Genomic DNA, 61,369 nt, shown 5'->3' on the forward strand with positions numbered 1-61,369 from the left:
TAGTTAGTTATATTTAATAATATTATTAATTTAATATATGTAATTTAAGTCTAAGTATATATTTAGCCTAGTTTCTACTTATTTATATTTAATCTAAGTTATTAGATATATATATCTAGTATATCTTATTTCTCTTCTTACTTAATTAGTTATCTTTAGATTATTAGATTTCTTTATTAATTAATATAATTAGTATAATTATTATATAAGGCCTCAGGTTAGTCTAACTTATTATTAATATATTAATAAGAAGAACACAAGATATTCTTTATTATAATTAATCTAAGTTACTAATACTAGCATGGCAGAAGCATCAAAGGATCCTAGGGTCTTGACAATTATTTAAAAAATAAATAATTAATAAATTTATATACTAGATAAAAAATAAGTTAGAAGATTATAAATTAATAGATATATCCTTATTATTATTAAATATAATAAGAAAATTTGTAAGAAAGAAGAAGATAACATTCTATTCTTAGTTTATAAATTACTGAAATATAATATAAGCTAATTAATTCTGATTAGGTAAGAGTAGAGAGGCTAAGTCCTATCCTATCAGTAATCTGACCACCTTGGCAGCGGCTGGCAGAATTATTGGGTAGTAACACTTTAACTTAATATATTTATACTTCTTAATTACCAGTATAATAGTTATTTCTTATATAAATTATAAGTTTCTTTAGATAGAGTAGTACTCTGTCTAACCCTGTATAACATCTAATTCATTATGCAAGCTAGGACAGGACAATAAGAACTACTACTACTACTACTACTTCTATTATTGCACCAGCAAGCGGAAAAACAGTCTTTGCCAATACTACTCACAAATCACTTTGTGCTTGGAGTTGTAATTACCACTGTACCCAAGCCAAATTTACATCAAGAAGAATTCATGAGCATAAAGAATTGCATTAAAATAATAGTATAGGAGTGATACATCAAAAGAATTAAGCTATGTATGAGAAAAGCCCGTTCGGGAACTTTCGCCGACACTTAAACATCCACGCGTATAAACTGAGTAGCTTCGTTTCCGTGATTCAGGCAGCGCCACATCCCCCAAATGCACAAGTTCGGAGATTCACTGCGCCTTCTTGGACTCCTTATCTTCTCTCCGTCGTTGGCTCGCCTCGAGAGAGTACTCGGTATTCAACAGGTAATCCCACCACCTGAAACTGCTCGAATAGTTTCCCACAAATTTCTCATGATGCAGGTCATGATGATCGGCTCCGGCCCAGAATGGAAGAAAGTGGTGAAGACTCCAAGGAAACTCATAGCCGCTGTGCGAGTCGACCGCCTGGAATAGACGTAGTACAATCCAAACGTACATGGTGAAAATGTGCAAGTCCCCGGTGATTGCACACCAGAGAATCGGGCACCCAACAGTGCCAAAGCCAAGAATCATGACTTCGATGGGTGAGGCGTACTCAGCTGCCATTCCAAAAGGCGCTGAGTACTGGTGATGGATCTTGTGGATCGCCTTATAGAGAGGACCCCAGTGTAGCGCGCGGTGAGAAAAGTAGTGCCAAGTATCTTCAAGTACAAAGAACACCGCGATTTGGTAAGCCATGGTCCAGACAGACGGGAAGGGAACGGAGGTCGAAAGGCCGAAGAATTGAGCCATTGGGTGAAAGAGCCTAACAAAATGACAGATAATTAGCCGCAAGTCGCATTTGTTGACTCAAATCTAGATCCTTACCAAATCTGTGGCAATTCCACAGTGAAATGACTGAGCAAGACAAACTTCGCACAGTCCCATTGTTCTCGTACTGAGGGTATTTTGTTCTGCGCCAGTCAGCCAAGTTCCCATTTTCGAACATATATATTGCCCACATTTTGAATTTTGTAGTTTTTCAAAAACCCCGTGCTATCTATGAGGATCCATGGCAAGGAGCGACCGAAATAAACAAGCTCATGCATGACAAACGACATGATGCCAGTTGCGAGAACATCGTTTTGCATCCAAGCATACCAAGCAGTCCAAAGTCTTTCGACAACGTTAAGCTGGGGGTTGTATTTTGAGATGTCATCGAATTGCCCCCAGTATGTCACTGGGGTTTCAGAAAACAGAGTAGAATTCCTTAACATGACGATTAGCAACCACAACACCTTTCTTGCTGATATACTGTAGGGCGGGATGGAACTGGGGTAAGCGCTCACATTGTTTTTATTGACAATGAAATCCCTGTTGCCGTGGTGCCAAACAGTGGTTTGGCAATTGTAGTGTTGCACCTTCCCAAAAATCACCTAGGTGTGTGTATAAAGTCGTGCCCTGGATTGAAGGCAGATATATGGCGAAGAAAAGGTTATGGAAGAGTGTACAATTTGCGGATTGATGGCGGGTTAAGGGCGGTATTTCAGGGACAAATTGGTGGTCGGGGGCCGCGCTATCAGGTCCGCTCCCGAGGTGGCGAGACTTCTTTTTTCTCACCCCTTGGCCCTGGCCCTTCCACATCATTCTGGCACCACCTGCTAGCCGATTAGAACCGGTTCGACTCCTTAATGCTCCACCTCCCATTCCACCCTCATTTTGGTCTTGGCCCACTAATGGAATGATCCTTATGAATTCGATCCGTAACAGCTGATGATCGTAAGAATGGACCCCAGGATGACCCCTGACATCCCATGTCGTTGTTAGTACTGTGTAGAGATTGAGTTGTTAGATTCGCCGTAGGTCGGTTTATCTTTCATGATCTCAACACATCCTTGCCCCTTTCTTGTTTGTTTTCTCTCGTTCCGCTCTGCACCTTAATTTCAAATACAGTCTTTGGGATTTGTATGTAGAATATAAGTATCCCAGAGATGTCCTGAATAAAGGTAAATTAGCCTTTCTCATTGTTTTCTTTTTTAAGTTTTGACTTTTATTTTTTTAATTACTTTTAGACATGAATAAATATATATGTACATATATTACAGTTTGGTCCGTCCTTGAATCAACTACTGCAAGTAAGCTCTGAAGACTCGTCGGAGAATTGGCTCTAATTGTTCGGCTCAAGACTGCGATATGATGACCAGTTTCTCTCATCTTAAGCGACCAATGAACAGTTTATGTAAAGTCAGTGTCGGACTCATAAGTAATGATAAACCCACATTTCTGGTTGCAAATTCGAGGCATGACACTTTATGAAATGAACTCTGTTAATGGTAAAGATTAAAAATGTGCCACCACGGGAAGTTGGCGAATTTCTCGGATATCCAACCCAGATTACTGATGTAATAATTCCCCCTACCAGCGTGTATGGGGTTTTTTTTTGCGAATATCAACCGCCCCCGAACACCAAATATCACCTACTAACTCCCTGTGTAAATCATACGATGTCCATAATAAATGAGTAAGTGTTCCTTAGTGTTTTTAACAGCCTTCATACTCAAGCATTCTCCTAGCAATGTCAATCGCATCAACATACAACTTGACAAGTTGAAGGAGCGCAGCAATGATGTCTACATTAACCTGGAGGAATTTCCTGTGATCGAGACACCCGCAGTGACAGAATTTTCGGCAAGATTAGAACAGCTGTTGGACAATCTTTCCGTGACATCCAAATCGCGTCCAATTTTACGACCAGAGCAAATAGCGGACTCAATATCAAAATTCCCTCGGTTTCCTTTCGATGAATTTAAGCAGCATCCTGATGTACTCGCCACACGCGAGTTGGAAAACTACTGGATATTAGTCGCGAAGGCAACGGTACAGACCCTGGGTGTAGTGTCTAAGCTCTTCTTGGACCGGACGCTCACGCTCAGCGACGAAATCCTGTATTGGGACGATGTTCTGGATTCCTCTTGGTATACTGGTTTGCACATGATACAGACATCACCCCTAGCATTGTGGAACATACTAGTGAAGATAGGAAAGGGCTCCCATTATGCCGACTGCCAGTCAAGATATCCGGCCGCTGCTTTATACGGACATTCGCGATTCTATGGTATAATGTCTAAATCCAGATACCCTCGGATATTGGGCCCTATATCGTCCGCGTTGACATCGCCATTCATGATTTGTAGGTGGGACATGGCGCGAAAAAAATACGTGCTGAAAGAGATGAGGAACGCCCATGCAAGTGCCATGGGACTTCTTATGGATCAATGTGCCCTCTTCAAGTCAGATTACCATTTACACCAGACAAAGTCCGAACAGAAGTTAGAGGACATCATATTTAGAAGTGTCATGGTAATCGAGTCTCTGCTGCAGAGCCTGAGTGATAGTGCCGAACACCACAAATGCGAAGAAATCCTTACCGCGGTCGACAAGAACATTGCTATGTACTCAGAGGAACAGCCTAGCGGTTCACAATCTGCCCAGCAGATCGATCACCTAAGCCAACGGCTACTTTTTACTTTGAGGGAACTCCTTCCGGCCTATACTCTGCGTTCTGCGACTGTCCTCAAAGACTCAGGACGTCCGTCGCGCCTAGTGCGTTATTGGTTACCAGCCTCGTTGATGATCTTGTCAGCTAGTACTTCCCTGAGAATTCTGACTGCTCGGCGCCATGATATTCTCGAATGGGTCCGAGAATTAGGGACTACTATTGCTGGGTTCTGGAACAATTGGGTTCTCGATCCCATAGTAAGGCTTATTGGAACCATAAGGCACGATGAGAAAAGCGAGATCGCATTGATGAGCAAGAACAGCCTCGAAGCCGACAGAGCCAGTTTAGAGAGAATGGTTGTGGACTTCATCGTGGACCGCGGTGCTTCACACCATGGCGATACTGCGATCAATATGCACGACGCCACAATTAAAGTGCACGAAGGTGACTTGACTCCAGTTTTGAAAGCTTATGAAAAGGACTTGCGGACTCCTTTCATTGGAACCGTTCGCGGTGATCTGGTGCGAGCTCTTTTGATACAGATCCAAAAGACCAAAGTTGATGTTGAGATCGCGATTGGTGGTATTGACACTCTTTTGAAAAGTCAAGAGCTTGTCTTCGGGTATGCAGAATCCTTGAAGTGAATCCAACATGAGACTAATACGCTCCAGGTTTGTCGGTCTCACACCGGGAATCCTAGTGTCATACGCATTGGCGCGGTGGTTCTCTGGCTTCTTTGGTAATCGAAGAGGGTTACGTATGGGTAGAAAACAGGACGACTTGCGATACGCATTGCGGTATAGACCCCATGAACCCATGACTACAAAGCGAGAGACTGATGTGTGAATAGGAATGTTCACCGTACCTTATTATCATCATCGACAATCAGTCCCAGCGGACAAATCGCTCGCAGAGACCAAGGCCTCCTAATATGCGATACCGAAGTTGTACTTCAAAAAGCAAGGCCCATCCTAAATGCTGCCAGCTTTCGTGCCTTCCGGGAAGACATCAGCGACTTGATAAACCAAAATAGCGTTGATAGGAAGATTAATGTTGTAGAGCGAGTTTTTTGGGTGTATTTCAAACACATCCAGTAATTCACCGAGGTCTATACCTGTTTGTCTCAAATCTTTGTGTCTTCTTGCATGTTTGTATAATCATGATGAAGAAATACAGCCAGGTAAAATATCAGTATCCATTTCACGGTATTGTGTAAACATTGAAAACTATATGTGGTACGAACCCGAACCCCTTTAATATTTGGAGTAATTCTACTCCGTACTCAGTTGTTGCGCGTTCAACAAATTTGGTCGACGCTCAGCTATTTTTGAGTTTAGGAGCTGTTTGACTTTCTCATCTAAATTTAAGTCTATTTACATATTGAAGAGGTAGTAACTGCCAGGTAGACAGAAGTTAAGATAAGAATCATCAAGCATGCGAAAGTACCCCGTAAAATTAAAGCAGGAACGGTAATGCTCTTCCGACCCGTAACATAGTAGGAGGGGTGCTAAGGTAACTTAACTCTTAGCGTATGAATGGTATGGCCCCCGAATAGTGGACGGTGGGGGTGCCTGACTGTTCGATTTAATACGAGGCAGTCAACTACCCAACTACCACCAGTGGTGTCCGCTGGCGTCTGCAAGTGTATCATCGTTGCATCCCTAGTTTCCACTTCCACATAACTGCTCTTCAGAGTATACTATCAGTCACTTTCTCGAGATACATTGTCTACTTGTGGAGGCCAGGACGTCAGATATCGCGGAGCGCTTAAATTAAGGCCCAGAACAACCCGCTTAAAACTGTCTATTCCACCTACCCCAAGTCTTATAAATAGACCGCCCTCCACGACCGACACAAATAGCGCTCACCCATATCTCCCCGACTTCTTGTTCCACCGCCCGACTCGTCAAATCTTTTAGAGACAGAACACTTGCCACCTTTCGGTGGCTGCAGCTGTCCTGCAGGCAAAACCCCTTAGCACGGAAAGTGAAAAGACGAGACAAGACGACCCAGGCAAGACAAAACGAAAGACCAGATCACAAGATTTAGCGTGACGAATTATATCCCGGTGATTCTCACATTATTGATAAGGATATCCATCTTCGTTGCCTTCTTCGTCTTCCTTGAATTCTACTCCACTCTATACTTCATTCTGGAAAAGAAAATAGAAGGGAGAAGAAAAAAGAAACAAGCCACACACCTACCCACATAATCACCCTTTGCATCGGCCAGCTTAGGGGCACCGAGCTTATCCCATAATGGCCGGGACTAGGAATTACGACTTTCTGGTAAGCACCTCTACACATATCTTCTATGAAGGAATAAATAACTAAGGACTGTGAACCTAATAGATCAAACTACTATTGATCGGAGATTCCGGTGTAGGGAAGTCATGCTGTCTTTTGCGATTCAGTGAGGATTCGTTCACTCCATCATTCATCACCACCATCGGCATCGATTTCAAGATTCGCACAATCGAATTGGATGGCAAGCGTGTAAAACTTCAGATATGGGATACCGCTGGGCAAGAACGGTTCAGAACCATCACAACCGCGTACTACAGAGGAGCGATGGGCATCCTTCTTGTATATGATGTCACGGACGAACGATCATTTCAAAGTAAGCTTCCTTTCCTTTGGACTTTGATCAGAACATTCTGATGTTAATTTATCGATCGCCCCCAACAGACATCAGAACATGGTTTTCGAACGTCGAGCAACATGCTAGCGAAGGTGTGCATAAAATTCTCATCGGGAATAAATGCGACTGGGAAGAGAAGCGGGCTGTTTCTATTGAACAAGGCCAGCAACTCGCAGACGAGCTTGGCATACCCTTTCTCGAGGTTTCGGCGAAAAACAATATCAACATCGAGAAAGCCTTCTATAACCTTGCTTCGGACATAAAGAAAGGCATGGACACTTCCAAAGAGCAGGCTGGTTCTGGTCAGGGGGTTATCATAGACCAGCAAGGATCCGCACTCAATGGCAGCGCGGGGGGGAAATGCTGTTGAAGACATCATACCATGATCTTTTTTTTTTCTAGTTGTCTAGATTCTATGCTCCTTGCCCCCATTCCCCCGTTGATCGTCATTGCTTTTGTGCGACTCAGTCCATATGTTTTGATGCCTGGCTAGTACCCCGTCGCGCCACTTGGCGCTCAGTCTGTTGTCACTTCACCAGCCTTTTTATTGCCCACCCAATACATGTGTGTTCATATCGTTACGGGTGGCTAGTATTCACGTCGGACATAGTTTTCTCTTCGTTTTTATTAGGCGGCGTTGCTGAATGCATTTCTTTTCACCTGCTTGCTTTCTATCTTTTCCGACCATGGCTTGGGATACCTAATAAGTCTATTATCATATCTAGTCGGGAAGCTTCACCATTACAGTACATGGTGCTGCATGCGCCTGGCAAAATATTCAGGCTTCGTGGGAGAGTATCAAAGAGCAGGGTCTCTAGGCTACGGACAAGCGGGTACTTTATCCCTGGTTTCTGTTGATTCTTATGGGTACTGCCGAACAGGGGAGCATATGCCTGTGATGTCGGGAATTTTGTAGGACAATTCTCGTCAGGGGCAAGCAAAACAGGTGGATATATCAATCATAACGATGTTATGATTGTATGACTACATCCATGTTGGTATAAAGATTATCATATAACTATCAGCCTGTATAGATGTTACACCCCAAAAGAAAATCACGGGATCCGCTCTGCAGAGGCCAAATTTATACACATCGTTGTACAAGAGAGCTTGATCAAAGTGACCTTGCATTGCATTAATCGCAGCTTTGCCTTGGATTTGAGGGGCAGTAACTAAATGGCGGACACGTGGAAGGAGGATAGTAGATATAATTTGCCATTTACGGTTTGCCAATGGGTCATGGCATAATCCTCCATAATTTTGACGCCAGGAACAGTTGAATTATAAATAAGGCGCTGTGTAAACTGCTAATTTCATGCGGATTTTACACGGTTTGAGCATGTAGAGGAAACAAAGTGTTCACAGTGATCAAATGCTAGGTTACACTGAGTAGGCCCAATAGATTCATGTTGAATAGCGCTTGTGTCCATGATAGCAGAGTGTATCAAATATCCAACATGACTAGTTACGCTGTGGATTTCTTATCATACACATACATCATAAAATGTCTGGTATGCCATTGCGTGCCAAGGAACTTGCGCTGGATGAAGCTTCCCTTGAGAGATGTGGAGCCAATAATGTTCGCATTTTAAACAGCTTGAGGATATTAAATAATTCGACTTGGATAGAAGAAATGGAGGACAAAACAATTATCTTGCTTGGAAATTGCTATTAACTACTACGTAGTATGAAGACCTTGAAACATTTTAGTTTACATAAACTCCTCTGCACTCTACAATGTAATTCCTTCTTAGTGGTTGTTAGTCATGTGGGTGACGGGGAAAAGAAAAAAAAATATCTACTTCACGCCATCCGCCGCACCACTGTCTATTTTCCAGAGTCTCTGTATATACACGCGTTTGCACTGTATTGATTGACTTATGGTGGATATAAGAATCCCCAGTCCATCTTTGAACTAACAAATTCCTCCTGGTAAAGCCGGTCCAATTCAAACATGTATGTACTCTGACACTGCTTGTCCAGAAGTCTTCAACAACATACATACCCACGAGGCTTGTTCTCAATAATTATGTTGCTCCTAACACCATATTCTGCAGAGTCCCATGCCATGATATGCTAGAAGTCAATGCCGCGATAACAACTTGCTCGAACTCAATTGTGATTTACCCCTTCTGATCAGTTCGCCAAAAGATGTCGGAACCTCGATCCTTTACAGTACGGCCACTTTCAAAACAACCCAGAAGTGATCACAAAGATGCCTTCTGTATTCATCTCGCTTCGTCTTCCTTGGCATCCCTAAGACTCCGTCCCGGAGATCCTTGCAGTCTAACCCCCGCGGGTGAAGCATCTAAAACAGCAATAGCGTGGAGGGCATCGGAGAACATACAAACTACGGGTCTCCAAGCATCAAGAACCCTCCAGGATTGCTATGGAATCAAGCCCGGAGACAAAGTTTCAGTTAGCAAACTCGAACAACCTCTAGAAGAGATCGAAGCAATCAGCTTGATTGAATGCTCAGACTCGGACAGGATAGCTAAATATGGCTCGCTTGCCCATGCTGACAAAAACCATTGGGCTTGGTCTCTAGAATTTGTTCTCTCCAGGTGTGAACTTATTACTGCCGGTCTCGTCTTCGATTCGGAGCTTAAAGGCCAAAGAAGGAATTTCAGGGTTGCAGACATTCGGCCCCAGAATCGCGACACAGAAACCACATTGTTTCGCTTCACTGAAAACACTAAAATCTTAGTGAACGAAGATTTGCCCACGGCAGGGGAAGTAAGTGGAAACCTCAGGATTCAAGTGCAGCCAGTCGGTTTGGGTGGAATGAATCGCCAAGTTGCTAGTGTGAATGAGAGTCTCGCGGACTTCAACCCTAGCCTACACGGACTGGAAATGCCGCATTTCTATGAGCACAGCAAGGGTATACTCTTGTATGGTCCAAAGGGAACCGGTAAATCATCTCTGCTGTCCCGGATTCAAGCGGCTGGATGGAGAAAGGCAATCACTATAGGCTCTGCTACACTTGGCAGAAGTGCGGGTGATGGCGAAGCAAGAGTGCGCAATTTCTTTCAAGAAGCCATTCGCAACCAGCCCAGTGTCATTATAATCGATCAGCTGGATATTATAGCTCCTAAACGAACTTCATTAGATTCACAGTCCCTAGGGTCAGTCTTTTGTGAATGCCTGGATCTTGTGAAAGGTGCCTTTGTTATGGTTGTGGCTGCAACTCGTCATCCAAATGAAGTGGATGATGCTTTGAGAACGCCTCACCGTCTAGCCACTGAAATCGAGTTGCAGGTCCCTACAGCACATGATCGAGCTGAGATCTTACGAGCGATATGTGGAGGGCCGTCGCCTGCGTTAAGTGACACTCTTATAGACATGATGGCCGAGAAGACACACGGATATGTCGGTGCTGATCTGTTTGCCCTGATACAGCTTGTATGTCGTAAAGCTAGGCAAAGACAAGTATTCGAGGCCGAATCAGAGAAGTCGCTCTGTGACGATATAGCCGCCTTGGAGATTTCCACGGGAAATGACCAAGAAGTGAAGGCTATGCTCAATATCCAGGAAATTGACATTTTCTCGGCCCTGCAGGAGACCCGTCCCACTGCAATGCGGGAGGTCTTCTTAGAAACACCGAAAGTGAGGTGGTCGGACATTGGTGGACAACACAGTGTCAAAAGGCATCTCCAGAAAGCTGTTATGAGACCTCTGAAGGTGCGTCTTTGCCATGAGCTATCAAGTCCAATGCACTAACGAGTGTAGTACCCGGAGAGAATGCGCAGACTGAATGTGAACAGTAAAAAAGGGATTCTTCTCTATGGACCTCCAGGTTGTTCAAAGACATTGATGGTTAAAGCACTTGCTACTGAAGCAGGTCTCAACTTTCTGGCTGTCAAAGGTGCTGAAATTCTCAGTATGTATGTTGGAGAGTCAGAACGCAGTGTGCGGGAGATTTTCCGAAAAGCACGGTCTGCGAGGCCTAGTATCATATTCTTCGATGAAATTGATGCGATAGCCTCAAAGAGAAGCAGCACTTCACAGGGGGGTGTCAATGTGCTCACAACGCTATTGAATGAAATGGATGGCATTGAAGAGCTAAGAAACGTCTTGGTTGTTGCGGCCACGAATAAACCAGATGTAATTGACCCAGCCTTGATGCGTCCAGGCCGCCTGGACAACATACTTTACATTGGACCTCCTGATTTTGAGGCTCGCAAGGAGATTCTGAGCATCTGGTTTTGTAAGTCCGTGATCCACCCCGAGGTAGGACTGGACGAACTGGCTTCCAAAACCGAGGGTTACTCGGGAGCAGAGATCGTGAGCATATGTGAAACAGCGGGTGAGGCTGCGTTGGATGACGAGGAGGAGACTGGTCAAGAGCAAAGTGTCAGGTGGACACACTTTGAGTATGCTCTTGGGCAGGTCAAAAGGCAGATCACGGATGATGTGATTCAAGACTTTGAACAATGGGGTGGTGGAGTTTCTACCTAGGACTAAACACCACAAACACCATCAGGTAGCCGTTATACATCGGCAAAGTGACGAGATGGGAATATTTCAAAGATAATCCATGACTAGAGAGTGTACGCATGGCCAGCTATAGCCTTTCTTCATGGTTATCCATCACATAATCCATGGATGACATGTAAACAAATCAGAAAGGACGAAGGGTTGACTCGGTGTCTACAGGGTTACCAACGTTGCCTTGAAGGGGGTCTTGTTCAGAACCTTTCTCTGGTCTTTAGCCCGAAACTGTAATTCTCCTGAACACTTCGAGATTCTCTATCATCTCCTCGTTTCATGCATGCCGAGAGACATATCATTATTGGCAACTGCCGTATAGGGTACTCTGTATAGGGACATATATAAGGCCTAAAGCCAGGCCCGAGTCTACAGTATGGAGTGACTTTTGAGCCCATTTGATGAAATGCTAGGGAAACCGACGGACTGTGGTTTTTTGCTTTTTCATCACACTACTACTAGTAAACATCACTACTGCTGGGTAGACACAGATCCCTCGTAAATTCTAGATCGGCGTGTTTTCAGAAGTATGATCAAGATATATACACTTTGCTGTATGTTAAATTGCATAAAGATATCCGCTGACTAATATAACTGCTGAGTCATTTTATGTGAGTGACTAAACTCATAACTGTTTAGTGAAGTTAATTAACGGGCTGGGGTAGCGGAAGTCCAATATACTCCTGCAGTCGAGCTGGTACAGCTACATTTTTCTATTGTTTTCGACAGCTGCCTGCTTAGTGACTCTTTACAATTGCTCATCTAGGCATTAACATTTTATTTTTCCCCTTGCCTTATCCAAAAGGGTTCCACAAAACTGGAAATACGTTTTCAACCTGCCCAGTGATAAATACCGGAAGGTATTTGGATTCGCAACAAAGTGCTCTCTGATCGCATGTCATAAACGCAGCCTGGGCAATACCCACCAATGCGCTCACCATCCTACGAACGAGGACAGGAACGAGTTCCGCCCCCTCGGCATTCCGTATCACCTCAGAGAAAATCCAGGTCTCGGAGTCCTGGTCGAAATCCGTCCCTCTCACCAAAACCAGACCACCGCAATGGCCGCCGTTCTAGAAGTTGGACCCGCTCCCCTTCACGATCTCGAAGCCGAAGTCTGGGCTTTCGACGGGATAGGAGCAGAAGCAGGAGCAGAAGCGCGAGCATAAGCCGAAGCCGAAGCAGGAGCAGGAGCAGGAGCAGGAGCAAGAGCATCCGTCGGTCTCGCAGTCCGGTCAATTCTCTCCCAAGGAGCTCTAAAGTCAGTTTATAAGCCCTCTACGCCTTTTAGCCGATAGCTCGACACGTTCAAGTCTTGAAACTTACATGCAATTAGATTGTCATCGAAAAGTTGACGAAAAATGTAACCGAGTCGCATGTCCGGGAGATATTTGAGAGCTTTGGCGATATACAGAGTCTTGAACTTCCCATGAACAAAGCGTGTAGGTTGACTTGCTCCTCGATTGATGAAGTGGAGATGCTGATATATCTGTCACTAGTCATGACAAACAGGGGCACCGCCTATGTATTGTACCATGATCCAGCAGATGCCGAGGCAGCCATTGCACACATGCACGAAGCTCAGCTCGACGGCGCTGTTTTAAATGTGTCTATCGTTCTCCCGAGAAGGGCTTTCTCTCGGTCACCTCCCCCTGAACGCGGAAGCAGAGGTAGTTTCGGCCGTCAAGCACCTGGCCGTGGCCCATCTCGAGGGGACGGTCGTTCCTCTCAACTTCCTCCACACAACCACCGATCCTCGAGGGGTTACGGTCGTTCGCGGCACATGGAAAGGCATGACATTTACAGACCACGATCCTTATCTCGTTCCCGGTCGCCACGCCGTTCCCGTTCACTAGCTTCGGAGTCAGTGTCCCCACCACGCACTCGTCCGCGTGTGGATAATTCTCGACACAGACGTCGCAGTCCGAGTTACAGCAGCTATGGAAGCAGCTACAGTGGCAGGAGTAGAAGCCCAAGTAGAAACAGAGGCCGTGACCGGTATGATAATGGAAGAATGTAAATTATGTTGATGTGTGGCATCGAAACTTGGCGGGCTTCTCTGTGCATGTACCCTTTTATGTACCTGCATTTCCTTTCTTAATATCCTAGCCAGGCTACCTTCAGAACAAAAAGAATGAACTGGGAAAGGCCACAAACGCCCAAAGAGGAATTGTCCGAATTCGCACAACGTTATTTGGTGCTGCGTGATGATGATCCGTCCACCCCATGCTTAATGCCGCACAATACCCATTAATACGAAAGAGTGTGATCAGATAGTCACTTCAAATTCAAAAGAATGAACACCAACCAATATACATTGCAGCCAGATTTTTATGGTCGGTGGCTTGCATTATCAGTTCATCCACGTGGCCATCAACGGACAAGGGAACAGACTCCCCGGGTAACAGGCCTCGAAGTTTGTTGCGAACATTCTCCAAAACACCTGCAGGTGTTTCTGGAACATTTGCCTGAGCACGGCGCTATGGAAATCAATTAGAATAACAAAAATTGAAACCTTAAATGATTGCAACGGCTTACCTTTTTACCAATGAAGTCCGTTGTCGGATCATGCAGGAATGTTTCCAGGATTGTCATGAGTGCATCTTCGTTCTGGCGCAATATGTCGAGGCTGATTTCACATGTTTTACGAAATGGCCCTACCAATTGGGTCAGTCAACGTCCTATATTAGGCTGGTAACTTGTGTGACTCTGGGTCGAGGGCTTTTGCATACCATTATATCCGTAAGCACCAAACGCATCCACCATATTTGGAGTAAGACGAAATGGAACCAACTCAGGTTTATCGAACGTCAAACCCTACAAGAAACCGCGGTCAGATCAACATCTCGGGAGCCATCTCTTAGTTGTACCACTTACCTTGTCGAAAAGGCAATTGAAGTCAACGTGCAACACACCACCAGTGCCTTCTTCGAAGAGGATGTTTTCTCCATGCCGATCCCCTAGTCTGCAGTAACACATCAGTTCCGAGCATATGGAAGTCCTTAGGATTACAAACCCAAGTACATATCCGACCATGGACATGACGGCACAGGATCGAGTGTAGCGAAGCCTTGCGGCAAACCACGCCCCAGTTTCCGGGAACATCTCCACGAACCACTCGTGTAGAACTGGGGGAAATCTGTGCACAGTCAGATATCAATTGCAGCAGCGGAAACTTAGAGGCCATACTTGGATAAGATCTTGGTCGTAAACAGTGAGGTTTTCGAGTCATCAGAGCATGCCTCATTGAGATAATGCCTGATTTCGTTGTACTGTAATAGGTGAGTTGGACTATCACTTTGCTTTTGGCCATAGCCATGCGGGGATCTCACGTTAGGTGTAACGCCTCGTTCTCTTAGTAGCTTAATGATAAGATCTCTCAGTGTCCTCAGATTGTCGACCCATTCGATGAGCCCACACTCCTCGTTCAATGGAGTAACGGCATATGTTTTGATGTCTTAAACCCGAATCAGTATTAAAGGGCTCCTTTAGATTCGTGCATACGTCTCGGGAATACTCACACATCCTTCGTTTACTTGACTCCACGTCCCGCTTGAGAAACCTGTTGATCATATTGTTGAACTCCATAAGGCGCTGGTCCTTGCGAAGGTCATCTTTTGGTTTGCAAAGGATGTTGTATATCTTTCCATCTGTACCTCGAATACTGATTTTCCGGGGTTTTTGAAGCGAGTTTAGGACCTGAGCTTCATCAAGCACACCTGCCATGTTGTTAGTATTCGTACGCATGTTTCATCCAGGGGCCAACAGTGACAAACCATCAATTGCCGTGGGGTCTCTGGGAAAAGCTCTGAAGCCCTTCAGGTACTCAGACTCATGGCTTGCAGGTAGACTAGGAGTCAACATAGTCTGAAAAGGCACAACAAGTCGACAGGGCGCTACTTTATGATTGAATCCCAAATTCCGCCCCAAACTTATCCTTGATGTTTTATCCTCGATGCGTGCTACACATAGCCGCAGCATCTCCTCGGAGAACTTTTGTCCTTGATTGATCATTGCACGCATATCTGATGGTGATTCGGCCTTGAGCTTTTTGTTGACGTCCTGTGAAGTTTAATAACATTCTCAAAAACGTGTATTTCGATGCCGCAAAACATACTGTTATTTTTTGGAGACAATTGATGCCCCGTGAGGCCCTGTCTTTGGAAGACGACTTGACCACGGCAAGAACGGTCCATAGTCCCTGCTGGGGGAAGAAATTTACTGCTTTGGCTACAATCTTCGCCAGCAAATCGTAAACAACAGTGTTTGGATGGCAAATTCTTGCAACAACTTGGGTGAGAATGGTGAAGAGCTGAGTCCGTTAAACAAACTTCCGAATGCTATTGGTGTTGACGGACTTACTAAAGCAGCTGGCATCCGATTCACGTATTTTTTCAAATGTGAATGCATGTCATCGAGGCTCTTCTTCCGTTGCTTCAAAGTGTGTGTTTGAAATTCTCTATTGATTACGCGTGTTTCCCCTGTATTTAGCCATTGAATCGTCACATTGGCATTCGCATGCGAAAATGAGAAAGCTTACTCGTTATCTCCTAGTTTCGGATCGAGCGGTTGGTCCACGGCTGATGCATGTTCCAACCATAGTGTCAAGACCTTTGGTAATGACTGGAACACATATTTGTTTCCATGTGCTAGCGAGCGAAGATAGTTATCGATTACAAGCTTCGAGGCCTCGCCGCTCAAACTGAGAGACAATTGTGAATATCGGGGTCGTTAGTTTTTAGGGTTGCTAGCGACATACTATATCTGGGCCTCTTTCCCTAGAGGTTTGGCTCGCTCAGAGTCCACTATCTTGTTGTAGTGCTTCCCAAGATAATAATGGGCCTTTTCCCACCTAGTAACGCTTGTTAGTATGACTGTTGGGGAAAATAGAGATAAATTGTTACCTTGAGTGGAGTTTGATGGCTTCACGATACCGTTGAACTATTACCTCCGACTGAGTCTGCCCAGCTCTATCCGTCCATTTTGCAAGCAAAAGGTGGGCCTAAAAACGTTAGCTTTAACCATATACAGGCGTGTTCAATTGTAAGATACCCTTGCAGCAAGCATGTTTTGGTGCTTCTCGCGACTAGTAGACAGAGAAATCGAGCTAGGCTCAACCGAACTAGACTTGTCTGGGATGAATTCGTTGGTGTTGATTGCACCTTCGAGGGTTTGTATCGCTTTCCGATGATGCCCATCTTTCCAGAGTAGCCTGGCGTGTTCTATTGTTGCAGAGCGATCTTTCAAGCGGGCCGCGTGAAGCATTGATTGATATGCTTGGTTGGTGTAGTTCCCCTTCCTTGAAAGACGGGTACTGGCTAGCCATGTGGCAGCTATATCAGAGTCGGTAAAGCTTCCACTGGAATATGTTTTAGCGTTGCCCTCAATGCGTTGATTCGAGAAAAGGCATACTTGAGTTCCATCGTCGCTCTTCGTAGACTTAGAAGGTATTGCTTATCAGAGATATACCCGCCTAGAGCATCTAGCCGGCGGCTCAAGACAGCCTGCGCTTTTGAGTGCTCATTATCTTGATTCCCATAACTGGCTATGGACTCGATTTCCATAAGGGCATGTAGCTTAAACATGTTATCGTGGCATGATTGCAGTGATGTGACAGTGTTCGCAGTTAGTGATTTGGAAACGCTCAGTCGTAGATCATTGACAATCTTTTTGAACCCTGCTTTGTTACCATTACCAAAAGCGTCGAACGCCAGCCCAATACCAATATCAAAATCTCCTGTAGTCTCTTGGGGGCAGATTTGAAGATATCTGTGCAATTTGTCCCATTTTCTCGTAACCCAAGAAGCCTCAACTGCGAAGGGCAACACTTTGGAAGTCAAGCCAGTCTCCCCGAGGAGCTCAAAACGATTGAGAATAGCATCTAAAAAGCAGTGAGAAACGCACTGGGTAGGGGTGAAAACTTGTATGGAGCGATACCTTGCTGCCCCGATTCTTTGAGGCATGTCAAGAGATTCCACTGGGCGTCACTATTACTGGGCTCTTGTTCAAGCTGTAGCTCGTACCAACTTTGGGCCGTCGCCAATCTCCCCCCCTTCCTGTGTTCAAGAACTTGTTGATCGATATTTAGCACATGCAAATGGGTAGAGATACCCTCAATGCCATCTGGCTCGTCGATCTGGCTGTAAATGTCTTGAAGGCGCTGGTACAGCGGTTCAATACTAGCAGGAGTATGTCTATCCGGTTGACCCTTTGATAAACGGATGTACTGTTCCCAATGGAACAGAGCCCTAGAAAAAGACTTGCATTCAACGGCTCTCTTCGATATAATTGCAGGCGGTATTGACGCCAAAAGAGACTCGACTGCTTTAGCTTGCGACAAGTACGTCCCTATTGCCAAGTCGCGTGAAGCTTCTCGGCTACTGCGGCTTGTGTGATTTCGGAGACTGTTCAGCTGCTTCTTTTTGCCTTGCAACCACCGGGAAAGGTAATCAAGAACATCAAAAACACTCTAGATGAAGCAAAGCATAGATATCAGCATACAACACTATAGCGGGTGATTCCATAAGATTTACCTGGCTGCAGAGCAATATGGCTTCGGAGAGATTATTGCTTGTATCTGGAAGAGGGTGAGATAGAACCAGAGTCAGCTCCTGTAGTAAATCATTGACTTCACTCTCAGTGCCCCCAACAATGCGATTCAACACTGCAAATGGCAAAAGAAATGCAGAAATTGAGATGTCTTGGCCTTTTACAATGCGACTGCAAACACTGAAGATTGTCCGCGCATTATCACCGCTCCCTTTCTGCAGCAGATCTTGTACGAAGCATCTCAGCCAATCACCATGTGTTAGACCTGCTGAAAACAACGGATAATTGTAACCCGAAGTGACAGCTCCAACTGTCACTGTGTATTTTGAGGTGAGAAAAGGGGTCAAAGTGTTGCGAACGGTCTCTGGAATCTCGAGCCAACGGTGATACTTCTCTTCTGCTTGTATGTCCCGAGACCTCTGAGTGACAGCCGAATCCAGGCCGCAAAACCTCAACAAGTTTTGCATGGCATATGCAAGAAACCCTTGCGCTCTCGTATTAGAGGCTGATAAAAATGCTTCAAAAAGCACATGTTGAAGGAAAAAGAGAATGAAGTCAAAGCTCTCCTCCATCTTATCAAAGTTTGATAAGACAAGGATGTCCTTCTTTTCTTTGATTGTGTCCACCCTATTAGGATCCAGACAACCGATTACACCTAAACATCGAGCAGAAAGGAGGGTCACGGAATTGGAGCTTGTGTTGAACTTCACACAACAGTCAAGCAAAGACCGTACCAATTGAGGGACGACTGGGTCTGGTTGCTCACTGAGAACAGACATATGGAGGAATTCCTCATGTTTTGTAAGATAACTCACAAGCTCAGTTAGAGTTTGCTCAACCACTGTGATATTCTCACTTTGACAGCGACGAATAAATGCCAAAAACTGGGTCCGAACATCCATTTGCCCTTTCATTTTTTGGATCTCATCTTCGAATGGGGACATGGCTGGAATAGAAGCCAAAGAGGGCATGGTACTGTAGACTTCCTGCACCAGCCCATTATGATTTCTCAAGATAAATTCAACCAGATCATAGGCGCATGCTCTTGTGTCTTCGGTGAACATGCACCAGTATTTGATAACAATAGCAAGAGTTTGATCAATCAGGGGCTCAATCTCTTCCTCTTGAAGAGAGCTCACCATTACTGCCCATATCTTGAAAGCAGTGTTACATAGGTCATCAATCTCGAGCGCAGAGCGCAGACAAGCACATATCTATATAAGTTAATCATCCCGTTCGGCAAGTTTGTAGGGTCTATAGACTGAGATACATACCTGTGGTAGGGCACTACTAACATGGCCACATGCAATTTTGACCATTTCCCCTATAGCTATGATGTTTCGTTTCTTCTCAATCAAGGACTGTCTTATTTGGAAATCATTCACAGCATGAGCAAATTGCGTAATAATACCAAGAACATGCTCTTCGATGAAGTAGCCCAGAAGATTAGATTTTCTTGCTGAAGAAGTAGATTTCCGCGGAACAAGTCGAGCTAAGAGATGAAGTGCTTGGTGGAACTTCTCCTTATCAGCACATAATGCCTGGATATGACAGGGGAAGACAACACATACCCTTGCTTTTTGGTCTTCACCGGAATCTCCAAGACTTTTCAATAGATCACATGTGATCAGGATCGGTTCAATCCTCACTAATTCTGCTAAGGCGCGGCCTTCGAATGCAGAATCGACATTTGACAAAGTTGACATGATCATATCTTCGGGATCCGTTGAGGGTTGGATAAGAAGGAAGGCAAGGATTGCTGCGAGGTTATTTTTCTCTGAGCAAATATCAAATGGTGTTTTGCCACCGTTGTAAGTTGCCCCGATCCTAGCAATGATATCTCGTTTCCGTGTGAGCACCAAGTATGGAAGGATGTGGATTTCTGTCAGCCGAAGATAGTCGTCGACTTTCATTCCCAGAAGATCGCACAGCTGCTCAGCCATATGGGGTCGAGATTGAAAATTTTTGATGACTGTTAGAGAGATGGTTCGCCAGAAAGGTCGTAGCAGGCTGGCGGGGGTAGATGAGAGGTTTTGTGCAAGTTTGGAAAGCTAATTCATTGTTATACAAAAATACATGCACATTCGAACGAGTCCTACTCACTTCAGTATAGACGATGGCACATATGAATGGATTTGGATGCCCTAGGTACTCTACTAGACGAAGAAGGATAATATTCAATTCTTCTTCCCCGGACGCCCTGGTACACGTGAATTGGTTAGTCCACGGCAGGTTTTGATTGCAAGGGGTCAATGTAGTCATACTTGGCGAGTCGGCATAAGGTCAATATACAACTTTCATGTAGTGGCGTTTCCTGCTTGTCAGAAAGGCCCTTTAGCCAGTCCAGAATGACAACAAAATTACGCCGGCGGGTCTCGCGGTCCAGGCCTTTGTTCACAAAGGCAATTATCGAATACCTGATTATTAGTTGGATTCCATTACTCCAAGTGGACGTGGAAAACATACCCAGTGGCTATTCTCAGTTCTCTGACCGAACTCCGCAATGAATGTAGACAAAACTCGCCGAAAACAGACGATGTGAGCTGTAAATGGGACGAGTATGGTACATGTACCAGATTCCTTCTTAATGCGGCCATGGCAGTTATCCTGAGTTTGGGGGAACGCGAGAGCCTCGGGATTATACATACTAACACATTGCACAACTCACCTACTTCTGAGCACTTCCATTCTGTTCCAGAAGAGTGTTCATAGTCATCTGTGTCACAGACATTGCAGAATATTTTGGCATTGAGACCGAGTCCCTCTGTGATCTCCAACCTCCCGCCCAGAGCACATGGTATCTGGTTCATGAAAATAAGAACTTGATGCTTCACCTGCTCATTTAGTGAATCAAATGAGTTGCTTCATTGACCGTTGAGTTAGCACATTGGAAAATAACCCGCGGGAATTTACTTACGATAAATTAGCTGTCAGATCTTCCAAACGCTCAATATTCTCATACCCCAACAATTGGAGCAACCCAGAGACAAGACCCTGCGCTACATCTTGGTCTTTTGACTCGGCGTTAGGGAATAAAAATGAGGTTTTTTGGGGCGTTTGTAGATGTCTATGCTCTTCTATGGTATGGCATGGAGCCGTTGAGCTTCCAGAGAAAGTGTTATTGAGGGACCCCGCGTTCATGGTATTCGTGGCACCAGATGGGCAAGCGGCATGCTCAAAACGATTTAAAAAGTTTTGCACGGCATCCTGTATTTTGTGTGTTAAAAGGCATGATGGTAGAGCGGATATCTTGCCCAAAAAACCTACCTGAAGACTTAGCTCAAGATGGTCATTAGAGGCGTTCTTGATCGTTTGCAATGTTGGCAAGAGATGATTTCTGGCGCAGGTGGGATATGTGTCGGGTGCATTAGAGCAGCTAGTAACACTTTCGATGAATCTGCTCAGCTCAACTTGCAGCCCAGTGAACTGGCCCAGATTGTCAAGTGCCAGAAAATCGTTCACGATTTGGAGCAAATCGGGGGTTAGCATCACGCCCGTTGATAAATAAGACCCAGATGCGCAGTATGATTGAATGCGGCCTAGCAATTTGACAGAGACTTCACCCATGATGTCCACCTCATCTAGTCTTGCGTGGTGAAGCCAGATGCAGATTACTCTCCCTAGTCGTTGGTACCCGTTGAAAACCCATCCCAAAGACTCCCGACTCACGGGGTGCTCTCCAACAACCCCGGAACAATCTGAGTCTTTAAAGTTGAACGCCTCAAGTAAGCAGAGTACTATGTCGAAGGTTTTAGCCACTGTTCCAAGTCGGAGCCTTTTATCGAACAGTTCGCGAGCAAGACCCAGTCTGTCCAAATCATCCAACAAAGTGCCTGTGGATATGGGTATAAGCACATAGGCTGTAAGTCCACCTCGAAGCCCATGAGCGGTGAGGTTTTCAAGAGCAAGTAAAATGTCTAGGACCAATTAGCTTATGGCCGAACCAGTTCCGGATATCTACAGACCATTGGTGCAGGCTCGCAGAAACCCTTGGATTGAATGGCAGTCATTCCAGATTCTGGTGTTTTTATACTGTGTACAGATTATGCTTGTAAATGTGTCACTGACTCTCCTTTTGATCTTGTCATTGTCACAAATACCAAGCAAGCGAATGAGCTGAATGACCACCCAAACATATAACGGCGCATGTGCTCCTTCCGCCACAATGTCCGGATCAGGAATTTCTGTCAACGACTGAGGTGCCTTTCCAACCGCGGTTTCTATGATATCTAGGCAGTCAAACACCTGACCCTCGAAGTTGTCATCGTTCAAACGTTCCCCCTCGGCGCTCGTCTCTAGACCGGCTTTGAGAACAATGTAGACTAATTTGGCAACATCAGTGACACTATCGTCAAGGCGTGTCTTGTTATATTGGCTTCCTATAAGCTCTTGCCGGAGTTGGTAGAACGTCTCTCTGGTAAGACGATGGGCCTGGCTTCTTTGGGATGACAGTCGCGGGGCTAGTTGCGCAGCCAAGGTAGATGGGACAGCCCGTGTAGGTTGTCTATCGGACTCATCCGGGGTCGAGCGAGTCGCAGTAGGCATACTGGTGGTCATTCGATATACGTAAAACAGGACTCGACGTATAGTTCGTCTGTTGCTTGATGTGACTTGATTTTTTTGTTGACAATCCCACTGGCAAGGACCGCTGGTACAAGTGCCAGGCACTGGGCGCGAAAACCTCAGTGTGCCATGTAATTCAACAGAAAAAAGAACCAGCCATGAAGTACTGTACAATCATCGAGGCAAGTACTAAAGCCGTGTCTTTATGAGCTTAGAAGCTTGCAACGAGAGACCGGTACACTTTTTTTTCATGAATATTGTTTCCCCGCTCATTGCTCCGATAAAGTTCATCAGGACAGGACCACAGATAGACACCGCGCACGGGCCAGTTGTTATGCGCCAGTAACTCCGGTACGCGCTCGCGATATGATGACGTCAGCCAAAAAAAAAAAAAAAGAATGAACCCCATTATCAGGCCTAACCATAACAACCTGACCTGGTGCTACTTTGCCCTACGGTGCTAAATACGATAATAGATATTGCTTGAAAGTCAAGTTGCCAAAGCTGATTCCCCTCAGATCTAGTGAATGACAGAAACCCTACGCTGAGCATAATGGCCTTGGAAGACAATATCCCCGACACACAATCGGGTGATACAGATCATGATTATTTCATGAAGCAAGCTCTATTGATGGTGATTAATGGTCTTACTCACTGGTAGTTTTACAAGGATGGCACTCATGGTTGGCATAGGGTGAAAAAGCGCTTGCGACAGGCGAGACCCCTGTGGGATGCGTTCTAGTGTACGATCAAAAGATAGTCGCTCGTGGAATGAACGATACCAACAAATCAATGAATGTAGGTTGCCCTTGCTCCTGTGCAATGGGAGAAGTTTGCTATGATCGGGGGCAGATATCCAGGGCGCTGTCCAGAGTTCAACGTCATGTTGAGCACATGAGTTGGATCAAGTTGGACAGATGCGGACTTCCTACTGATATCTTGTTGTTAGGGTACAAGGCATGCCGAATTCCTTGCAATAGAAGAAGTTCTCCAGAGCTATCCTAGGTCGATACTACGCTCCACAGATTTATATGTGACAGTAGAGCCATGTGTCATGTGTGCTTCAGCTCTAAGACAGTACCAGATACGTTCGGTCTATTTTGGATGTGGTAATGAGCGATTCGGAGGCACAGGAAGCATCCTATCTTTGCATTCTGAGTCTGTTGCCCATACAAACTGGTTTGACAGTCAAGAACTGACCACTTCCTAGTCATACGATAGATCCGCCCTATCCCGTGTATGGTGGACTTTTTCGCGAAGAGGCTATCATGCTACTGCGGCGCTTCTACATTCAAGAGAATGACAAGGGTGAGAAAAAGAAACCATATTCACTGATATCACATAGGCTTACTTCAGCAGCACCGAAGCCTCGACCGAAAAAGAACCGACAGCTAAAAACCAAGGTTGAATATGAGTAGATGACTAGGGCCTTACCGCAAAGAAAACCATAAGCGCGACTGGAATCCCTCTTTTCTATAGCTTAAAAATTATTTTCTTCTTTGGGCACGGCACCAGGAATGATAAATAATACATAAGGGTCACGGAAACTTGCAATTAGATAACAGACGATCCCTCTTGACATTGTACTATTTGGGTTCAGGAAGAGCCACCCCCTGCCAAACGTTCAGTTTCCAGTTCCCGCTCAGCCTGCTGATAATATTTGGCCGTATCGACACCGTGCTTGAGTCATGTCAGTACGTCGCGCTAAAGCCTCCCAAGCCTGAAAACAAAAAAGTACAATAAGGAACAAGGGAAGTAGGGGAAAGGCCGTACCTGGTCGTGGTTGACGACATTGAACCACGGGATGACGTGAATAAAGAGCTCGGAAAACCGCGAGTTTCTAGCTGCGACACCTTGCAAGTAGGGAGAGACCTGAGAGGTACCGTATAAAGGTTGGCCAGTCTTGACCTTGTCCACCATTTCCCTCATGTCCATGTTAGCCTCCCTCGAGTTCTCCGAAAAGCCGTAGAAGCGATCTAGAGCCGCATTAGTCCATAGGTGCTTAGAGCTAAGCGAGGGTATAAGGAGACACACTGCAGGATCTCTGATAAAGGATGTGTAGACCACCAATGAGACCAACAGCAGTCGCCAGTCGCATGACAGGAGCAAAACCTCCCCGACCAACATGGGAAGGGCTCACTCTTTCCATCATCCAGAATGTAAGCGGAGAGGCGGCTGCCATTCCACCGGCGACCGCATAGTCTGAAGGTCTCGCATAACCGAAAACCCGCCTCAAATGCCTGACAGGTCGTGAGTAACGTTATAATATGCGATGGACAAAGGGGGTTCATACGGATCCGAGTCAATTAACTGCAAGGCCCATGTTAGCGATGATTACACATTGTTGGGGATCAGGGACAGAAGGATTGTCTGACTGGGTAATCGGTATTAGCCCGTTTAGAGGGCACAGGCGCAGGCTTAAAGTCAGTTGACATTGTGTGGATTCCAGCCCAAAATACTTTGCAATGCGCAGGCTGAATGAGTTGACGTCCAGTACTTGAATTAGGTCCGACGGAGTTGAACTCGGAGGAGGGAAGGTGTGCCAAGAAATCAGTCTTTTGCCAATAGGAAGAGTCCTGGATGTGCATAGCTCATTACCTAATTGAAGATTATCCCGCCTATGCAGACTCGACGCGCCAATAGACGGGTGCCCGTAGTAATAGTGCTATGCAGTGGCAGCGGATTAGGGGCGGAAAAGGGTGGCAGAAAAGCAGCATTATTTGGTGAAATACACAGGCTCTTTATACCGTATCTTTTCTTACGTAGTCCTTCGGGCTTTATCCTCGTTTCTGGTGGTAATTACCGTGATAATGTATCAAGATCGTACTAGAGTCAGTGAGGGACGAGGAGCGTTATCTGACCCAATGAATTACACTTTATGTATGTATGTAATTATCTAATTATCCAACAGCCACCACGCGTTGACGCGACTTGATCAGCACTACTTGATCGCAAGAATAGGCTCATGATTTTACGGCCTCAAAATCGATAAACCCCAGGCATTATTGGGCCCAACGCAATCAATTACTGAGTTTTATCTGAAATCGCCCGTGTATTATCAAAAGACCCTGCTCCTAGGGCACAGCGCATAGCAATGGCTCGTTCAGACAATCCAGGGATCCAACGAGATCCTTCACCAGACCATCTAGGTGACGATCTGTTTACATATGATGATATGGACGCAATATTGAATGACGCGCCGGCGCCCACAAACAATGACCGTGCAATGTCACCTGCAGAAGCAAATGGTTCAGGGTTGGGACTTGGGCTAGACGAAGAGGTCAAAATATCCAAAAAGCGCCAACCCGTTGCGAAATTGGACGAGACTAGGTAGGTTGGCTCAATCGTGGGTCTTTTCCTACCTCCTCTCCTTGTTCTTTGATGCATAGGCTAATGTCTGTTTTTCACCAACATCAGACTACTATCGCAAGCCGGAATACCCAAGCTGCGCTTCAGAGCGAAACGGAAATTGCACTTCAAGGGAAAAGGCCACGAGGTTTGATGTTTTTCTTACCATAGGATTCAATATGCAGGCGCTAATACACCACCAGTTCTCCGATGCAGCGCGTCTCTTGAATTTTTACCAGCTTTGGCTGGACGACTTATATCCCCGAGCGAAATTCGCCGACGGCCTCGCTATGATCGAGAAGCTGGGACATTCGAAGCGCTTACGGACCATGCGAAAAGAGTGGATTGAGGAGGAACGACCAAAGTCCCAGTCTGCGGACAATGACGATGATGTGCTGGCCACAAAGCTACCTGATATGATATCCGAAATTGGGACGAGACTCAATAAAGCAACGAGTACAAGCGCGCACCAACCAGACAGCACCGGCCATGAGCTACAATCGGAGACGCAAAGGCGCTCGGAACAGCAGTCACCCGCTGATGACCCGGTAGGGAATCATTCTGTCCCTGAAGAGTATCCAGGGATGGATACAGCCGGACAGGATGCTCCGGACGATGACGAATTAGACGCGCTTCTAAGAGAAGAGGAAGAAAATATGGCTACAACTGAGTCTGCGCTGGCTGGATCCAAGGCGCCTCAGAGGGACGCCGATGAATTTGAGTTCATGGATGATCTAGATATAATTTAACCACTGCTTTGTTCCAATCAAAGACATAGAGCTGTGGTGGTCTCAAAATCTTTCTGGCATACGTTCCCAAATACTGCAAGCTCTGAACACCGCCGATATCTCTTGTCAATATCATTTTCGAGGATACCATCTAGAACGAAGGCTTATTCCTATCCCGGCCGGCGAATACCGATTGTATCCGGTCATCAGTCAAGGCCGTCAAAAGCATTAGGGATTGTCATTGAATACTATATACATGGATTGGCTGCTTTCTATCCGCTTTCGGTGCGGGACGTATTGCAAACAAATAAACAGAACAATGGATCGAAGATATGGGTATCAATCACTGATAAAGCTAACGATTTCAGTTGCAAAGTGCATCTTACAAAACATCATTCCCAGAAGAGTACTAAATTCAGGTCTATATTGTCGCAGGCCCTGTGAAAACAGAGAATTGACCACCAGCACCGGCCCAATTTAGCCTCTTTCCCCGAACAGCGGTGTTCTCTATCAAAGTAGCTACTTCAATGTCATCCTGGGTTCCTTGCCCCGTTTGATAAGTAGCTGAGAACCCCCAAGACCAAGGACGGCCACTGGTGTCGATGGTAATCGAATGATCTGAGCCAGCTGCCACAACACTTGCTTCAATCCCTGGCAATGGTGTTGGCTCGATCAGTATCCGGGGGCGTCCACGCTCATCTTTGATGACGGATTCGTCAGGAAAAGCATCAATCTTCAGTCCAGTTTGGTAACCGTCTAGCCGACCCCACACTAAACCTTGACCATTACGGGTGATAGCGAGCGAATGGTGGGCGCCACCACAGACTTGGACAACACCTTTGCCTGTCAGAGTATCCACAAGGGTAGGGTGAACTATCGCGGCTTCATTTTCACCGGCTCCGTCCCGAATACCTGTCTCGCCAAAGCTATTCAATCCCCAGGCGTAGACCTTCCCGGACTGATGGACGGCAAATGAATGGAAGGCACCACAGCCAATATGCACGATATTCTTTGGTAGACCGAACTCGCGAGGCTGGAGGCCATTGAGTTTATTACGCTCGATGATACGACGGCCCAGTTGATTCTGCTGGCCCGAGCCCCAGGAGAACACGGCCCCCTTGTCATTCAACGCGAGGACGTGGTTATCCCCGCAAGCCAAGTGCTTTATTTTCTTGAGCGATGGAATCAAAGTGGGGGTCAGCTGCACTGTATTATCGGCGTCAAACCCTAAGATACCATCGTTACTCTGGAGAGTCTGTCAGTATGGACCTTAGTCAACCGAGTGTTTTGCAGTGGCTTACTCGAAAAGTACCCCAACCGTATACTCGGCCTTCATCGGTCAATGCAAAACTTGAACTGTCCGCAGCAGCGACCTCTACAAATGCAACGCCCGCTGGAAAGGCCTCGGACGGAATCGCTATTGGCGTTGACTCGTACGGATTGAGAGCTAGGCCATCCGAGTCCGAATTTGCATCAGTCATGTTGTCGTCAATGTCCTTGTAACCTCCTTCCCAAGTAGTACTCCTGCCAAGAGCACCCTGATCGTTGACTCCCCATGTGAGTATTTGGTTGTCATGCGTGAGAGCAATGCAATGCATCCCGCCAACAGCGACCTGTACAACACCCACTTCGTCCGCGTTTATGTGAGGGTTGAGCCGAGGACGCTTCACGTCGACCGCATTCTTTGCTGGTCCAAGTCCGAGCTCACCTGAGCTTCCTTCACCACAGACGTAAACGTCAAGCCGGGTAGTTGGAGCATGGTTAATCACCACCTTGGCCCTCGCCTTCGGTACGCGAGGCTTAGCGACGCGGGCCTTTTTCAATTCCGGAGAAGGGGGCCCATCGACAGTTTCGGCCTTGCGTTTCTTTCCATTTTCTATTGGCGTGGAATTGGATGGCGGCTCATTCGGGGGCTCGACATCTTTGGCTTTCTTTGCAGCCGCGGCTTTTCCAGTGCGTGCCTTCGTTGCAGCTTTCTTGGGTGTAGTTGGCTTAGTAGCTTTAGGAGATTTCTTTTTCGGGGGCATTTTTATTCCAAAGAGTCGCACCTCATTTGATGAGGTTGATAATGATACTAGAGAAGGGGGAGTGCAGCAGAATAATGAGTAATATTTGGTTAAGAGATGGGAAGATTGGTGAATAGGAAGAAACTGGGGATTTAAAACCAGGGCAATGCGCGTGAAAGGGAACAATGAAAGACCAAATGGACGTCAAAGAAAGCCAGTCTTTCTCCCTCAGCTCTCATTCCACATCCCCTTCTCTCTTCCCCTTTTTTTTTTGCCATTGACATGTTCCCTTTGTCTTTCCCCCCTCCTCCTTTGATGAAAACGTTGTGTTGATGATGACGACGACGATGATGATGCTGATAGGAGGTATCGATAAGAAGTAAACAAAAGAATTCGCGCCACTTACAGTCCCACCAACATCTAGATATGAAGACTGGAACCGGAGTAGATTAAAGTTCACCTTCTTTTCTGCTGTTCTGATTATTTTCTCTCGTTTTTGATATTATTGCGACATAGTCGAAAATTCTTATGAGGTAGATGGTCCAAGACTTCAAGATATCAACTAAATAGTCCACTTCATATCACACTGTCACGGACCTCTCAGCACTATTTTCTGTTGAAGAAACCTGGACAAAGGCTCAGATGGGAGCGAAGACTTATCAATGCCAACTAGGGACATTTTAATGTCGAAGAAACGTAATTCAGGTTCATCTTACCATCATTGATTCTTCTCGTGTCTACGCTTTCTTTTTACTCCAGTTTCTCTGCTCATTTTCTTTCCATGATTTCTTAAACAAAGACCCCGTAGCCCATGTCGATTGAGTTGGGTTCTTTGATTGAATCTTGGAGCCAAACATTTCGTAACAAAGGTCCAATTAGGTTCAATGAGATCTTTGGCTCAACTCGATACTCTCATCATGAAGCATCCTTCGCGCGCCAACGCCCTCGTCATGTGCGTACGAGTGTAGAAAGTTGTCATAAATCGCCATCAATTGTATTTGACTTGATTTTCCCACACATTATGACATTTTGCCCCAAAGGCATCCATTTCACATCCCGTGGGTTAAGGGCGGCATTCGGTTTTCCCTGTCCATCGCGCTTGGAATCTGGACTCACTCCTACCCCTCCGCTGCCCAAGTAGGTCGGAGCCACGGTAACGATGATGGAATCGATGAACTCGGTATATTCGGGGTTCAACAGCTCGCTCAGAACAGTCCCGCCACCTTCGATCATAACGCTCTTGATTCCCTCGGAGGCCAAAGAACGTAGGATGGCTTCCCAGCGCAGTCGCCAATGTTGATTAAATTCCACGATGCGGAGGAAGTCGCCCCCGTATCCTTTGAGCATCATCAGCGTTTGAGGATGGATTTGAGCACCCGGCGACACGACAACCCAAGGGGCCTTTCCCTTCCCTTCAACCGCCGTCCGTAGTATTCGGCTTTCAGGGTGGACTGGCCATCGGCCGGTTGGATCAATCACCACAGGCCGCGGCTGCCACATCCTCCCAAGACCGCCAAAACCACCAGCGCCTTCCAGTCTACAGTTTAGTCCAGGATTGTCGGCAAGGACAGTTCCGACCCCTATCAGGATAGCGTCATGCCGTGATCTGAGGTAATGGGTCATTAGTTTTGCTTCTGGGCCCGATAACACGGTCTGCATCCCGGGCAGCAGCGATATTTTAGAATCCATAGAAGATGCATAGGATAATGTCACGTGGGGGAATGAGCGTTTCCCGTCATCCTTTGGAAGATAAGGTGCAAGAAATTCTAGTGAAAACTGGGGGAATTGCAGGATATCTGGTGGCAGCGGCGTGTCAAGACTCGGTTTGAGCGGCCCTAGTTCGCCGGCAGATTCGCTATTTCCATTAGTCCTTCCTATCCTCACAATCCCGTGGCCTTTCTGATATTCATAGCCATCGTGCGGTACGAGTTTTACTTCGGGATTTTGTATCCTCCATTTTGCGGAGACGTTGCGAACATCCGTAACAGTGCAGAATTTCCCTCCCGCCTCCGCCAGCTTCTCTGGCTCTTCTTGAAATTTCGTATAGATCGAAGATGGTAAAAAGCCTTTCACTGCCTCCTTCCGCGCGAACTCCATGAGGCCGGAGTTTCTTTTCACCCCGTCAATATGGTCAAGGCTATGCGAGTGAGCACAGCTACTCCCGGGGGTTCGCGCAATAGTCACGGTCGAATATGCGCCTTCGAAACGCACAACCTTGATCTGGAAATTGCAGACACCCCCCTCACGTGTACGTTTCTTTCGCGGGCGCTTGCCTTCTGGTAGGGGACGGGTCTCCGATGTGCGGTGAGTTGGGCGACGTAAGCGGCACATGTAATAATCAGTTGTGCAATGACCTTCCTTGCTGGAATTCGATCGCTGCTTAACCCATACATTATCGATATAAGGCCAGTAGGTCTCGAATTCCCCAAGACTGATCTCAATCGGGTCTTTACATTCAAACATGACCTGTCGTATCTTTGCAAGATTTGGTGGGTTGTTAATTAAGCAGTGGGCAGTAGGCGTACTTTGATCCACACAGTCACAAGCATCCCCAGTGCGGTTTCGATCCGACTCTTCCGGGACATCGTTTGGTGATGCGGGACAGAGACCCGTCCCCGACGGACGTTGGAAGCTCGCTGTACTGAAAGCTTCTGCTGCATGTTCAGCCTCAGCTGGCACTAGCCGCAGATTGCTTTTCGAAAACAGCTTTGCGTTTGTTGTTTTGTTGTTGGAACGCTTCTCCGCTTCTCCGTCCAACGCCTTCTCGGCCGCCTCGTTTGTATGCGATGTGGCTTCATTATTCGGTTGCTTTGTGTCAAAATCAAGGGGTAACGACGGCGAGACTGGAGATCTAGAATGATCATGATCCATGTCGAATGCCGCACTATTTTCACTCGGCGTTATCCGGACCTCTCATTCGAAAGAATGTAGTCCCTTGCAGTCTTTGGTAATTCCATGGGTGTCCGTATCTAAGTTGTGCAAGCCATATTATCATGTCCACATATACCGGTATATGAACTATTATTGCCATATGCGACGGCGGCGGCGACGACGGGTGGTGGTGACGTTGATGTTGTTTCCATTCCCATCCCTCAAGGCCGCACATTGATGGAAGGAAGTCCGTCGGGCTGGCTCACCGCTGCGGCCTTGGCATTCAGGGCCGCAGGGATGACTCCGCAGGCGCCGGTCTCGACGTGGTTTTATCACACGCTTTCAAAGAACCTCTGAAATAATACACCGCGTTCTGTTTTGTAGTAATAACCATCCTGTCCATTTTCAAATATGCTACTTAAAAGACTAAAGATTAAGGTGGCATTTGTCGGGCAGACAACCCTTAGTACGCCCCAATGTCCGCACCGGCTCGAGCAAGCGTCTCGTACACCCGGGGTGGGAGCTTGTATTTGACCATCCCAGAGAATATCATGAGGTCTTTGGCCATGACCAATAGCTCCTCCGCGAGGCCTTGCCTGATCTCATTCTCGTATACCCCAGAGTTCAACCTCTCTCTCTCGTGACCAATACAAGTAATGCTCCACATGATGACATGGCCGACATTACGTGAAATGATCGGGGGGAAGGATGAGAATGTCTGAGCTGCACTTCGAATGTAAGGAACAGAGCTCCTAGCGCGCAGAGGAAGAATGTTCAGTTCGTTAATGACCTAGTTGGAAGCCAGTTAGACGAGAAGAACCAGAAGCAGGGCGTTGGGAATCAAACTCACATCAAGTGCGGGCGTCCACTTCCCGATTTCGACCAATGATTTGGCTTCCATCATTCGGAGTAGAAGACCACATGCATCGCGGTTGACTTGACGAATGCGCTGGTAATACAGAGCATTGGTGTTGTAGAGACCAATCATATTTCTTGCCAAGATCACCGGGTTTTCCACGGCCGTCAAGCTAAGACTGGTGCCAGCTTTTGGATCGTCCTGGCCGTCTTGTTCTAACGAAGTGCGTGGTCGTAGGGGCTGCAGCGTCAACGACGGCCCTCCGAGCTCAACCGCCACGGAATCAGAGAGTGCCCTATTGATTATATCAATGACTCGGTCGTAGTCTTCGGCAAGGTGATACAAAAGCACCGCATCTGTGATCAAGCCCTTGTCATCAGCGACAGCGGCTGCCTGCGTGGTGATCGTCTTCAAGAATTCTTCTTGATCAATTAATTTGATCAAGCTGATGCGCTGCTCAATAGCGCCCTTGATCCTGGTCCCATCTGACCGTATATCACCCAACAACTTGGCGAAATCCCTCGTCTCTAAGATGAATTCCCGCAATGCCTCATAGCAAACAGAGGCCTGGGACTTGCCCAATGAGCCAGGAAGATCGGCGTTAAGGCAGATTAAACAGAAGTAATCAATGGCCGCCTCAACAAAGCCTATGCGGAATTCCCTCGTATACTGAGTGATCAAAAGTCCAAAATTAATTTGGGGGAATTGCTTGACGGTGAAGGACACTGTTTCATTTGGTAAATCTTGTATTAGCGGCAAGGCGACCGGAGGGGGAGGGGCTTGTTGCAGCGCAGAAACAAAACACAATGAGATGCAGCAGTACTTACAGATCTCTTCTCCAGACACATAAAAGTCTGAAACGCGTAGAAGGCCGTAGTAGCACAAAGAAATCGCAAAGTGAACAGCACTGACCGGCGCATGTGCTCCCAAGTACGATACTGCCTGTTCAAACATCCCACCGAGGATTTGGAGGAGGAAAAAGGTTCCATAACCACCAGGGCCCTCTTGACCCTTTCCAAAGACGCGCTGGCCGATCTCAGCGATATCAGTTTGGATATCGTCAAGCCCAAAAACATCACCAGCGGCTTCCTCGGCGCGGTCATCTTCTCGGGCTAAACTAAATTGCAACCACATCCAATCTTCAACGCTTTGGTTGACACCTTCTAGACGTCTGCGGCTAAGTTCACAGCGTCCGATGATCTTGTAGCACGCCATACGATAAGGATCGACAGTGTTCTCAGGAGCATTGCGCGAACGCTGCTGGTATTCGCCGTTGATCTTTTGCTGCAGGTCTCTCGGCAATCGTCGACTTTGCGCGTAGGTTGTCATGTAGGTCACAAACTTGTGATCCAATGACCGGAACCCAGGATCTTGACTCACATACTCAGCCGCCTCTGTAACAAATCCGCAGCGGAGGAGGTAGAAGATGAGAATCCAACAATAGTCCTGGCCAACAACCTGCAATTCGGCCCCATCAGGGGCGAGGTCTTTCCTTGCCGCCTTGAGTCGAATGAATGCTCGAATCTTATTTACCACAGTCGGTATGCCTCCCAGCTGCGCCTCCCGCGGGTTCTTTGCGATTACATTTTCGACCTCGTTGTAGAATGACTTTTCAAGGAACAGCCTAGATCCCTCGACAATTCGTTTCTTGAGACTGATTGTCCGGCGAGAGCTAGGTGCGTCGTCTAGATAGTCATCCGAAAATTGTCGCTCGCGTATGGCACCAGGTTCCGAGGCGATTCCGATAGTCGGGGGCTCTCTAACGATACTAATCAAAGCTCTGTAGGCGTCAAAAAGTTGGCGAGGAACCTATGACTGTTAGCAAAATCAACGCACATAAACCTTGGATCACAACATACATCGCCACCTGCATATTCTTCAACTTCAGAAAACTCATGAAGAACAGGGAATGTACGCGCTTGGAGCCTAGCTGAATTCAATAGCTGAACCTTATCTGCATAGAGACGCATCTTTTCCCGCAAAAACCGAAGATCGGAAGAATGACCACTCGACTTATCGTTGCGGTCGTGTGCATCTTCAAAGAGTTGCTGGCTCCTTCCAGTTCCTGGTATTCCAATGACGGACTTCTCCAGGCCAGAGCGTCCAAATACACTCCTGCGAGATGTATTAGAAGGGCCCTGCGCTTGTGTAGAACCGAACTGCTTGGACTGTCTCGTTGAGCGACCAAATGTGCCCTTGCCTTCGCTAGGAGCACCGTCTTTTTGGGCCAAGCCGAAATGTTGGAATATTTTTCGGCGTTGGTCCTCCCAATCTAGATCAATTTTATCCTCCAAAAAGGCATCAAAATCCTTGTGGGTTCGGGCTAGACTTTCGGCGATCATCACTTGACGACCACGCTGCTGCATGTTTCGCAGGAATTTCTGATTGTCGGGATCAAATTGATCCTGATCCTTGGGAGGAGCTGTTACTGGGATTTGCGGATCCAGTGCCTTCAGGTCTCGCAGTGCGTGCCCCGGTGAGACGCCCGATGCGGCGAGCAAATAGTGACTAGAGATATACCATCAGCGGACATTATCACTTGTCATTCCGTCCAAATCTGCTCCTTACGCTTTGTTGTTGGGGACATGTTGCTGGGAGTCTTTTGCCCTGGGGCTGCCGAGCTCCCTTGCCTTCCTCCGAATATCGTCCAAACCCAACTGAAGGCTAGGCAAATCTTCAAAATTGTTGCTTTGCGCCATCGACGAGAGCGGTCTCTTTCGACCGCGTTCCAGTAAGCTGTTGAAGAACGCAGGCTGGGTTGCCTGGCTAGAACCCGACTGCGCCTGGGATTGGGGAAGCATTGAGGACTGCGCAGGCTGCTGTTGGTCTTGCGGCTTGGATCCGAATAGAGAGGTGCCCGGAAAAGTCTGTGTCGTGGAGGAATTCCCGAGGATGCTTGTGGAGGTGTTTGGCGCCTGCGTCGTGGCACCCAAGCCGCCTCCGCCTCCGAATAGAGAGCCGGGACCTGTAGAAGTCATTCGGTGAAGACCAGAAGACTTTCAGGGAGCGCAGGGTACGTAGCACGAGGTTTCCGACAGTGTCTCCTGTTTGGAGTCGGTGTGACCTATGACGGGGGTGATAGTGGAAAAAAAACAAAGGTCTCCAGCAACTGACTTATACACAGCGCTAGATAATAGTTGGAGAATGGAGTCTCCGAACTTGAAAAAGTGGCTTGTCCGCTACTCAGCAGTCACTGATTGTTTATACAAGGCCCTAGTGCGGCGGAGGACAAAGGTGCTTGCTGTTTTGGATCCTGCCGGACTTTCTATTATACCGACCAATATTTTTTGGACCCGCTCACCACAATCGATAAGGTTGTTGCACCACGCAGTCTTGGGTTGAATCAGTGGAATCGTTCGTCTTGGATTACATCGGATTAGATATATATTGGTGTGCATAGCCACTGTCAGGCTACTAGTCAAGGCCTTTTACTATCCACCATACACAATGGCCGTCTTTCAATCCAAAACATTTCGACGTTCAACAACCGCATCATCCTCGCTCGGGGAACGGATTGGTGCAGCCTATAGAGCGAGGCTTCCTAGGCACCCTTTTGTTCTTTTTGGACTACCTTTCATCATGATCATAGTCGCTGGCTCCTTTGCCTTGACCCCCGCGGCAGCCTTAAGATATGAGCGGTACGATCGCAAAGTGAAACAATTAAGTCAAGAGGAAGCCATAGATCTTGGACTTAAAGGAGATGGGGAAGATGGGATCAAAAGGAACCCACGGCGAAGAATAGTTGGCGATGAGAGGGAGGAATACTATGTGAGTTTGAGTGTCCCTGTCGAATTTGTGATGGTGAACAGTCTATAGGGTCAGAAATAGAAACAAGTGCTGACGGCTATTTCGCAGCGGCTCATGGCGAAAGATCTGGACAACTGGGAACAGAAACGGGTCCAAAGATTCGAAGGCGAGCCTGATGGCAAGCTATAACGGTCCTGTGTCCGGTCATGTATCTGCAATTTGTGTTGATCGAACATTTATGTGTTCTGTGCTATAATGGGTCTCCGCTCCCTTGTTCCCACACCTTGGTGTGCATATATCCGCATGATGCACGGGCGTGTGGATCTGCCTTGTATGTAATACCACCCAACAACCTCGATATACTACGTGCTATATCTAATATACCCTGATATAGTTGATGTATATTATTTTCCTATTTAGATCAGGCTGTTTTTGTGTGGTAGTCATCTGCCTCTTGCTGGTTATTTGCTACCTGTTTTATGGTCATTTTCTTGGGTGTTGAGTTCACACACATATATTATTAACCTCAGTAAATCAGTTCCTAAGAGAAGATGAAGTACCGTTGACAATTCTTTCAATTAATTCCGGAGAATACCAGGTTAATTCCCTTTGGCCCATCTCAAGCAAATAAGTTAGATAATCACTAGCCAGCTGATTAATTGTGATATTAGTTCTGCACACTAGGCACGAACATCGCCGCTTTCCGACTGTCCCACCCGCCCCATACGTCATATCCAGAAAACATCGGCTCTCCGTTCTGCTCACCTCCATTTGTCCTTCGCGTTTCTTGGTTCCTTACGTACCATGCTTAACACTCGACACTAATTATGGTGGATCAGTGATATCAGCCAGATACCATCTTTCCCCCACTTTTTCTTCCTGACAATTCGATTGGTTCTGGAAACGCATCTATTGGAAAACCCCTCTATCGATCTTTCCCTCATTCGAGGGTGTTACCTACCGTAGGAGCCCCAAATCTCCAGTTCTGGCCAGAACCTCATTCTGTCTCTCCTATCTTTTTCATCTCCTAAACTCTTCCATCTCTCTTCATCGCACGGAATTTGAATCAATCCAGCGATTCCCTTTCTGCTACCACCTCCCTTGTCTCTCCCCCTTTACACTTCGGGGCTTGTTACTTGACCGAATTTTCTTGGTATCTGTTTGCCACAGTCGCAACATCGGCCCAGGGTCATCGAGGGGGCAATATCTGTGAATGGTATGGGGGCTTTTGATGAATCACTCGTTCAGCCATAAACTTCGGAGAGGATCTTGACAGAGGAAACACATCCTGTAATTTCTGGCCGCTTCGAGATGGCAAGCTGATTCTGCGCCTCGCTCTATCGTCCGCTGTTACTCTACTAGGGGGTGTTTCGTTCTCCATATTTCCCCATATTCGCCTATTTTTAAGAAACCATGTCAGCTATGACGGGCACAAGGTCCCCTACCTCTCCATGGCCTCCAGAGCCCCCGAATCTTCAACTTGCTAGTTCTTCGACTCCGGCAGCTCTTTTATCGATGCGTGACACTCATTCATCTCCGTTGAACCCTCACATCACGACTCATCATCCCGGTTCAGACCTCTCGCCTAATTACTTTTCTTTCAGCATCGACGATGCCAATCTCACGAAAAGCCGTGACTCGGTCACTTACCCCCAACCTCAGATCATCAGCCCGACATCGCAGTTTCTGCCGAAGAAGCCGAGGTATGAAAATACCCCGGATGCCGCGATGTCCGGTGCACGGGTCGATTTGTCCAAGGCGTCTACGGCGTCTAAAGCCTGGTGTGGTCTTGGATCTCAGAAAGAAGAGCGGCCTCTCGACCGAAGAGGAACCGTCCCGTCGGTAACCGGCGTTGGAAGTGCCATATCTGTTGATCACTGCGCGGAGTTGCTTCAATCGTCGCCCGATGATATAATGCTGTTCGATGTCCGTCCCTTCACTCATTTTCTTAAAGGCAGTATCAAAGGATCGTTGAATCTTTGCATCCCAACTACATTGCTCAAGCGACCTTCTTTCGACACACAAAAATTGGCGAATACATTTACAAGTGATGCGGATAAAAAGAACTTCGCGAGATGGAAAAATTGTCGATATATTGTTGCCTACGATGCACATACTTCCGATATGAAAGATGCTGGGCCATTAACTAATGTATTGAAGAAATTCATTCACGAGGGCTGGACCGGTGAAGGAATGATACTCCTTGGTGGATTTAACGCCTTTTCGGATCGGTTCCCTTCTTTTATCAAACGACAAAACCAATCGATGTCTGATACCACTCCGATGAAATCATCTCCCATGGGATTGAGTCTACCTTCTGCTGCCCCGGTCGCCGGCGGGTGCGCGCTGCCAGAATCGGCTTCAGTCGCCATACCTTTCTTTTCCAATATTCGTCAAAATATGGACCTTGTTAGCGGCGTTGGACAGATTCCCCTCCAGCTCCCCCAAAATTTAACCGAGCCGAAGAAATTAGCATTGCCATCTTGGCTACGGAATGTATCCGACAGTGCGGATAAAGGCCAAATCGTCTCTCAGAAGTTTCTCGAGCTCGAACAGAAAGAGCTGGAGCGTATGAAGCAAGCACTTTCTTATGACAAGGATGCCAATTCGAATTCGATCGTCTCACCGGATAAGTTCCGCGTTGCGGGCATTGAGAAGGGGACAAAGAACAGATACAATGACATTTACCCTTTCGATCATTCTAGGGTCAAATTGCAAGACGTGGCTCCCGGAGATTGTGACTACGTCAATGCAAACCACCTGAAAGCTGATTACAGCGAAAAGCGCTATATAGCCACGCAGGCACCTGTGCCTGATACTTTCAATGTAAGTTCTCGAAACACCCCGGTTCTTACCAGTGGGGCACACGAAGTAAAGCAAGAAGCATATCAATGACATTCAACCAAACAGGATTTCTGGCGCGTGATTTGGGAACAGGATGCCAGACTCATTGTGTCCTTGACTGCCGAGGTCGAGCGAGGGCAAGTCAAATGTCATCCCTATTGGGAGTCGGGGAGCTACGGGCCCTTTAAGGTCAACAACTTCTCCCAGAAAAAGATATATTTGAACCCTGCAGACTCGCAGAAACTCGACACCGCGAGCCGTGCGTCGTCTCCCGAGAAAAGCGAGGATCCTACCCGTCCTTATATCATAGCGAGATATTTCGGTTTATCGCACTCTGCATTCCCATTCCAGCCGCTTCGTGAAATCACACAATTGCATTATCCTTACTGGCCCGACTTTGGTACCACATCCCAGCCAGTCCACCTTCTCCGATTGATTGAAGAATGCGATAAAGTTATTACTGCGTCCAACACCAAGAGTCCCACCAATCAAAAAGCACAAAGACCAATTGTGGTGCACTGCAGTGCAGGATGCGGACGCACAGGCACTTTTTGCACAGTTGACAGTGTTTTGGATATATTGAAACGGCAACATGCTCAGAAATCTTCTGATCCACCGGTTGTTCCAGTAAATGAAGACCTCATTGAACGGACTCTAGCCGATTTCCGGACACAAAGACCAAGCATGGTACAGAATCTCAGCCAATATGTTCTTTGCTATGAGAGTGTGTTGGAATGGGTCACCTCCCAGATGACCAAGGATGAGTCTTCATGATAATGAGACCTGACACCAGTCTGGTCCCTCAGGTGCAGAAGTTTTATTGCTAGATAGAGAAATGGCAGATCTATTATCGTCACGTCATATCTTTCCTTTTCACGTGCCGTATGGGCTGCAATAAACCAGTACTGAAGCTGCTGTCATTCATTGTTGTTATTGTATCATACTGTTTTATAGCGCTCTTTATCTCCGCTCTAGATTGAAGGTCAGATACAGTGGAAGGCACAGGCTATCCGTTTTGGGAATAAGGTCCACTGGTCAAATGCGAATGTACGAGAATGTCCATCAACAGGGGATTCAAGGTTCGAGTCTAAGCTGGAAGTCCGAGCTGGAATATACATAATGATTCCTTGAGCTTGAATGAGGGGTGCTGCCCTCAGTCTGTAATCCGGGATTAAAACAGACTTATAAAACACATGGTTGGCAGGGTATCGGCAGGTGTTCCGCAGGCAGCAGTGGGTGCCTAGTCAAGCCTAGACTCCTGCCTGGGGGTGGAAAACACGAGGAGCCAGCAACTATAAATCAATAGTTATAATTGTCCTTCCCCAGCTTCTAAAATATTGTCATAATATCGAGTAAAATAAATTCTTCTTTCAAACTGCCACAGATTTAATGAGAGCCTAGGAAGCTCTCAAAAACCATTGAATCTTCTGCTTATTGATTTGCCCCAAACACTCGTCACCATGCTACTCAATCTCCCGCTTGAGCTTATCCAGTTGGTTTTACTATACTCGAGAACACCGGATTTGTTGCAGGTGGCTTTTTCCTCGCGAATTTTATATGAGATCGTCACGGATTCTCGGGAGGTGCTCTTACGCCATCTACGTCAAACCCCAGGTATTAACACCGATGTCAACACCGATCTCCGGTCTCTCAAACCAAACGAGTTATTTGGGTTGCTCCTCAAATATGCATCCCAGCAGTTATATGGCGCACAGTTCTACGCAGACTGCAAAACATTCAGCTTTCCAGAACATGCGATTGATGCCAAAGCATCTTCATTTGCACATCGTGGCGACAAAATCGTCGTGCTAGCCGCTAGAGGCCAGGAAACCCTGCATGTATATGACGCTCGAGACGGGCAAATCCAGCATCGAACCCTGCTTCAGTCACCTTGGGCTCGACAAGGTGAATCCGAGATCCTCAAGACGGGGTTCGACGGAGAAAACGGCCTCTACGTTCTCCAACGCTTCACGCCGACTTTTGACGAGGGCGATGTAGACCTAGAGCATCCCTTTGTCAAAGATGCGATACAATCAAGTGCTACAGGTCAAATATTTTTTGTACGCCATCCTCTCGATTCACCTCATGGTCCAACGAGGATATGTTCTTTCCCAGAGCATTCTGAATACAGACCGTTGGCGTTTGCGGCTGCCAATAAGAACGTCTTCGCTATCTCCTGGCAGCATACGCGTGATGATACCTGCTTTGAGGTAGTCCTTTACACTGTCCGAGATGAATCACCAATTGATTCTGGATCTAATTCTATTGGTTTGTTATCCTATCTCAGTTTCCGTCGCTTGATTCTCTGGGGACCCATGTAAAAAGAAACAGGCGGTCTACGATGAGAAATGCGCAATAGTCGGATCTTGCTGACGATGGCGAACAGAGCTACGCTACGATTCTCGCGTCTTATTGGATGAGAGTTGGCAAGATCTCCATGAGGATAGGCCACTCGGGGCGACCACGAACCGGGGCCGTGTGCTTCATCACAGTGGCCCAATAACAGATATGGCTTTCAATGACGGATCAAGCCAATTGCTGTTCTATTACCGCGCTCGGACTTTGTACGGATCATTCCAAAGGAGGGACATCTCCACGCTTCAAGGCCAACCTATAACCTATGATAATTCATGCATTGTGCAATTTTCTGACTCGATGAGGCTTCAATTTTGCATCGACATACCCTTTTTTGGAACGCACGAATCACACTCGCGCAACGGCCTTCAAAGGTGCCAGTGGAAATACCTTGCTTTGGGAATTGCGACTCATCGTGAAGAGGGATGGACCGTGGCGTGTCTACTGAAATCAGGAGCTTCCTGCGCGTCTCGCAATTGTGGGCATGTCTTGAATCTTGATCGTGGGCGGCGTTTTGCCGATTGGACGGTAGTTGCGCGACTCTGGGGGTTTCGAAATCCCACCAACTCCCTTGGATCCATAGTCGCTAGTTCCAAGCGTGGTACAAGGCTTGCGGTCGCGAATTGGGACATTCTTTACGTCTGGGCTTTGGAGCCCAACGCACTTATCGACCAAAATGAGAGTGGGTATTATCCGCCTTCGTGGCAATCTTCAGCTTCCGACATGATCGAACTGCGGCCAATAATGCTTCCACTGGATGCCGTCTGCTTCAAGCTTTTCTTCGCCCAAGGGGAAAATGAACTTGTGGCAATAACAGATAAAGGGTTGAAGTACTGGGACCTGGGTACATTGGGGCATGGGCGAAGAGTTACGCAGGATCTAGCCGTTGGAGAAATCCATTGATTTTGAGATCTCAAGATTGCGCAATCCCTAACAGACTTTCCTTTCGGGGGTAGTATGTTATGCTTGACCGAGATCTAAGTACTTTCATGAAATGTGGGACAAAGCGCATATTCAATCCGTGAGGACGGACCCCATACATTCTCCAAGGCATCCACAGTTGGCTTGAATGGAAATCTCGGGTGTGGTGGCCTCATGCAAACCACGGCTGTCCATCCTCCAACAAGTATGCGATTGGGATTGCCTTCCTGGCTTAATTGGACCTTGCGATTCTCTTGCCATTGATTGAGATGGACATAGGCTCACCTGGATGCGAGGTTCATGTTTATATATCTGGACCCTTCGAAGATCGCGTGGGTCATATTCGAGATGCGAGGATGCGGCCAATTGATGATAGAAATATTGTATATGGAGGGACCAAGAGAAATTTATTAAACGAGGAAAAAGCCATGTTCACTCCCATCCATCATTGCCCTTCACCGCCCCCCGACATAGCTATAAACGTGATGATGAGGATCACCCACCAGTACCTGTAGAAGAACGCTGTCAGATCACTGCGCCAGAGAGTAGAGACTGTGGTTAATTCGAACGAAAGGGATGTTGATCACTCACTTCTGGAACATCGTCTTCTCAACCACTTCTTCGGGATTCTGGCCGTCCTCGCTAAGCACGACCGGGCGGTTCAGATGAGGTTGCGGACCCGTCTCGGCGGGGATCACTTCGATCGTAGGTCCGTCCGCGGTTGTTGAGGCAGCAGCTGGGCCAGACGCCGGCGCCAACGAGACATGGTATACTTCATTCGACGGGCTCACGTAGAGGCGAAGCGCGAGCTGTTCCTGGCCCTGCTTAGGAGCCAGAGACGACAATGACGTGATGGTGCCGACCCATTGTTTCCCGTTCGACGGCGTGGAGGCGTACAATCCCACGCGAACGAGTTCGTCGGAATTCTCGTCGCCGGCGCGGAGGCTTGTCTGCGGCGGGGAGTAGGAGAGCAGGTCTGATTTTAGCGAGGACGAGTCGTAGGAGATGCGCGCGAGGGTCGAGGGTTCGGAGACGCCCGCTACTGGCCAGTAGAGGATCTCGGTGGATAGGAGGTGGGAGGAGGAGGTGGATGAATCAGCCCATGTCTGTGCGACGAGACAGAGGAAGATTGATACGGTTTTGAATAGGAGGGAATGCATGGTCGGCGCGTGTCTTTGCTGGTGAAGGTGTGGGAGGTGGACTTGGGAGCTCCGGATGCTGTCACCGCGGCGGAAAACGGTTGGCGCGGAGAATTGCTGGGGTCGGCTAGCCGATAACTCTTGGTGTCCGTGACTACTCCGTACCTCTGTTTTCTTGTATTCGAGTGAATAGGTACAAACCCAGTAGCAATTAGTACTAGCAGTGTTTTGTTGTCAGCAATCAGGCTGATGACTAGTACTATTCTTATGAGTATCGTAACAGGTATACCTACGAGTTGAAACTCCAATACTGCCGAACCATCAACTGATGTATACCAGACAGCTGTTGATTCATCACTTTTACATAAGCATCGTTTTGAGTATTATCATGGTCGATGCAATTGTTGAATCTCTATCTTATTATAGAGGAGAGTTGTACCGTGTAAATCTGTCGCTTCACAAATAGCTATATGTGTAGATTCCCACCTATGTTTAGTTCTGCCCAGTAAATACACAGCTCTATATACGATATAAACAATATATAAGATTATGCAAAACAATACTAGTAATGAATTGATTGATACATACGTAAATACGTAAATGGAATATAATATAGTTAAGAGAGAAAAACACATTGCAACCGGGTGAAATCTTATCAAACCTTGTCTTCCTGGATTGGTCTGCTGTATAAAGTAACTATTTAACAGCCTGAACCTAGCTTATTTGCAGATACTGATACCTGTAGCCCAGTATAGTCTGTTTTGTAATAAGATGCAGCCATTCCTCCCCGCAGATCATCACCCTGGCGCCGGTAAAATCCCTATTCCCCAGTGGTTATCTGCCCCGCAGACGTTTCTATGAATTGGTAGCTGGGATCTTCGTTCTTTGTTTTCATCCGACATACTTCGGCTTGCTTGCCTCTTGTTGTCTATTATCCGCTCAATTCCCCCCACACCATAAAGAAAATCCAGCCTTCTCCTCTCATTCTACCCAGCCGAGGTATAATTGATTGGCGGGGCAGTCCCTCTGCTCGCCAATCCATTGCTCGATAACATCACCTGCCGTCGCTATCCGAAAGTCTGCAACCTTCTTTCTGCCCGTTCATCATTACCTTTTACTTCGCTCGAGAAGAGCAACTTTTACCTTCATGACTGCCACAATGCCACACCGGCGTCCCTCGGGACAGTCCCACAGGCTGGCGTCTCTGGATACTCGAGATGAGATTCAGATCCACCCGGACCACTACATTGGCATCGACGTAGGCACTGGGAGTGCCCGCGCGTGCATCATTGACGGCAACGGGGATATCGTTGGATTGGCGACTGAAAATATCGGCCTCTGGCAGCCTCAACAAGGTTTCTACGTAGGCATTGTCGTACCTATAGTTCTGGAGCTCCCGCTGACCATCACTCACAGGAGCAATCGACCACTGACATCTGGCGTTGTATCTGCGTAGCCGTTCAGCGCGCCATCAGCCAGCATAACGTCGACCCGGAAACTGTAAGAGGAATTGGATTTGATGCCACTTGCTCCCTTGCTGTTTTCTCCAATGTCAATGATGAACCAGTATCTGTCACTGGGCCTAACTTTGACTCGGACCGGAATGTGATTCTCTGGTTGGATCACAGGCCGGTTGAAGAGGCCGAGAAGATCAATGCCACGAACCATAATCTGCTCCGCTATGTCGGCGGGAAGATGTCCGTTGAGATGGAAATGCCCAAGGTTCTATGGCTGAAAAATCACATGCCCAAGGACCTCTTCGACCAGTGCAAGTTTTTTGACCTGGCAGATGCGTTGACTCACATTGCTACGGGTAATGAAAAAAGAAGCTTCTGCAGTGTCGTCTGTAAGCAGGGCTACGTTCCGGTCGGCGTGGACGGGAGCGTCAAAGGGTGGCAGGAAGATTTCTTGAACGAAGTTGGCCTAGAAGAACTTACCACGGATGACTTTAAACGGGTCGGAGGTGTTGACAGGGTGGTGAGCCCCTTTCTTTTACAACTTTTCATCATCTCAATGTCCATTATATTTCGGCTGCGCTGTTCCTTCTGACTCGATATATAGAACGGCGATTATCTGAGTGCCGGCGAGCTTGTCGGCACGCTCTGCGATAAAGCAGCCTCTGAGCTCGGACTGCCGTCTGGTATCGCCATAGGCAGCGGTGTCATCGATGCCTACGCGGGCTGGATCGGTACCGTTGGCGCGAAGGTTGAGCTGGAGTCAGACCAACTGAGCTCGGACGCTGCAAAGAACGACAAGTCCCAAGCCTTCTCACGACTGGCAGCCGTAGCCGGGACGTCAACATGCCATCTCGCCATGTCTCGGGATCCGGTTTTCGTCCCTGGCGTTTGGGGTCCCTACCGCGACACGATCCAGCCGGGCTACTGGATGGCCGAGGGCGGACAGTCTGCCACGGGGGAGTTACTCAAACATGTCATCGAGACGCATCCCGCGTTCAACCAGGCTCTCTCCATCGCGGAGTCCTACAACGACAATATCTACGAATACCTGAACGAGCACCTCAAAGAAATGGCGCAGGAGCAAAAAGCCCCCAACATCTCCTACCTCGCACGCCATTTCTTCTTCTACGGCGACCTCTGGGGCAACAGGTCTCCCATCGCGGATCCGCGCATGACCGGCTCCGTCATAGGCCTCTCAAGCGACAAGTCCGTAGACGGACTCGCCATATACTACTACGCCACGCTCGAATTCATAGCCCTGCAGACCCGGCAGATCGTCGAAACGATGAACCAATCCGGCCACAGCATCACATCGATCTTCATGTCGGGGTCGCAGTGCCAAAACGACATCTTGGTCAAACTCATCGCGTCCGCGTGCAACATGCCCGTCCTCATCCCCCGGTATATCCATGCGGCTGTCTGCCATGGCGCGGCGATGCTGGGCGCAAAGGCCGCTAGCGCTGCCGCCGAGGGCAAGACCGAGGATCTGTGGGATATCATGGATCGGATGAGTAAACCGGGGAAGAAGATCGTGCCGACGGTTGATGCTAACGAGAAGGCCCTGCTAGATGTCAAGTATAAGGTCTTTTTGGACCAGTGTTATAAGCAGCAGGAGTATCGGGCCCTTGTTGATGATGCCGTGGGTGCGTGGAAGGCTACTTGATCGTCCGTGCCAGTCCTGCTGCTTTGAGGCTGCTCTTGAGGCATGTTATTAACCAAGGAAGAGAAGTAGTGGTGGGTAAGGAAAGTAATGTGGGTTCCTGTTGATTTTGTAAAACATCATTGAAGCACATCTTGCGAGTGTAATTTTTTTTTCCTATTGTTTCCCTCGGTGTTGAAAAACCGAAAGTATATTTTGCTCTACGGAATCTAGATACCATCCGATACTTATGTGTAATAATCTTCAGTGTTCAACGTTAGAACGGGTCAAAAACGACTTGTAAATTGTTCGAACAATGGTACATAAGCCTCACGGCTACACATCACACCCTAGGAAAGAATCTATGAAACGTCCATGCTAAGAAAAAAAAAAAAAAAAAACGGAGCGACACTACGAGCTAGGCCCATAGGCCACCCCACTCCTGGCCTTACCAACAGTGTAGAACTTCTCCGGCGCGGCAGTGCCCAGAGCGAGAGTGTCAAAGCGGTTGATACCCATGCTCTCCATGTTGCTGTAGCCAGAGAGGAAGAAACCGATCACCACGACCAAGTATGTGAGCACGAGGATGGAGCCTTTGAAGTAGTTGCTCTTCCCCTCGCCGTATACGTACGACAGGAGGAAGACGCAGAGGATCACTGTTACCATGTCCCATTGGGGGAAGATGAGGCTGTTGCAAGGCGCAGTCAGTTGGTGTGGGCCGGCTTGTGGAATTTAGGGACTAAGGGATCTTACTTGAATGAATGGGACAGGAGGTCGGAGGGCTCCTTGAACCGTTCGTATAAGGCGCTGAACAGGACGACAGCGGGAATCTGTAATAGGCAAACTTGCAGCGCGTAGGCCGATCCAATTTCCATTGACAGGGCGATGTTGCCGTTGATCGCGAAGGAAATGGCATTCTACCGTCACACGTCAGTGTCAGCCATCGTAGGCGATCCTGTGATAGGGAGGTCTTACCAAGAATTCAGTCGTGTTGGGAACCAGGGCGAACAGGGTGATTCCAAGAAACTTTTCATCAATGTCGACACTCTCGAGGACGACGTCCACGGTGTTGACGAGGATTTCTGCGATGATCGCATAAAGGAGTGTTGCTCCAAGAAGGACAATTGCGCTCCAAGCTTTGCTCCAATTGGGGGCATCGTGGCCTCCGCTAGTAGGGCTTGGCTCCAGACCGTTATCGTCATGCTCTTCCAAAATCGCCTTAACAGGATCTGAGGCATTTTTGGTGGCCTGTCGTTGGACTGGCTGCCGAAAGGTTGGCTTCCGTTGGCGAGCCGCATCGCGCGCAGCAATTGCAGCTGCTGTGGCTGCCACTTCAGTCACCTGACGGACCAAGTGCACATTCTCCTCATCCGAGAAGTCTGTATACTTATCATATTTACGATGATCATCACCGTTTTGCGAGCGAGGAGGTACAAGGTACGGTGTTGTAGACTTGCCGTGCGCCACACTTGACTCAGCATAGTCTGTGCCATCTTCAGGAGTATTCTCAGGCAACCCAACTTGCTTCAGGGATTGCCCCAAGATGCGCTTGTACAGCTGCGACTCGCGGACCGGGCCCTTTGTACCAGAATGTCCACCGGTGGCACCCGAGGGCACGCTAGGAAGAAGAGGCCTCTGCTCATAGGATTCGTGGTTGTGTGCAAGGGCAACGGCTTTTTTCTCCTCAACCTCAGTAGCCCAGATAAGGGCAGCATGGGTTCGGAGAGTAAACCACAGGCCTATGACATACGAAAGAAACAGGAAGACGGCCGCAAACCATGAGAACGGTTGCACCGCTTTGCGGAAGAAACTGTCGTTTACAGCCGGGACTTGGGCAAAGTAGCATCGACGACAATCGTCACCGTCTGCTGATCCCGGTTTTGCGCAAGCATGGCAGTTGAGTTGGTGCTGCATAGAAGTCAGTCAACTACCAACAGAAGAGTAGAGATTGAGTGATATCGGAGTGGACTTACACTGCCGTAGATTTGATAGAAGAGTGTGGGTCCAAAGGCAGCGATTACAGCAAACATCAGCATGGTGGACGTGACGCCCGCAGATTTGATGTTGAATCGCTGAGTCTTGCGTTTGATCGCGCCAAAACACATGGACAGACCGGGAAGGAAAAGGATACCCGCAAAGATGCTACCGATGATACTGCCTTCGACGAGTTGCGCTTTGCCCTGAGTCAAGGCAACACAATAGAGGTAGACTTCCACTAGAGTTGAGAAGAAAGCATTGACGGCAGCACCCATTCCCATGGAGGACTGCGCAGAAATCGATGCAACCGCCTGCCCAATGAAATAGGCCAGTGGGATGATCGAAACCAGGGCAAGAGCGAAAACTAAGCCTGGGTGAGTGAGCCACGTTTGAATCTCCAGGGTTTCCCTTAGAAGAAAGTAGTCGACGATGACAAACAAGACGACACCGAGAAGGTTGATCAGAAAGATATTTGTCCCATCAACGGTATACTTCCAATAGCTGATGCCAGCAGCTCGATAGGTGCATAGGAGAATGGACGAGGAAGACCCAGGGCGCAATCGCGTGTACGACATGTCAGAGTGATAAGACAATGCCAGGGGGTGCCGCCGAAGATGGTCGAAGAGAGTAATGGTCACACGGCCCATGGGGATCCAGAAGACAAGCAACCAGCAGATCAGTGACACCATGAGCATCAGAGGCCCTACGAGAAAATAGAAGAACACAAAGAACACCACGCGGCCAAGGGTCCATTCGCCCCGGCCGAACAGGCGTCGTTTTGAGTGTCCCAAGGTGCCATCGCCAGAGGATCGCCTCGGACTCCGCCCAAGGAGGCTGTCTTGCTCACCGGTCGAATCAATACTGTTCCTCCTTCTCCCGATGAGAGACCGATTGCGCCGGGGCCCAAAGAACAGCCGGCCATTCTCCAGGTCACCATTCTGCCACTGTTCGTATTCGCTGATGCTGCGACCTTCGCCCTCGTCCTCTTCGGCGTAGTTTTCGTCCGTGTCTAGGCGAACGAATGAACCAAAGGGATAAAACAAGTACCAAGATAAGCCCGAGAAGACCTTTCCGTATTCCACTGCGCTGGGCGAAAAGGCGAAGATGAAACAGGCCACCGCTCCAGTAAGCGCAACCAAGGCAAGCCACCATCCGAAAAATACCGTCCAGAGCAAGTTCGTGAGGAAGAGCAGATTCCCCACTCGCCCTCCGGGGGACGAGTGTATATCGCCTTCCGCGGTTTTCTCCACAGAGCGGCTTTTCTTGTACAAAGCAGGCTTCCACAGCCTTATCCCAAAGGGGTGTGTTTTGTTGATAGCCTGTTGACGATCCTTGAGTGTAAAGCTCTCGGCGTCGCTAAGTTCCTCGTCGTCAACATCATCATCGTCAAGACCATCACCGCCACTTTCGCTGGTGCGATTCTCATCGTCGGACTGATCAACCGTGGGCAGTTCTGCAGCAGCTCCCAGTCCGGGATCGGAAAGTTCCAGTCCGCCTTCGTCTTCGTTCTCAGGCTCTTCTGGGACCAAAGTATTGATGCGGCTGGTCATGCTTCTCTTCAGATTCGAGCTTTCTTTCCGCAGCGGACGTATCCTCGGGGACGGTTGGGCAGGAGTAGAAGCCTGTTTCATAGCAATATCCTCCTCAACCTCGCGAACGTCATCGTCAGTGGAGAATTCCTGTCGTTTGAAGGGCACATGTCGCTTAGAAGACAACCGGCGCATCACCGGCGGTTTTCTCGGTCGATCGGATTGTAAGGCTGTGGTAGATTGAGAAGTGGTCACGCCGCCAGAGCTCTCGGGCTGATTCTCTTCGCGGAGTGTTTCAAAGCCCGCTCGTTCCGAAGGATCCAGAGTGCCTGTGAAGAGATGAAAGCTTTCGGTCAATTCCCCGATAGAGTAGACTTAGTATGATGGAAAGGTAGCCGTACCGTAACTCCTCCGGCTCTGACCCGCCAGTCTCGGTGCGCGAGCATTCCCTGGCGACGAGGTCTCACTTGTGGCATGCGAGGTTGACGGTGGATCGGAATGGGAAGTTCGTGGGGGATTACGGTCCCCTCCTTGATTGCTGGCCATCTCTCGGTCTGATGGTTTCTTCAGATCGTTTTCCTTAATCGCGCTCGTTCGAGCTTTCTTCCTTCATCCCCTTTCCACTTCTGGTGGCCGTATGATACCGGTGCGTCACGAAAAAGGACCAAGACGCGTTTGGTTCGCGATAGAGGAGACCAAAACAGATTGGCTGTCAAACCAGTGACCAGCAGATGAAGAAAAGGAACAAGGCAAGGGGGAGATGAACCTAAAATGGGGATATTTGGCAAGACCCCAAAACAGATGGTGTGCAGAAGTAGGGCCGGCAAAATGTGAAGGCAGAAGAATTTACGTAGGCGAAGTTACTCAGTCGGACAGGCAGAGAGCTCCATGCAGCTTAGTAGATCATGAGATAAGGGCGCATAGTTCTCCCCAGAGTCAGCTGAGACTGCAGCCGGAAAGTCACGAGCCCTATGGTCAGATGTCCCGGTGGGCAAGAAAGCACAATATAAATTTGAATCAATAAATTTTTACCCGGCGAATGGGCCACTATTCATATCCAGCTACCAATAAGTTTGGGATGTTAATCAAGAAGCCTGCATGGTGGATGAAGTGGGGAGAGATCAAGGGCGGACTGGGCGGCTTGGGTTGGTTCGGTACGGTGTGAGTAATGATGCCATACCTCCCTCGGTATCGACCACCTTGCTCTCCCAGTATGATATATGTGACCTGAAGAGTTGTTTCAGACTACTACAGAGGCAAAGAATCAATCAAAAACATAGATTCCACACATAAATCATGAGTGCGATGGCTGTAAGTGAGGGACTGAGGGTGTTCTTGGCGACTTGGCACTTGTTGATCAGCAAGTTTCCTTCACCGCCAGGCAGAAATGAACCGGAAGGCGGTGACGGTAGCACGGGCAGTACTCCGTTCTAACTGAGCTGAGCTAGTTGGACTGAGGCCAACACCGTCGGTGACATAAGATCCAGCTTAGGCACTTGCACGCCCGTCGGAACGAACCTCAACATCTCCCATTCAATCGTTCGGCATCATCCTTGTTCTAGGTTCAGTGTTCGAATTTTCCATCGAGACGCCCTTGCTGGTGTCAGTGTCTCCAGATTATCTCGTGGTACACGTGTTCCGTCGAGAGGAGCGGTCCTCTTAACCATTCGCCATGGCGCTCGACAATTACTATCGCAATAAGATCGAGAGCATGAAGCTCGAGATCATCCAGGGTCAGGCTGTTTTACGGAGATTGGAAGCACAGCGCAATGATTACAATTCCCGGGTGCGGCTACTGAGAGAAGAGCTGGGCTTGCTCCAGCAACCGGGCTCTTACGTCGGTGAGGTGGTCAAGGTGATGAGCACCAAGAAGGTTCTCGTCAAAGTACACCCCGAGGGGAAATATGGTGAGAACTAGTCCTCCCACGCTTCCGGTCATATTGGATTGGATTGCTGACTCGATTTGGGGGGACGCAGTCGTGGATATTGCAGATGGCGTCGACATTGCGAAGCTCACCGTCGGCAAACGAGTCGCCCTTCTCTCCGATTCTTACAAGCTGGAGAAGATGCTGCCATCGTCGGTGGACCCGCTCGTCTCGCTGATGATGGTCGAAAAGGTGCCCGACAGCACTTACGACATGATCGGTGGTCTCGACCAGCAGATCCAAGAAATCAAGGAGGTCATCGAGCTTGGACTGAAGCACCCCGAGCTGTTTGAGTCTCTTGGTATTGCACAGCCCAAGGGTGTGCTACTCTACGGCCCGCCTGGAACCGGTAAAACCCTTCTTGCCCGAGCGGTGGCCCATCACACCGACTGCCGATTCATCCGAGTAAGCGGCTCGGAGTTGGTGCAGAAGTACATCGGTGAAGGCAGTCGGATGGTTCGCGAGCTGTTCGTAATGGCTCGAGAGCATGCCCCCAGCATTATATTCATGGATGAGATCGACAGTATCGGATCCAGTCGGATAGATTCAGCAGGGGGTGGTGACTCCGAGGTTCAACGCACGATGCTGGAACTTCTCAACCAGCTGGATGGGTTTGAGCCCACCAAGAACATTAAGATCATCATGGCCACGAATCGCCTGGATATCCTGGATCCGGCCTTGCTGCGCCCTGGTCGCATCGACCGGAAGATCGAGTTCCCGCCACCGTCGTACGTCTCTATCTACATTCTGCATACCTGCTATTGGCAAGATTTTATGGTTTGCTAACGCTTTTTCTTTTGAACTATAGGGTGGAGGCCCGTGCGGATATTCTCCGTATTCACTCGCGATCGATGAACCTAACACGCGGTATCAACCTGACGAAGATTGCGGAGAAGATGAACGGATGTTCTGGAGCCGAGTTGAAGGGTGTGTGCACAGAGGCCGGCATGTACGCTCTCCGCGAGCGACGGGTGCACGTCACGCAGGAAGACTTCGATCTGGCGACCGCGAAGATTTTGAACAAGCATGACGACAAGGAGGTGGCTGTGTCGAAGCTCTTCAAGTAAAAGTACGGTTTTACTTTGAATGCCATGTGTAATAATAGCTTGTTTGGCTATTTGTCAACTTGGGACTCGTTGCATGCTTTTCCAGAATATACATTGACCGAATACCACCCGTACCCATATCTATGTCTCGAGTAGACGACCTTCAAGATGGCTAGGATACGTACGTGATCGGATGACGCTTTGTGGATTATCTCCGGGACAATCGTCCGATATGAGAGTATAGCTACGGAAGCAATATCAATTGTAGTAGTTTCGGTTGAGTAGCTCATGTTGGTGAATAGTCCAAAGAATCACACAGTCACATAAGTGCATGTGTGCACTAGATGCAGACAGTCAAGTTGCGGATCTACAGAGCTATCTACCAATTGATTTTATCTCTGGTCCAAGGATGAGAGTTATGAATTGATGATGCTAATTAGTTATGTTCGATCACAAGATAGAGTTCCCCGAGGTAGATAGTAGTTCTGTTAGGTGGTTGGAGGAGATGCTGCTTTGGGCTTCCATACATGAAGCCTACCTTAAATCCGTCCTATATTCGCACCACTGTCCGTCTTCTTGCCTATCCCATTCTTGGCAACCTTATCAATGACGACAGTCTTTCCATCCTGCTACGATCTGCTCTTACATACCTGCCAATTCCCATGACGATCATTGCCGCAGCAGCCATCCCCGAACCGCCCCCGGTATATTAGTACCCGACTATTGACCAAAGCATAGCCCCTTGAAGTCTCATGGAGACTAGGGTCAGTATCCTGATATCCTTGCCGATGGGCATGATAGTGTCTGCCACGTATATAGATATGCAGTAGTAGTATGTACGGTGCATAAAAGGGGAGCTTGGCAGGATGATGGGCAACATGGATGTTTATATTGTTGCTTGTCTACGGAGTTATCACTACTGTAGATAGAAAATGGTATAATAGGCTATATGCAGAATGACGGTCCAGAGGAGATGACTCCTCCGTAGAGTCCGAAGGAGTCTTCCTGTATTGAGCACGGAGTATGGATGGAGTCAAACGCCAAGTTGCCAAGATTATGCGAGTGGACTAATGGAGTCCGTCCTTGCACCATCTCTGTTGAGTTAAACTATTTTTGAGATTGGATTCTGTTGGTTGACCGAGGAATGGTCATCCTTATTTTAGGTTATGTGACATGTCTATATTCTGGATGGAGTACGGAGGAGAGAAAGAGTGATAGATTCCTAGACCACGAGGATAGGAACTACAATTTGACCCAAGTGACGGTCATGGTTTCTGTATCAATTCTTGATTCTTATCCTTTTGTTTTGTTTTCTTCTCTGACTGTTGAAATGGGACCAAGTATGGAGACTGTAGGGATAATTGAATACATAGATCGACCAACTCCATACTCCGTAGATACAGATAGATAAGAATCAACAGCCAAGACACTTTAATAAATCATGAATGTCATAGTTGATTCAGGATCAGACAATCAAGCAAAGAAATGATCCAGCTGACGTGTCGTGGAAGGAATCCGAGGCGCGTGACCGAGGATCCTTGCCTGGATTTCCAGAGGAAGAGGACGGAGAGTACGGAGTAGGATGGATACTCCGTATGATACGATGGATCCTTTGGGTCTCGGCTCGGGTGGGGCTCAATCCGATCGAATGACCTGGAAGTGGATCTGTTCATTCTTATTTTTATGGTTGCTGGAATTGATTCTTCCTTACTTACTAGATAACTTTGATATCTACCATACCTACTGATCCTCCATACACACTAATGAAAAAAAACTATCCCCACTCGGATCTTCGGAGTACAAAGGATATATCTACCACTCCGTATAGTCCTTGCATACTAACAACAATCCTTGTTGGATTAGGTCTGACAGAATTCTAAACTGCCCCGGCCCGTGTCTCATCATTGCTTCAATAGGTTAGTCGCCTGTTCTGCAACTCCGTCCATCGTACAATGTAGGATCACCGTTCCGGGTGGGCACATCTTTCCTCCTCCTCCTCCTTCTTCTTCTTTTCCGGTTTGGATCAACCGGCTGTGTTGGCCCACCTGGACAATTGGTTGCATCAAAGATGGAGAAAGAGAAAAAAAAAATAAATAAATAAAATTAGGAAGACGGGAACTAAAGGGAAAAGAATAGGGATTGTCACTAACAGGCTCAATGAGTGTTGGTTGGATTGGAACCATGAGGATCTTCAACCACCAAGTCCATTGAAGAAGCATATGGAGTATATATTCGTTCGGTTCACCGACTCCACCGTTCACCAACACGAGGTCTTCTAGAATTGCAATCAATCCCTTCCTTTCTACTCCATACCGTTCGATCCTCTCGGACTTGCTGGTTTAGTCCTTCCGTTTCCCATCACTCATGGTTGGTCCCCCTTAGTGCCAGGAGCTTATTATCCCCCGAGCTCATCCAGGTCCGTCCTTGTCATTCACTGGTCTTCCTCCCCCCCTGCTCGCTCCACTTGGATCGACTCGTCCTCCTTCCTCTATCCCCGTTTCGTTCCATTCTTTCTTCTTTATCCGGATCGCCACGTCCCCATCAACTTCTTCCCCACACTAATTTGTGCCCTTTTCGGTCCCAAAACACCGACCCTAATTGCTCCCCTTATCCTCTGATTTGTCCTCGTCCTGTCATTCGCCACACCCCCCCCGCAGATCCTCCCACTCGATCAGGAACTCGGTGAACGTTCTGCCAGCTGTCTTTATACATATACATATACATATATATATATATATACTATACTTCTCCCTCTCGTCGATTACTCGCCCCATTGTGCACCGGATTCTATATTATGTCTGACGGTGAACTATGGTCATCACTTGTCACTGCCATTCATCCCAGGGATATCAAGCTTAGCATGCCTATCGTCCTCCAATCGACCATTCACCTCTTGGAGTCGGAGCTGGCCAAAGCGAGGGCCGCCCTCCAGGAGATCCAACCCAATGTTGTTCCCGTATGTATGAGCGGCGATGAGCTCGCCGTTGGCGCCGTGGCCGCGTATCGCCAGAATCTCATCGGCCGTGCGCCGGATTTCTTCTATGGTTCGCGCAGGCTGTCTCCGAAAGAGGTCGGCTTAGTCCCGGTGGTTCGGGAGGTGTTTGCGGATGAGAGTGAGTCCGAGGGAGTCCAGACGCCGCCATTCCAATGCAGCGTAATCACGAGTCCGCCCAAGCCGACTTCCCTTCTCGATGTCTTGGGAAACAGTCTGGTTTTGGATCATATGGCTCCGTACCTCTCGACCCCGGCCCTGTTTGCGCTGGCATCCACCTGCCGCTTTCTTCACACCGCGGTCACTGCAACCCCCTACGTGTTTCGACATCTCGACCTGACTCGTTGTCGAGGTACAATGCTGTCAGAAGCGGAGGAGCAAATGGATGAGGACAAATCGGAGGATGAATTCTACTCCGCGCCGTTGCGGAGTATCTTTTCCAAGCTGGAGCGTAGGTCGATTTTGCAAGACGTACGCACATTGGTACTGGATGGCCTGTCGGTTCCGGCGGATTTGGTCCTCGACATTCTACTGAAGGATCAATTCAATGTCAACATTCTTTCAATTAGGGACTGCCAGCATCTAAACGAGCGCAAACTTATGCAGAGCATCCAGTACGCGGTCCGTCCCTCACGTCCCCAAGGCACCCCACGGGTGAAGGGGATCTATCTTTTCACCCCGGCCCAGGACGCGCAGACCGTCGTGCGGGCCAAGTATCGTGACTGGTGGGGCTCGAGGTGCTCTGACCAACCCACCGGCAACACGAATGAGGGGGATACGCCGTCTATGGACTGCTCCATGGACGGAGCCCCCAGTCAGAACGCGTGGTATAATCCTTCTGGGAAGCTTCTCCAACGAACCATTGACGAAGGTTGGGCGGAGACTCTGCAGAAGTGCCAAGGGATCATTGCGTTCGACGCTGTGCTCTGTCGCGGGCCACGGCACAATGTCGATCTTTATTCGTCGACGGTTTCGAGCAATGCCCAGCCAGACAGTCGATTGTTAGGGCCCGCAATCGCCACGGTTGCCTTGGGCCCTATTGGATGCGAGAACTGCCACGCAGCTCCGGAAGGCCCAGCGGTCTGGGGAGAGTCCCCGCATGAACACTTCCCTATGCTTACTCCCCTGTCATTCCACTCATCCTCCGTGGAGGTGGCCAAACGTCCGGGCCTCTATCCGGATGCAAACCCGGGTCTGATTGCCCGATGTGAAGAGTGCTTGACAGATCGTCGGTGCAATCGCTGCAACGCGTGGTTCTGCGATAGCTGTCTTCCCCACCCCGAGCGAGTGAGGACTCCCTTGACGCCACATCAGACAGCCGTCCGAAACCCGCGAGATACGGATAATATGGCAATGGCCCAAGCGCAAAGAGTATGGCCTCCCGACCCATCACAGCACCGTGGCATGGAGATGTCGCTGACCGTCACAGGGATTGGAGCTGGGCGTAAGTAAGGATTGCTGGGAGTGCGGGCCAACCGTAAGTAGTCACTTCAGGCCTAGTCACTTGAGGCTCGAAAGGTATACAGCGGTCTGACGAAGTCGTCTAGTGTTCAACCTGCAAACTGAAGTATGAACGAACCTGCCAAAACTGCCAAGGCGATTATTGTATCGAACATAATGACGGTTGTTCATCGACCATGGTATGTATCCACAACGCACACCGCCGTACCATCTGGATCTAACTTGGATCAATTCTAGTGTGACTGGTGCAACATTAGTACGCGCCATAGGATGAGAGAGATCTATTGATTTGGGAACAGAATCTGTTTAGACACTAACAACGGAGTAGTATAGACGGGTGGCTGTGTAGGGTTCAGTACAGCACATAGTTGGAGTAGTCGGGTTCTCCTTCGATCCTTCCTCTCTCCCCTCTTTTAGCCGATGGAGTATGCTATGGTCTCATGTTGCGTCATTTCGTTTGAACGAGAAGCAAATTAGCGCCGATCTTGCTATGGTCGTATGACTTCTACAAACATATAGTGTAAATTGCTGCCATTCGCTGAATGGTGTGTCTCATGGGCCATACGGAAACCAGGGCACGGATCCGCCATTGATCTGACTTTACGGATTCAAATGACATTCAACGGCCATGAATGACAGACAGTACGGAGTAGAATTAGGGTTCTATGCTCAGTATGGAGTAAGTTGATCAGATTGATCAGCCGGGATGAATAAGCGGGGCAGCTTCCAGAACACGCTAGGGGATTCTTCTCCAACTGCATACATCATCGAAAGTCCGCGGGGAACCCACTTCTACCATGAGTCGTACGCTTCGTCAGTGGCTTCCTGTTCGACTGAGCCGGTGATCGTTGATCAGAATCATGGCTAGCGACCAAGGTAACATACACTGGTCCTCACAGTTCACCGTCACGTCACCGAGTCAGACTCCAAAGCTCCCCGGAGACAAGATCACTCTCCCTCACTCGGCCCTCGAACAACTCCTCGCAGCTGCTCCACTCCAGGAGATCTCTCGCGCCCCCACTCGGAATCCTACTCGGTCGTATGCGAGCAATTTCGACCCTTTCAATTCGCACAATGCCGCCGAATTTCAAGCGCGCGAGAGCAGTTCGGACCGCCAGCATCAATTGCCCCACCCGCTGACGTTCCGCATCGTCAACCCGCGAAATGACCGTGTGGTTTATGCCGGCATTCGGGAGTTCTCCGCCGAGGAGAACGAGGCTGGGCTCAGCGGGTTTCTACGGAGTGCGCTCGGGATAGAGGATGATCAATTTCGGGCTGAGGATATCGAGGATACGTCTACCCAGGGCTCTGCACCCGCTGTTACAGTCCACGCAAGACAGTTGCCCAAGGGTACCTACGTCCGTCTTCGCCCGCTCGAGGCGGGCTACGATCCGGAAGACTGGAAAGCGTTGCTGGAGCGATACTTGCGCGACAACTACACTACACTCACCACGAATGAAGTCCTAGCGGTGCCCGGGGATCGCAACGAATCGTTCAGGTTTCTTGTGGACAAGGTAGCCCCGGAGGGAGACGGCATCTGTGTCGTCGACACTGACCTGGAGGTGGACATCGTGGCTTTGACGGAGGACCAGGCGAGAGAGACTTTCAATAAGCGTCTGGAGAAGGCGTCTCGTGCCCCGGGGGCCAAAGGTGGCACTTCTGTCGGCGGAGCACTCCGCCCTGGGGAAGTGGTGGCCGGTAGGGTGATGCCGGGTGATTATGTGGATTATGAGCTGCGCGAGTGGGATCGTGGAGGGACCATCGAAGTCGAAGTGGAGAGTGAGGATGATGCGAATGTCTATGTGTTCGCGAGTCCGCTTTCCCCTCGGCACAGGAGCCGGCCTAGGAAAGACTTGCATGTCTTTAGCGATTTCTACGGCCGGGAGCGCAAACGGATTTGCGTTCAACCGACAAACGTGGAGCTGGAGCAGGTAGAGGCGCTTTATATATCGGTTCACGCTTTTGCGCCGTTAGACAGTGAAACTGTCGACGCGGGTCAAATGCCACTCGAGTACAATCTACGCCTTGCCATCAACAGTTCAGGCGATGAAAAGGCTCCAGACCGTGAAAATGCCCCAGAGCATGACATGGACGATCACGACCCCGAAGACATACAGTGTAAAAACTGCCAGCAATGGGTCCCTCAACGAACACTGGTGTTGCACGAAAACTTCTGCCTTCGAAACAACATATACTGCGCGCAATGCGGGAACGTGTTCCAAAAACGGTCACCAGAATGGGAAGCCCACTGGCATTGTCCGCACGATTCATCCTACGGAAACGATGCTCCCAGCAAACACATGCACGATGTTATATTCCACACCCAGACACCCTGTCAAGACTGTGGGTTCGAGGCGAGCAATATTCCCAATCTCGCCCAGCACCGCACAACCGAGTGCCCCCGCAAACTCATCCTCTGCCAATTCTGCCACCTCGTGGTCCCCCAACAAGGCGAGGGCGACCCCGACCTACACGACGCCGAAGTGCTCCTCTCGGGCCTCACACCGCACGAGCTAGTCGACGGCAGCCGGACCACAGAATGCCACCTCTGCAACAAGATCGTCCGCCTCCGCGACATGCAAACCCACCTCCGCCACCACGACCTCGACCGCGTCTCCCGCTCGCCACCCCGCGTCTGCTCAAACCAGAACTGCGGCCGCGTCCTCGACAGCCAGCGCAGCAAAACGTCCAACGACACCCTCGGCCTCTGCAACATTTGCTTCGGCCCCCTCTACGTAGACACACACGACCCGGAAGGAAAAGCCCTCCGCCGCCGCATCGAACGCCGCTATCTCTCCCAAATGATGACTGGGTGCGGCAAAGCCTGGTGTCGCAACAGATACTGCAAGACAGCAGCAACGCACGGATCGTCCGCAGGAACCGACACGCCAGCCCTCCCAACAAGCGCAGCGGCCATTCTAGCCACCGCCCGACCTCTAATCAATGCCCTCGATCTGGACCCCAAGAGCGTCTCCCCCAACACCGCCCCCTTCTACCTCTGCACCGACCAAGCGGGCCAACAGCGGCGTATCATCGCGGAGTTGATCGCTGCGGAGGGTCCTGGCGCGGGTGGGAAGGCGTACGATCTCCCGTGGTGTATTGCAGCTGTTGAAGCTGCGGGAGGAGATATCGAGAAGAGCAGGGAGTGGTTGGAGAATTGGGCTCCGGCTAGGGGGGAGAGTGCCGGGGGTTTCAAGTGATGTGGGTGATTAGGATACAGCGTTGATATATGTATGACATAACATATGGCATGCTGTTGAAGCAAGTGATGTATATAGACAATAGAGATTTAACCAAGCTTGAATACGTTGTATAGTTAGCTGGTTAGGTATAAATGATGGTCATTTTCATGAAATCATATATTGATTACAGTACGCGCCAAGTAACAAGTAACGAAGTAACGAAAAGTAAAGTAAGTAAAGTAAAGTAAAGTGAAAGGTCCACACAGAGGCGTCGTTGGAATATACAGTAAACAGTGTCAGGCTCTAACAAACACCCAGACACAAATCCTTCGCAGTTGAAAGCGCATCAAGCCGACCCCGTCTTAGCAGCCAACGAGCCACTCCCGCGCGAGGAAAAAATGCCCATGATCCCAAAAACGACATAAAACAGCGCCAACGGATACGCCACCAATCCCCTCATACCGCGCATCCGCGCCACAGCACAGAACATCCCCGACGAGCTGTACGTGGACCATCCCACAGCAGCCGTCGTCAGAAGATACCCGAACAGCGTATCCATCGGCAGCATGATGCCCACCAAGTTCGTCAGCACCAGCGGCAGAAAGCAGTAGCCCAGCACGCTGGCGGAGCGCGGGAATGTCAGCGTCGCGGAGAAGTGCCCCGCGGCGGAGGCGTCGGACATGCTGGGTTTGTGGTGCGGGTCGTAGTTGGCGGATGGGTCGGCTGCGTTGGGGGGTGTATGTAGGGCTGTATCGAGGGCGGGAGACATCAGGCTGAGGATGAGGTGCAGGGCTAC

The 61,369-nt window shown here is 48.4% G+C and overlaps 20 protein-coding genes across 20 annotated transcripts in view; 11 read left to right on the top strand and 9 right to left on the bottom strand.

Moving 5' to 3' along the window:
- Nucleotides 1–892: 892 nt before the first annotated feature.
- BDW47DRAFT_107566 (sterol desaturase family protein) lies at nt 893–2,427 on the bottom strand. The gene is made up of 3 exons (XM_024813041.1): nt 1,834–2,427; nt 1,700–1,785; nt 893–1,637 (listed from the first exon to the last, which is right to left on the bottom strand). Exons 1-3 carry the CDS (start codon nt 2,086–2,088, stop codon nt 1,082–1,084), a joined length of 897 nt encoding a protein of 298 aa, XP_024670972.1. The 5' UTR covers nt 2,089–2,427; the 3' UTR covers nt 893–1,081.
- Nucleotides 2,428–4,261: 1,834 nt separating this feature from the next.
- srgA (Rab family GTPase srgA) lies at nt 4,262–7,471 on the top strand (the record flags this gene model as incomplete). Its single annotated transcript, XM_024817538.1, has 4 exons — nt 4,262–4,932; nt 4,982–5,150; nt 6,662–6,929; nt 6,998–7,471. 4 exons carry the CDS (start codon nt 4,262–4,264, stop codon nt 7,318–7,320), a joined length of 1,431 nt encoding a protein of 476 aa, XP_024670973.1. The 3' UTR covers nt 7,321–7,471.
- Nucleotides 7,472–8,751: 1,280 nt separating this feature from the next.
- BDW47DRAFT_44132 (putative AAA family ATPase) lies at nt 8,752–11,623 on the top strand. The gene is made up of 2 exons (XM_024819044.1): nt 8,752–10,631; nt 10,680–11,623. Exons 1-2 carry the CDS (start codon nt 9,102–9,104, stop codon nt 11,406–11,408), a joined length of 2,259 nt encoding a protein of 752 aa, XP_024670974.1. The 5' UTR covers nt 8,752–9,101; the 3' UTR covers nt 11,409–11,623.
- A 490-nt stretch (nt 11,624–12,113) lies between these two features.
- On the top strand, nt 12,114–14,192 carry BDW47DRAFT_107575 (RNA-binding protein with serine-rich domain 1). The gene is made up of 4 exons (XM_024813042.1): nt 12,114–12,699; nt 12,775–12,880; nt 12,938–13,918; nt 13,977–14,192. Exons 1-3 carry the CDS (start codon nt 12,367–12,369, stop codon nt 13,456–13,458), a joined length of 960 nt encoding a protein of 319 aa, XP_024670975.1. The 5' UTR covers nt 12,114–12,366; the 3' UTR covers nt 13,459–13,918; nt 13,977–14,192.
- atrA (protein kinase MEC1) lies at nt 13,593–22,786 on the bottom strand. The gene is made up of 26 exons (XM_024819045.1): nt 21,953–22,786; nt 21,255–21,904; nt 20,905–21,194; nt 20,454–20,849; nt 20,252–20,404; nt 20,091–20,187; nt 19,559–20,038; nt 19,262–19,504; nt 17,972–19,201; nt 17,376–17,907; nt 16,851–17,319; nt 16,491–16,797; nt 16,343–16,440; nt 16,198–16,290; nt 15,979–16,140; nt 15,801–15,897; nt 15,556–15,750; nt 15,215–15,500; nt 14,960–15,157; nt 14,771–14,895; nt 14,628–14,710; nt 14,455–14,577; nt 14,316–14,403; nt 14,171–14,255; nt 13,977–14,095; nt 13,593–13,918 (listed from the first exon to the last, which is right to left on the bottom strand). The coding sequence occupies exons 1-26, from the start codon at nt 22,542–22,544 to the stop codon at nt 13,727–13,729; spliced, it is 7,383 nt and encodes a 2,460-aa protein (XP_024670976.1). The 5' UTR covers nt 22,545–22,786; the 3' UTR covers nt 13,593–13,726.
- Nucleotides 22,787–22,981: 195 nt separating this feature from the next.
- Nucleotides 22,982–24,111, top strand: BDW47DRAFT_44216 (nucleoside deaminase). The gene is made up of 5 exons (XM_024819046.1): nt 22,982–23,184; nt 23,244–23,348; nt 23,500–23,708; nt 23,761–23,858; nt 23,910–24,111. Exons 1-5 carry the CDS (start codon nt 23,104–23,106, stop codon nt 23,966–23,968), a joined length of 552 nt encoding a protein of 183 aa, XP_024670977.1. The 5' UTR covers nt 22,982–23,103; the 3' UTR covers nt 23,969–24,111.
- BDW47DRAFT_107584 (putative NADH-ubiquinone oxidoreductase 21 kDa subunit) lies at nt 23,836–25,259 on the bottom strand. The gene is made up of 5 exons (XM_024813043.1): nt 24,926–25,259; nt 24,844–24,860; nt 24,585–24,790; nt 24,324–24,526; nt 23,836–24,230 (listed from the first exon to the last, which is right to left on the bottom strand). Exons 1-5 carry the CDS (start codon nt 25,136–25,138, stop codon nt 24,147–24,149), a joined length of 723 nt encoding a protein of 240 aa, XP_024670978.1. The 5' UTR covers nt 25,139–25,259; the 3' UTR covers nt 23,836–24,146.
- Nucleotides 25,260–25,480: 221 nt separating this feature from the next.
- On the top strand, nt 25,481–26,740 carry BDW47DRAFT_107586 (Chromosome segregation in meiosis protein 3). Its single transcript, XM_024813044.1, has 3 exons — nt 25,481–25,880; nt 25,968–26,046; nt 26,102–26,740. The coding sequence occupies exons 1-3, from the start codon at nt 25,645–25,647 to the stop codon at nt 26,645–26,647; spliced, it is 861 nt and encodes a 286-aa protein (XP_024670979.1). The 5' UTR covers nt 25,481–25,644; the 3' UTR covers nt 26,648–26,740.
- A 307-nt stretch (nt 26,741–27,047) lies between these two features.
- BDW47DRAFT_118275 (RCC1/BLIP-II) lies at nt 27,048–28,653 on the bottom strand (the record flags this gene model as incomplete). The annotated part of the gene is made up of 2 exons (XM_024815185.1): nt 27,048–27,872; nt 27,928–28,653. 2 exons carry the CDS (start codon nt 28,651–28,653, stop codon nt 27,048–27,050), a joined length of 1,551 nt encoding a protein of 516 aa, XP_024670980.1.
- Nucleotides 28,654–29,445: 792 nt separating this feature from the next.
- BDW47DRAFT_107590 (RibD family protein) lies at nt 29,446–31,698 on the bottom strand. The gene is made up of 2 exons (XM_024813045.1): nt 31,158–31,698; nt 29,446–31,107 (listed from the first exon to the last, which is right to left on the bottom strand). The coding sequence occupies exons 1-2, from the start codon at nt 31,290–31,292 to the stop codon at nt 29,608–29,610; spliced, it is 1,635 nt and encodes a 544-aa protein (XP_024670981.1). The 5' UTR covers nt 31,293–31,698; the 3' UTR covers nt 29,446–29,607.
- Nucleotides 31,699–31,890: 192 nt separating this feature from the next.
- On the bottom strand, nt 31,891–35,602 carry nic96 (linker nucleoporin NIC96). The gene is made up of 5 exons (XM_024813046.1): nt 34,928–35,602; nt 34,219–34,867; nt 33,187–34,168; nt 32,354–33,084; nt 31,891–32,293 (listed from the first exon to the last, which is right to left on the bottom strand). Exons 1-5 carry the CDS (start codon nt 35,335–35,337, stop codon nt 31,967–31,969), a joined length of 3,099 nt encoding a protein of 1,032 aa, XP_024670982.1. The 5' UTR covers nt 35,338–35,602; the 3' UTR covers nt 31,891–31,966.
- Nucleotides 35,603–35,655: 53 nt separating this feature from the next.
- BDW47DRAFT_107595 (cytochrome c oxidase assembly protein COX16) lies at nt 35,656–36,667 on the top strand. The gene is made up of 3 exons (XM_024813047.1): nt 35,656–36,127; nt 36,215–36,437; nt 36,501–36,667. The coding sequence occupies exons 1-2, from the start codon at nt 35,807–35,809 to the stop codon at nt 36,293–36,295; spliced, it is 402 nt and encodes a 133-aa protein (XP_024670983.1). The 5' UTR covers nt 35,656–35,806; the 3' UTR covers nt 36,296–36,437; nt 36,501–36,667.
- An 852-nt stretch (nt 36,668–37,519) lies between these two features.
- Nucleotides 37,520–42,208, top strand: BDW47DRAFT_118279 (uncharacterized protein; the record flags this gene model as incomplete). Its single annotated transcript, XM_024815186.1, has 4 exons — nt 37,520–38,932; nt 39,017–39,209; nt 40,565–41,218; nt 41,337–42,208. The coding sequence occupies 4 exons, from the start codon at nt 37,520–37,522 to the stop codon at nt 42,206–42,208; spliced, it is 3,132 nt and encodes a 1,043-aa protein (XP_024670984.1).
- A 428-nt stretch (nt 42,209–42,636) lies between these two features.
- Nucleotides 42,637–43,556, bottom strand: BDW47DRAFT_44304 (uncharacterized protein). The gene is made up of 2 exons (XM_024819047.1): nt 42,818–43,556; nt 42,637–42,735 (listed from the first exon to the last, which is right to left on the bottom strand). The coding sequence occupies exons 1-2, from the start codon at nt 43,384–43,386 to the stop codon at nt 42,672–42,674; spliced, it is 633 nt and encodes a 210-aa protein (XP_024670985.1). The 5' UTR covers nt 43,387–43,556; the 3' UTR covers nt 42,637–42,671.
- A 680-nt stretch (nt 43,557–44,236) lies between these two features.
- Nucleotides 44,237–46,628, top strand: BDW47DRAFT_107605 (FGGY-family carbohydrate kinase). Its single transcript, XM_024813048.1, has 3 exons — nt 44,237–44,728; nt 44,782–45,342; nt 45,427–46,628. Exons 1-3 carry the CDS (start codon nt 44,513–44,515, stop codon nt 46,483–46,485), a joined length of 1,836 nt encoding a protein of 611 aa, XP_024670986.1. The 5' UTR covers nt 44,237–44,512; the 3' UTR covers nt 46,486–46,628.
- A 227-nt stretch (nt 46,629–46,855) lies between these two features.
- On the bottom strand, nt 46,856–50,970 carry BDW47DRAFT_107607 (calcium/hydrogen antiporter). Its single transcript, XM_024813049.1, has 5 exons — nt 50,369–50,970; nt 48,435–50,296; nt 47,437–48,369; nt 47,215–47,378; nt 46,856–47,149 (listed from the first exon to the last, which is right to left on the bottom strand). The coding sequence occupies exons 1-5, from the start codon at nt 50,511–50,513 to the stop codon at nt 46,873–46,875; spliced, it is 3,381 nt and encodes a 1,126-aa protein (XP_024670987.1). The 5' UTR covers nt 50,514–50,970; the 3' UTR covers nt 46,856–46,872.
- Nucleotides 50,971–51,360: 390 nt separating this feature from the next.
- Nucleotides 51,361–53,170, top strand: BDW47DRAFT_44348 (proteasome regulatory particle base subunit RPT6). Its single transcript, XM_024819048.1, has 3 exons — nt 51,361–51,874; nt 51,945–52,620; nt 52,701–53,170. Exons 1-3 carry the CDS (start codon nt 51,640–51,642, stop codon nt 52,957–52,959), a joined length of 1,170 nt encoding a protein of 389 aa, XP_024670988.1. The 5' UTR covers nt 51,361–51,639; the 3' UTR covers nt 52,960–53,170.
- Nucleotides 53,171–53,425: 255 nt separating this feature from the next.
- Nucleotides 53,426–53,686, top strand: BDW47DRAFT_107609 (uncharacterized protein). The gene has a single exon (XM_024813050.1). The coding sequence runs from the start codon at nt 53,466–53,468 to the stop codon at nt 53,649–53,651; it is 186 nt and encodes a 61-aa protein (XP_024670989.1). The 5' UTR covers nt 53,426–53,465; the 3' UTR covers nt 53,652–53,686.
- A 1,789-nt stretch (nt 53,687–55,475) lies between these two features.
- Nucleotides 55,476–57,965, top strand: BDW47DRAFT_44361 (uncharacterized protein). Its single transcript, XM_024819049.1, has 4 exons — nt 55,476–57,301; nt 57,360–57,407; nt 57,478–57,570; nt 57,629–57,965. Exons 1-4 carry the CDS (start codon nt 55,733–55,735, stop codon nt 57,677–57,679), a joined length of 1,761 nt encoding a protein of 586 aa, XP_024670990.1. The 5' UTR covers nt 55,476–55,732; the 3' UTR covers nt 57,680–57,965.
- A 2,954-nt stretch (nt 57,966–60,919) lies between these two features.
- Nucleotides 60,920–61,369, bottom strand: part of sam50 (SAM complex subunit SAM50) — a gene marked incomplete at both ends in the record, with an annotated part of 3,123 nt that continues 2,673 nt past the window's right edge. The window contains one exon of the mRNA XM_024815187.1: nt 60,920–61,369. This exon is cut by the window's right edge and continues 162 nt beyond it. Within this exon, the coding sequence (XP_024670991.1) occupies nt 60,920–61,369 (450 nt within the window).

This window comes from Aspergillus candidus (assembly GCF_002847045.1).
Source record: "Aspergillus candidus strain CBS 102.13 unplaced genomic scaffold BDW47scaffold_30, whole genome shotgun sequence".
Taxonomy (NCBI): Eukaryota; Fungi; Ascomycota; class Eurotiomycetes; order Eurotiales; family Aspergillaceae; genus Aspergillus; species Aspergillus candidus.

What these genes read in the sequence shown, in the direction of transcription:
- BDW47DRAFT_107607 (XM_024813049.1), bottom strand. Translation starts at nt 50,513, where the DNA reads ATGGCCAGCAATCAAGGAGGGGACCGTAATCCCCCACGAACTTCCCAT. An exon ending in TCAGAGCCGGAGGAGTTACG is followed by an intron (nt 50,297 to 50,368) that starts GTACGGCTACCT and finishes ATCTCTTCACAG; the next exon opens with GCACTCTGGATCCTTCGGAA. An exon ending in TCTATCAAATCTACGGCAGT is followed by an intron (nt 48,370 to 48,434) that starts GTAAGTCCACTC and finishes ACTTCTATGCAG; the next exon opens with CACCAACTCAACTGCCATGC.
- BDW47DRAFT_44132 (XM_024819044.1), top strand. Translation starts at nt 9,102, where the DNA reads ATGTCGGAACCTCGATCCTTTACAGTACGGCCACTTTCAAAACAACCC. An exon ending in CTGTTATGAGACCTCTGAAG is followed by an intron (nt 10,632 to 10,679) that starts GTGCGTCTTTGC and finishes TAACGAGTGTAG; the next exon opens with TACCCGGAGAGAATGCGCAG.
- BDW47DRAFT_107590 (XM_024813045.1), bottom strand. Translation starts at nt 31,292, where the DNA reads ATGCAGCAGAAGCTTTCAGTACAGCGAGCTTCCAACGTCCGTCGGGGA. An exon ending in TTGTGACTGTGTGGATCAAA is followed by an intron (nt 31,108 to 31,157) that starts GTACGCCTACTG and finishes AATCTTGCAAAG; the next exon opens with ATACGACAGGTCATGTTTGA.
- BDW47DRAFT_107595 (XM_024813047.1), top strand. Translation starts at nt 35,807, where the DNA reads ATGGCCGTCTTTCAATCCAAAACATTTCGACGTTCAACAACCGCATCA. An exon ending in ATGAGAGGGAGGAATACTAT is followed by an intron (nt 36,128 to 36,214) that starts GTGAGTTTGAGT and finishes GCTATTTCGCAG; the next exon opens with CGGCTCATGGCGAAAGATCT.
- BDW47DRAFT_107584 (XM_024813043.1), bottom strand. Translation starts at nt 25,138, where the DNA reads ATGCACATCCAGGACTCTTCCTATTGGCAAAAGACTGATTTCTTGGCA. An exon ending in CCTTTATCAGAGATCCTGCA is followed by an intron (nt 24,527 to 24,584) that starts GTGTGTCTCCTT and finishes ATGCGGCTCTAG; the next exon opens with ATCGCTTCTACGGCTTTTCG. An exon ending in ATGTCGTCAACCACGACCAG is followed by an intron (nt 24,231 to 24,323) that starts GTACGGCCTTTC and finishes ACATGACTCAAG; the next exon opens with CACGGTGTCGATACGGCCAA.
- BDW47DRAFT_107566 (XM_024813041.1), bottom strand. Translation starts at nt 2,088, where the DNA reads ATGTTAAGGAATTCTACTCTGTTTTCTGAAACCCCAGTGACATACTGG. An exon ending in AAAACTACAAAATTCAAAAT is followed by an intron (nt 1,786 to 1,833) that starts GTGGGCAATATA and finishes TGACTGGCGCAG; the next exon opens with AACAAAATACCCTCAGTACG. An exon ending in GTGGAATTGCCACAGATTTG is followed by an intron (nt 1,638 to 1,699) that starts GTAAGGATCTAG and finishes TCATTTTGTTAG; the next exon opens with GCTCTTTCACCCAATGGCTC.
- atrA (XM_024819045.1), bottom strand. Translation starts at nt 22,544, where the DNA reads ATGACCACCAGTATGCCTACTGCGACTCGCTCGACCCCGGATGAGTCC. An exon ending in CCGAAACTAGGAGATAACGA is followed by an intron (nt 15,898 to 15,978) that starts GTAAGCTTTCTC and finishes CGTAATCAATAG; the next exon opens with AGAATTTCAAACACACACTT. An exon ending in TGGTGCTTACGGATATAATG is followed by an intron (nt 14,096 to 14,170) that starts GTATGCAAAAGC and finishes CCCAATTGGTAG; the next exon opens with GGCCATTTCGTAAAACATGT.
- BDW47DRAFT_44304 (XM_024819047.1), bottom strand. Translation starts at nt 43,386, where the DNA reads ATGCATTCCCTCCTATTCAAAACCGTATCAATCTTCCTCTGTCTCGTC. An exon ending in GAGAAGACGATGTTCCAGAA is followed by an intron (nt 42,736 to 42,817) that starts GTGAGTGATCAA and finishes GTTCTTCTACAG; the next exon opens with GTACTGGTGGGTGATCCTCA.
- BDW47DRAFT_44361 (XM_024819049.1), top strand. Translation starts at nt 55,733, where the DNA reads ATGTCTGACGGTGAACTATGGTCATCACTTGTCACTGCCATTCATCCC. An exon ending in GCTGGGAGTGCGGGCCAACC is followed by an intron (nt 57,408 to 57,477) that starts GTAAGTAGTCAC and finishes GAAGTCGTCTAG; the next exon opens with TGTTCAACCTGCAAACTGAA. An exon ending in ACGGTTGTTCATCGACCATG is followed by an intron (nt 57,571 to 57,628) that starts GTATGTATCCAC and finishes GATCAATTCTAG; the next exon opens with TGTGACTGGTGCAACATTAG.
- BDW47DRAFT_107586 (XM_024813044.1), top strand. Translation starts at nt 25,645, where the DNA reads ATGGCTCGTTCAGACAATCCAGGGATCCAACGAGATCCTTCACCAGAC. An exon ending in GCGAAATTGGACGAGACTAG is followed by an intron (nt 25,881 to 25,967) that starts GTAGGTTGGCTC and finishes CACCAACATCAG; the next exon opens with ACTACTATCGCAAGCCGGAA. An exon ending in TCAAGGGAAAAGGCCACGAG is followed by an intron (nt 26,047 to 26,101) that starts GTTTGATGTTTT and finishes ATACACCACCAG; the next exon opens with TTCTCCGATGCAGCGCGTCT.
- BDW47DRAFT_107605 (XM_024813048.1), top strand. Translation starts at nt 44,513, where the DNA reads ATGACTGCCACAATGCCACACCGGCGTCCCTCGGGACAGTCCCACAGG. An exon ending in AGCCTCAACAAGGTTTCTAC is followed by an intron (nt 44,729 to 44,781) that starts GTAGGCATTGTC and finishes CATCACTCACAG; the next exon opens with GAGCAATCGACCACTGACAT. An exon ending in TCGGAGGTGTTGACAGGGTG is followed by an intron (nt 45,343 to 45,426) that starts GTGAGCCCCTTT and finishes CTCGATATATAG; the next exon opens with AACGGCGATTATCTGAGTGC.
- nic96 (XM_024813046.1), bottom strand. Translation starts at nt 35,337, where the DNA reads ATGACTTCTACAGGTCCCGGCTCTCTATTCGGAGGCGGAGGCGGCTTG. An exon ending in CATGTCCCCAACAACAAAGC is followed by an intron (nt 34,868 to 34,927) that starts GTAAGGAGCAGA and finishes GTATATCTCTAG; the next exon opens with TCACTATTTGCTCGCCGCAT. An exon ending in AGTGGACGCCCGCACTTGAT is followed by an intron (nt 32,294 to 32,353) that starts GTGAGTTTGATT and finishes GCTTCCAACTAG; the next exon opens with GTCATTAACGAACTGAACAT.
- BDW47DRAFT_107575 (XM_024813042.1), top strand. Translation starts at nt 12,367, where the DNA reads ATGCGCTCACCATCCTACGAACGAGGACAGGAACGAGTTCCGCCCCCT. An exon ending in CTCTCCCAAGGAGCTCTAAA is followed by an intron (nt 12,700 to 12,774) that starts GTCAGTTTATAA and finishes ACATGCAATTAG; the next exon opens with ATTGTCATCGAAAAGTTGAC. An exon ending in ACTTCCCATGAACAAAGCGT is followed by an intron (nt 12,881 to 12,937) that starts GTAGGTTGACTT and finishes ATCTGTCACTAG; the next exon opens with TCATGACAAACAGGGGCACC.
- BDW47DRAFT_44348 (XM_024819048.1), top strand. Translation starts at nt 51,640, where the DNA reads ATGGCGCTCGACAATTACTATCGCAATAAGATCGAGAGCATGAAGCTC. An exon ending in ACACCCCGAGGGGAAATATG is followed by an intron (nt 51,875 to 51,944) that starts GTGAGAACTAGT and finishes GGGGGGACGCAG; the next exon opens with TCGTGGATATTGCAGATGGC. An exon ending in ATCGAGTTCCCGCCACCGTC is followed by an intron (nt 52,621 to 52,700) that starts GTACGTCTCTAT and finishes TTTGAACTATAG; the next exon opens with GGTGGAGGCCCGTGCGGATA.
- BDW47DRAFT_107609 (XM_024813050.1), top strand. Translation starts at nt 53,466, where the DNA reads ATGAAGCCTACCTTAAATCCGTCCTATATTCGCACCACTGTCCGTCTT.
- BDW47DRAFT_44216 (XM_024819046.1), top strand. Translation starts at nt 23,104, where the DNA reads ATGGCCTTGGAAGACAATATCCCCGACACACAATCGGGTGATACAGAT. An exon ending in TGAAGCAAGCTCTATTGATG is followed by an intron (nt 23,185 to 23,243) that starts GTGATTAATGGT and finishes TGGTTGGCATAG; the next exon opens with GGTGAAAAAGCGCTTGCGAC. An exon ending in ATACCAACAAATCAATGAAT is followed by an intron (nt 23,349 to 23,499) that starts GTAGGTTGCCCT and finishes TCTTGTTGTTAG; the next exon opens with GGTACAAGGCATGCCGAATT.